The sequence below is a fragment of the Phoenix dactylifera genome, unplaced genomic scaffold, assembly GCF_009389715.1.
Source record: "Phoenix dactylifera cultivar Barhee BC4 unplaced genomic scaffold, palm_55x_up_171113_PBpolish2nd_filt_p 000064F, whole genome shotgun sequence".
Lineage (NCBI taxonomy): Eukaryota > Viridiplantae > Streptophyta > Magnoliopsida > Arecales > Arecaceae > Phoenix > Phoenix dactylifera.
In genome coordinates this window covers 312,078-384,166 of record NW_024067673.1, presented here as the reverse complement: position 1 = coordinate 384,166, position 72,089 = coordinate 312,078, and the positions used below count along the sequence as shown (strand labels likewise).

Sequence of the window (72,089 nt, the reverse complement as noted above, 5' to 3'; positions counted from 1 at the left end):
ACCCTATCCTTAATAGGTCCTGTGGTTTCAATGCACATGCTCATGAATCCCAGACATTCTCTATCTCTATCCCTTTATTTCTTGTTTTCTTTTTTGTTTTTTTGTGTAACATAAGTCAACAAGACATATGATGTTGTATGGTTCAGAATGTTATAAAGAGCACCCAAGAAGTCGAGAGTAACAATATTGGAACATCGAGAAGAATGTGTGGCAAATGTAGAAAGAATAGAGTGAAAAATGGGTATTATACTGTAAAAGCTGTAGAAGTTACAAAAATTAAGAGTGAAGTGATGGCGAATCAAGTGAGCTGGCATGGGCATGTACCATGAAGAAATGAGGTGTCACCAAAAAAAAGGGGTGGTTTAATCATTGTTTAAGACATAAAGTGAGAGCAAAGGAAGAGCTAGAGCAACATGGATGGAAGCAAGGTCAGCTGAACCATCCCAAACCGCCTAGCTCACAGCATACCGAACCTAATATCAGTTCAGAATAGGTGCAAAACCAGTCTGAGTTGAGCGGAATTACCCATCTAGTTCAGTTCTAATTGGCACATGCTGGTTCAAGGCCAAACCCATCCCCTTAAATAAAACTGCTAAAGCTCATCGAACCCTCATTTGATCTACTTAGTCTCTCTTCTCTTGTTCGCTCGCTCTCTCTCCGCAGTCTCTCTAGATCCGCCCTTGGAGGCTCTTTACCCTTTGCCCCAAAGCTCCTCCAATCAACCACCCCTAGATTAGGCGAGCTTGGCACCTCCTCACCATCCTTGTCCACCTCGACCGCTAATTAGTTCAAAATAGGTGCAAAACCAGTCTGAGTTGAGCGGAATTACCCATCCAGTTCGGTTCTAATTGGCACATGCCGGTTCAAGGCCAAACCCATCCCCTTAAATAAAACCGCTAACACTCATCGAACCCTCATTTGATCTACTTAGTCTCTCTTCTCTTGTTCGCTCGCTCCCTCTCCTCAATCTCTCTAGATCCGCCCTTGGAGGCTCTTCACCCTTTGCCCCAAAGCTCCTCCAATCAACCACCCCTAGATTAGGCGAGCTTGGCACCTCCTCACCATCCTTGTCCACCTCGACCGCTAATAGAATGTCGGCCTTCTCCTCCACAATGTCTACCACACCTTGTCCATGTCTTGGCCAGCCACCAGTAGGACACCTACCTCTCTCTTTCTCTCTCTCAAAATATGGGCCAAATCCTAGATTAGCGAACCAGGAACCTGATCGGTACCCTGCTGCATAATGTGTGTTCATATAGTACCATATCATAAGTACAACTCATGGTATCAGTTCTTAGGACCTCAAAAAGATTTGGAGAACCTGCTAATAGCATTAAGATGGCTATAAATAGGAAGGATTTCATAAAGCTTACCCGAATAAATGGGACAAGGATCAGAAGTTAAGGCTATGGTTATGGTTTAACATACATCTCAATCAGTTGTCCATTAGTTTATCCTCTATTGATGGAACTTGTAGCTTCCTCTCACAAAATTCTTGTAATATTATCCTTCATGCTTGAGTATTGTCTTTGAAGTTTAAATTTCTCTATATTTCATCAATACAATACTTCTAAGCGATTTTTTTAACAAAAAAGAGGAACTAAATGGTGGACAGTGCGCATGAAGTAGGGTGACTGCAATAAATACAAAACCACACTATGCAAAGGGAAAAACCATAACTTCTAATAAAAGATTATCGAAAACGAGGGAAAGAAAAGTAGTTTCAAATCATGACAATAATACCTCCTGAATATATGTCTTCAACCAACTGATCCATGCTTCCTTTCTTTCCTTTCCAATGTCTAGCAGCACAGCCTTTAGAGGAACAAGCAGCTTGCTATCTGAAATGTTAGGGTCTGCTTTGATATTTGAAAGTAACCGGAAGAAATTTGTGTAGTCAACTTTATCAGTAGCCATGTTGCTGAGCAGCTTGCTGATTAACTGTCTATTGTACTTAACTAAACCAAGTTTTCTGGTCATTATAGATTGATACTCATCCATGAATTTGGTCCCATATCTGAAACAGTGAAAAGAAAAGGCATCAATGGTAATAAAATCAACCACACTGGACCAATGGTCAAAGAGAAGAAGCGACAATACCTTTCCATAGCATAGTTTGCCTCTTCTTTGCTGATCAGGTTGGCAGTGGACAAAGTTGTCGTAAACTGTCCAATATTCCACAAGCCAATGTCTGGTTGGTTTGCAAAACAATACCTTCTTCCTGGAAGGTCTGTGGTATTTGGAGTATAACTGGGATCAAATGCATCCAAGAAGCCAAAAGGTCCATAATCAATAGTTAGGCCTAAGATGCTCATGTTGTCAGTGTTCAGCACACCATGGGTGAAGCCAACCCCTTGCCAGCTTGCAATCAAGGAAGCAGTACGCTCAGCAACCTCAACTGACCAAGCTGATAAAACCACAGGAAAAATATAGACTACACTTCTTCCAAAATGTCCTTCGCATCAATTTAGAACGTATGTTGCATGGAGGATACTGAAACATGGTAACCAAAAATGAAGGGACAAATAAACAATCTTACCTGCATACTTGTTAGATGTCAAATCAATATGTGAAGAGTCTCCCTGACCAGTCTCAAAAGACAAGCCTTCACTCTTGCTCATATTTTCAAGATGGGGGAAATGATGTCGTATTGTGTAGTTTGCCAAAATACGAACAATGTCCAGGTCCTCTTTGCCTCTCAATGCATGAATCTGATATGAGCCAAAACGCAGAAAGGATTGTGCAACGCGGCAAACAATTGCACCTGGTTCCTCTTTCGGATTGCCACTGCACCAGGAGTGAAACCAGAGAAGAATGAGCACATTTATTCAACAAGATCACTCTGTTTGAAATTTAAACTGCAAAGAACTGCACTAAACTGTAGACGTTTCTTCTCATGTAAAAACAAGTGCATTTGAAACATGATTTCATGGCCCCATTAAAATTATAAAGATTTCCTTCTATATCAAAAAATGAGCAACAGAAATATTTGAAAGTTATTTTTTAATTGCATAATATTTGGTAGTAATCAGAATTCAAGCATTCGATATCTCACTCAATTATGCAACACAGAGAATAAAGAGGTTGGGGCAAGTAGTTGGACACTTGGACCCACCTTATAGTCTAGTGCATGGGCAGCTTGGTAGTGATTTCTATTTAAGAATTAATCATGGGCTATCGAGACTGGGATAGGAAAAGTGATGTGGGATAAATAAAGAGAGGTAGCATGATACTTGATGCAAAAATCTTTCAATAACCCAAAGATATCATCTCTTTCTATGATTGGTTGGCAAGAAAACAGCTGACACTGGCAGGTATATATCTACATAAGTGAATATGCACATGCACAAAAGCAGTACCCAGGACATCTAAAAATCATATAGGCATCCTTGTGTCGTCAACAGATCCACCAGAAACACTTGCCAGATATCACAAAATGGACATGCTTGTCAACCAAATCAAAGATGACCTTCAACTGCTATAATAAGAACTGAATAACTGCAGCTTGTTATCGGTAACGCTAAAGCAAAAAATAAACAAAACTTTAGCAACTACGGACTTGGTTCTGTTCTAGCATTTAATATGAGACTGTCACACCAAGTTCTTGAACAAGGCCTTAAAGCAATCACACCATTCAGCCAGACAGCAGACACACTAATGGACTTTTCTTGGGAGAGGAGAAGATTTCATTTACTATTCCATCAATAACCAGCTCTAATATTCTAAGACTTGTTATTTGAGAATTTTAGATAGTACATGACCCAATTAAATCTTAACTAGAACAAAGTAAATCCTAGTCATCAAAAGCAAACCAAATAATAAACAAGATTAATACGTATTAATCACTTGTAGGGCAGTGGGTCCTTTTTATAATGCTTGGCTCCAACAGCCTCATATCGTCAAGCAACCATAAAATATTTTAATTGTAATGCTGAAAGTTACTTCAAGTTGTGGGCCCTTTGGAAGTCTAGGATGTTTTCAAGTCCTTTAACTGGACTCTACATTCATTCTAAACCTACTTAATTATTTAAAATGCTAGCAAACAGGCATGTGCACTGCATGTTTCAAGGGAAAGGATATGCAGAATTATATTAAATCCAAATTGAAAATAAAAAAAGAAATGAATTGGTTTCACAAAATTGAATAAACAATGAAATTTAAACAAAAATAGAAAATAAAAATATAAAATATAAAAACAAATTAGAGAACAAAACCAATAAGAATACAAAATATAAGATCAAAGGCAGAACAACTCATACAACAAAAGTATAAAATTATAAAATATATTAAATAAAAATGTAAACCATACAACAAAAATCAGAAACAAAAGACATTGAAAATTTTATAGTATAATAAGGTAGTAATACAAAAAGAAAAATAAATAAGTAAATGGCATGATTGAATAGAACACAATAAATAAGTAAAATACATAATAAAATATAACAAAAAAACATGAATAGAAAAATATCAACTCAGAATACTAAAAAATAATGAAAAGCAAAAGGGTGAGGCAGAGAAAGAAGGGTGGGAGTAGGATATGGCAAGTTAGGTAAAAGAGGACAATGCTTATGTGGGAAGGGGTTTTGTTGGGAGGTTTCATGTTAAAATGGAGCATTTTAAGCATCATTAGTTAACCCCACAAAACCAAAGGTGATTAATAGGAAACATGATGGACAAAGTATTAATAGAGATTATGGAGAAATAAGAAAAAAAAGGAAAGTATTAAGTAAGCCAAGGGCTGGGGAGGGATGGTGAGTGAGTGCAATCTAGGAGAAGGAAAGAGAGGGAGAGACACGTGAGCATCAGTCTCGCAAGTGAGTGAGTGTGTATGTGCTTGTGTGTGAAAGAGATGGGAGAGGGGTGGAGAGATGGAAAGAATGGAGGGAGGTAGTTTATTGGTTGGGGAGAAGGGGGGGGGGGGGGGGGTGGTTCTTGTATGTCAGTTGCTTTCTTGCCAACCAATCATAGAAAGAGATGATATCTTTGGGTTATTGACCAGGGAGGTAGATTTCCACCATTGCAAAACATGAATCTAGTGAGCACTCCATCACCACAATGCAAGAAATTTGCAAAGTGCTTTATTACGATCCGGCCAAAACTCAACAATTTCAATGCATGAATAGATTATAGACTACTAGGCAGGTACTAGATTGAGATAGAGGGCTTAGGTTAAGGATTTGCAATTACATAATGCAGTTTAGGGTATTCCAGAAACAAATATTGAAAAATGAATATTTTAAGGATATTCTTAATTTCAATTTTTTTATTTACTATGGCAGAAATTTAAGGAAAAAAATAACTACAACTTACTATTGAAACCTAATACAACTTAAATAAGGAATAAATGAATTCCTATATCAAAGAAGAGTAGACAATTGAGAATGTTCTAACAGCTAATTATACTTTAATTCCCTTCCTCTATACACACAAAAGTAGATGGATACCATTATACAGAGACACATGTATGTAGAATCACATAAAAATATAGACATTATATAAAGCAGCTCCCTGCAAAGAATTCATAACTTATCAAATTAGAGAGCATACTCGTAAAACATGTCCCTAATGACATTTTTGCCAGTTGTGACAAGACAAAGTGCTCGGGTAGTAGGAATTCCCAGTCCATTCATTGCTTCACTACACAAGAATTCCCGGATGCTACTACGCAGGACTGCAAGACCATCAGCAAATCGACTGTATGGAGTCTTGCCAGCACCCTTGAGCTGCAACTCCCATCTTTCACCTCGGGAATTTTGAAGTTCTCCTAAAGTTATGGCACGACCGTCCCCCAGCTGACCAGCCCATACACCAAATTGATGTCCACCATAACATTGTGCATATGGCAACCTGCAGATGATATAAAAAATATTCATACTTTTAACGCACATCATCAAAGGTGAAATCATTGCGTGAAAAAAGGAGAAGACTTGCAGTGAATAATCTACCTAAAACTTACCCTCCCACCAAAGGCAGTGCTCCAGAGAAAATTAGCGGAAAATCTGGCCTTTCAAATCTGAAAAATAAAATAAATGTGAGTATATGATCATACCATCCTTCCTGCTAATTGCACATGATCTATGTCAGAAGATCTAAACTTATGATGAATCCAGGGCAGATCCAGCCAGCAGAATCAATGAACTTCCAAAATAACCCAAGATATAAAAGATCAAGCATAGAAGGCAATATGACATGGTGAATTTGTGATACTAGATAAAAAAAGAAAATCATATATCCTGTCCCCATTCATTTGTCACAATTGAGTTCATTGTCCTGTCTGACAGATATACTCCATTATGGCTTGCATGTTATGATATTAGAGAAGCAAGTTTAGACAAGTGACCAATATATCCAAAAACTAATACAAGATCATGAAACATACAACATAAGTCCACCATGGACTAAGGAATCTGTCCCCAGTAAAACTGGTGTACCATGAGACAAAAAAGAAAGTCTGTTAAACCAAGTAACTGAAATGACTTAATGCTTTTGATATTCACAAAGTGACCTCAGCCTCATCCCATCAGGATGAGGTCAGTTATCGAACAGAACTCTAAATATGGAGGTTCCACCAAAGGTATTTCTAAGCCTATGTTTATATATATCATTTATGAGAAAAGAAATAGAAGGTAATAAGACGCTAATGGAAACAGATCATCCACTTCGAGTCCTCATTGGATTCTTAGTCTTGCAAAGCATGCTGAAGCACTGAAACTGTATCCAGTGAAACTTTGAAAGGGAATAAGAATAATAGATAACATGTCATTTGATTAACAATATGCCCAGAGTACTCTATTGGGAGAGGAAGTAATGCTATAAACACTATTACAATGATGGTGATTGCATGAGCTTTCAGTAACAGTTATCACCAGAAAAAGAAAATGGAAATATTATTCAAACTAAAATACTCTGATAGTTCACAGAGAGAAATCTGGATTATAAATGAACTCCGATAATTTGACTGGCAGCACGATTCAGTAACACAATGTGAATTTTATTAGACAACCAAAAAGGTAAACAGTTATTAGGTGCAGAGCCACTTACTCTCTGGGGTCCAAATCAAGCAACTTGGCAACTGACTCAGACCATGCTACAAGCTCCGGCTTCTCTACTTCAGCAGATGGGGAAACTTTTGTGTAACAAGCATGTAGGACCTGAAAACGAAATAAATAGTAATTTCATCTAGGAGTTTTAGAAAATCACAATCTTGTCATAACCTAGAACTCTTCTTCCTCGTGTGAGATGGAAAGTGAAACCTCATACTGTGACACAAGCTGACTATATATTTGAAGTTCTAAAACTGCTTCAAACAGTTTGTGAAGTCTAATCTTGCATCTGTTGAAGAGTCAAAATATCATTAAAAAGAACAATTCACTTATGCCAAAATATTAAGATGACTCTCATTTCACTACACAGGATTTGTGAAAACTACATTGGTGCTTTTGTTGCCTATGGTTGCCTCACCATGACTCGACCGTACATGAAATGCTCCCTGAGCGCTTAAGAAACATTGGGCTTCTTGGCATGGAAACATAGACTCTGGAGCATCATCTGAAGGGACGACAATTAGTTCAAGCCACTCATAAACAGCTCATGCCCGGCTCTGTCCAGCTCAATTAGAAATAAGATGAAACTCAGCTCTACGTTTTAGGCTTAGAAAAAATTTTCTAACAAGCTTAAGCAAACCTCGGAATAATCAAGCTTGGCTTGATTAGGCTCAAAAAATACAATATGTCAAATGTTATGCACTATACATTATAAGAAACATCCTAAATGTAAGCGAGACAAATATAATGGCCAAAATCAAGAAGCATAAGCAATCGGCCCTATAGGCTAACTGATTTTAAGGATACTAAGCTTATTGAAATCAAATCCCTCCATCTTCCAGTGCCTTACTCCACCTCTCTCCACCTCCAAGTTCATCCTTGCTCCTCTGCAAGCTGCAACAGCCCTTTATGACCCTCCACTAGCACCAATATCCTTGTTTCTCTACCACTATGAGGACCATTCCTCCTCCAATGCCAAAGCTCCGCCTTCCTCTCTTATCCCAAGGCATGCCACTTCTTTGTCAATGTTGAGCTCCCCCACCCGTTTTCATATCAAAGTAATTGCTCCTCCATTGGTGCACCTAAGCCCTGCTGCTCTTCTTTTTATCAGCCTTGAGCGCCCTCAACCTCTTTACTTGGCTCTCTCTGCCTCTATCCACCTCCAGGCTAAAAGGCCTTCCACCGAGCATGAGCCAATTCTGAATAAAGTTTAATTCAAGTTTTATTTCATTTCTAACTCAAGTTTCTCTATAAGGGTAAGAAACCACTTGAAAAAGGCTCAAATTCAGTATGGCTCGAAATTATGCTCAAATAAGTTTGTTGCAATGGAAAAGAGTTAAGCTTGGTATCAATTTCAAACTTTAAGCCAAGCTAGCAGCCCTAACTATCAGCATTTAGCTATATGAAGGACATCCAATTGAATTATAAGAGCTTGGACCAAAATTTTAGATGACAAAAAAATGGACTGTTATGATGTGGCTGAGATAAGCACATGTTCTCATGAAACAAAAGGCAATGAGCAAACACCTTTACATGATAAAGAAAACTAAACTACACTTTCAAATGATAGGCATTAGATCATGCGGTTGCTAAGTGCCAAGCTTTAAGTCACAACAATGAAAGTTCAATTAATTTGATAGATTGGCAACAAAAGGATGAGCATATGAGGAAATTGTAGCTACATGCTAACTCGACTAAGACCAGGAAAAGAAGGGTACAACAGTATATCCATCAAGAAGAAATAAGCAAGAAAGCTAAGATATCATAGAATTCGTGCATCAAGAAGAAAGAAACAAGAAGGTTAAGATATGATAGAATATGTGTCAAACATGAAGCTCTAATTGCTGATCTTTGTGCATACCCAAGTGGCCTCTACTAATTTCATGTGTATCTTTGTTCCTTAATCAAATTTAGTTGATAGGTGTAAAATACATCTAAAGAATCATATTATCATGCTTCCTTCTATACGCACCATAGATCGTTTAAATAGTGAAAGAAAGATTTACTTGTGCTGGTAAAGGTAAAACTTGAGAGGAGTGACCAAATTTCATTGGATACATTGCAAGCGGTAAGTCAGCAGGAAGAAGGGTATTGGAGAACCATGAGCCAAGATCAAGCGTGATACTTGATTGCTTGAAATTGCAGGTTAAATCATGATGATCATTATGTTCACCATTATCGAGAAATTCCATGAGTTATCAACAACAATAACTATAAATGTCTTTCCCTTGCTGCACTTTTAAAGATAGTCTGAAGAATATATCTAAGGCATATCTCCCTCTTCTTTCTGAATTTGGTTTTGAGAGGTTTGGAATTTGGAGAAAAGAGAAAGAAAGAGAAAGGAAGGAAAGCCAGAATCTCTTGTTTGGATGGTAAAATGAGGAGAGAATGAGAGAGAAGGAAATAGAAAAAGGAGAGAATAGATTTATTTCCATGCCCATTTTATCTCTGAAAGGGATATGGAAAGAGAGAGATGTCTTATAAGCAATTTTTGATTTTGCAGAGTCATATCTTTGAGAATTGAGGATAGATTGAAGGATTGTGGACCACGAGTTTCACGTCATATATACAGAGAGATTTTTTATTTCCTTTTTTTTTTTGGACAAGTAGTCTAACTTTTCTTCTGGTGACAAGATTCACCTTCTCTTCTCTTTGTTTCGCTTTTTTTCTCTCATTTTCCTACTTTTCCATCCTCTCTGCCATCGTGTATCCAAACAGTGTAAGGAAAGAACCCTCTCCTCTCCCATTCTCGCTATCTTTTACTAACCAAACAAGAAATTTCGACTTTCTCCCTTTCTCTTCACTTTAAATCTTGCTATCCAAAATGAGTGTTAGCTCGAACATGCTTTGAGGATTTGATGAAACAATGTCACATCAATAATGTCGATTCCAACGCACTAATTTATGATCCCAGGCTGTGTTTTTAAAAGAACATTTTTTCAGTGCTCCTCAATGATTACAGCATCTTTCTTGGGGTAATTCCGTCAAATGCCCCTTTTCATCTCTAAACTTAGAACACTACCATGGTGAACATGGAAAGAATAAAGAATGTATGCTTATAATAACAAACAGATCTGTTCCTTTTATAATCATGCTTGAAGTCATCGAAAAGATTTCGCGATTAAATAAATTTTACAGAATTCTACCAATAAATAAACTTTACAGAAGATTGGACTGCATATTTCTTCCAAGAATTTCAAGAAGAATTTGGAATTACCTCTCGAGGAATCGCATCAGTTCTTGGATCACCCGGCAGCTCCCTGACAAACGAGTGATCCCAATTCAACTCCTCGAGCTTCCGAGGAACCCCTTCCTCGCCCATGCTCCCGTCTCCACTACCCTCCGCATCCAATTCCGACGCCGGATGCCGCGTCTCTTCCGAAGATGCCATCGGAGCAACACCGGTAAACCCTTCTCCTGCGCCGAAAGCGATACAACTCAGGCGACGGAGAGGCGATCTCCGCCTATCAGCCGGGGAAATCTGGTGACTTCGGCGTACGGGCTGGGGCGAATGGGATCTCCGGCGGACGGCCGGAGGAGAGGCAAGGGTTAGATTCGAGGAGGAGGCGAGGAGGAGAGGGGGGAGGGAAGTGAGGAGACTCTTGGAGAAGGCGGCGGGGTAGGAGAGGCCGAGGGAGGGGAGAGACGACAGTGGGAGCATGTCCTCTCTCTTTTCTAGTGTACCTCGGGTGAAACAAGGGCGGAACCGCGTTATTTTATTTTAGGCAATTGTGGATGATTGGGTTATGTGGACCGTCCATTTGGTGAGTTTTTCGGGTGGTAATCATTGCAGGAACCGGGGAAAATGCTTCCGCGCCGTAAATTGCGCATCAAAAGGTCATCGAACCATAATCACCAAGCGGGCCACTTGACCGACCTGTGCTCTTGGACGATAAATCCGGTGGTACGCCACTCTCCCTGTAAAGAACTGGGTTTTGTGCGCTTCATCAAACTCGCGTGGTATTACTTGGAATCGAGTCCGGTAATCTGGGCTAGTCCTCGCGAGAAGTGCACACGTCTCTAACCAGCCAGGGAAAAAGGATCGCGGTTGCATCCTTCGTGGGGAAATAAAATATCATTCTTCCACTTGTACATATCTGAAAGCGAGTAGTGGATGATCCAACGATCAATGGGTAGAAGGAAGATGTTTCTTTCTTTTGTGCAAAGCAAGGTCCGCCGTCTCATAATGTTCGTATACAGTACAATACGAGACCTCAAGACATACCGAATATCGATATAGTATGATATTGTATACTGATTCAATATCGATGCGATACTAATTAGTACAATAAATTTTGATGCAAAGGTCACAATCGATGTTCAAAGGGAATAAGTGAAAGACCGTCGAAGGGTGCATAACGGATAAGTGCCACACCTAAGGTTTTTTCTCCACTACCTCAATGCCTGACTTCCACAGAGCATACGAAAGATTAGTTTAGCCTTTCACATTATTTTAAAAGGAGAATCTTCTATAGGAGTGAAGCAATTATTAGAACTCGTTTGGCTTGCGAGAAAAGAAGGAAAAATATAGTCAACGAGGAAACAAAGAAATATCTCTTGTTTGGCTAGAGTTTTCGAAGAAGAGAGATGGAAAAGTGGCATTTTTATAGGAATACTATTCCCATATTTCATGGAAAAGAAAAACTTTTGTGAGATATGGAAAAGCTACTTTTCCACAGTAATTGAGACTTCTTTTTTTCCAAAAGTATCTTTAAGCTATCAAAATCCATGAGTAAAGTCTTTCCCTTTATTAAAAATATAATAGGTATTTCATACATTTTTTTTCTGAAAAGTAAATGCTCAACTAAATATGTTAAAACCATTTTCTCTAGCATCATATTCTCAGAAATTATCTTTCTAGAAAAAAAATTTCAGTAGAGAAAATTTTTTTCTGCGAACCAAATGAGTCTTTAATGTAGCATAATTATGTCAATCATCACCTCCTATTTCAGGATTGTTGGTGGATGGTGGCTAATCTTTAATCCTTTGAGATGAAACATGTTTACAAAGAACCTAATAATGTTGCCGACTCGATGGGTGTTTATATGGCTAATTATAATCTGACTACACTATGAGGCTTTGCTTCTACTTCTCCAACCTAGCTATTAGATCTTTTATACTCTAATTCTCATGAATGTATTTCTACAAGAAATGTATAACTACTAAAAAAAAAATCACTTATTTTACTCAATGTTTTTAAAATTTGATCGAATCGACCGATTCAATAGGTTGAACTGGGAATCAGTCGTCTATCCGATCCGGTTCAAAAGATATTTTTAAAATGGTCAAAACTTGATCAAACTCGAGAGAATCGGAAAAATCAATTAAACCTATTCAGTCTAATTCAAAGGATATTTCAAAAGTAGTCAAAACTTGATCAAACTTGAGAGAATCGAACGAACCGGTTAGACCGGCCAATGTGGTCCAGTATCGCAATCCATGATCAGAGGAGGACCTCAGCGTGGACCATGATGTCGATGGAAAAGAATCGATCGGAAGGAATGGAGAAGAAATTATAATTTTTTTTTCTAAAACAGGATTCAAAAGAATGCATACAAAAATAAAAAACAAGAATACTTTTCCTGCACGAGAGGGAATCTGTTCTGCGACTAACGTTTCTTGTTGGGACTCCTGCAGATTTTCAAAATTATAAAAGAACATTTTATGTAATTGTTATATTTTATCACGGGTATTTTAGTCAAAAAATAGTTTTCCGACAGGGCCTCAAAGTACTTTTTCGGAAAGCTTCAAAATAGAGCTTCTCCCAAAAGCTGTTTTTAGCTTTCTGAAAAAACAAAAATAGCTTTTCGAAATTTTTACCAAACACTATTATACTATCCAAAAAGTGCTTTTAGAGGGCCAAAAAGTATTTTCTAGCCCACCAAAAGCTTTGCCAAACATGGCCTTAGTATGGTTAGTAAAAAAACCGAAACAAAAATTCACTACTGTGTCTAAAACTAAAACCAAAATTTACTACCATTTCTCAAAATCAAAACAAAAACTAAATGGTTTTTGAAATAAAAAACCATAACCATTATGAAAAAAACTGCAAAATTAAAACCAAAATTGAAAAATCCAAAATCGTTTAACTTTGTTATTTATTTCAAAATTGTTCCATATAAATAATCAAATTAAAGGTATCATCCATAACTTTCATAATATAGTTCATACTAACTCATCTAACAAAGGGTATTAAGGATATTAAATATCGGGTATATTCGATATCGGGTTAGGTTTTGAGTTCGGTGTTAGGTTTAGTGTTGGGTTCAGTTTGAATCAAGGAATCATTAAAACTATAACCAAAATCGAAATCGGACACTTTTAAATTTTTGAACTCATCACCAAATCTATCCCCATTTAATTTTGGTCAAAATTGTTCTATTTGGTTCAAAGACAGATAAAATATTCATGTATCCATTCATGTTGATATCCCTACCTCAATATATGGTATAAGGACGGGCACATAATGTTGGGTACAAAATAATCCACACTCATGAGAATGTGGCTAGTCATGGAGTTAGGTGGGCTGCTAGATGTATTAGATGAAGGCATGTTTTTAAACAAAGGTTGTATAGATTGCAAGAGATGGGCAGCTTCTTTACTCCTAATATTTGGATGATTGATATAAACAAAAGTTATTTTTTATTCTAATACCTACAAAAAATCCAAATAATAGAATGAAAATCTATTGATTTCCCAAGCTTCTTCATTGTAACTAATTTCTTTTTGCCTTTCTTATATTGAAAATTGATATTTCTAGATTAACCATTCTAGCATCCAAATAGGTCCTAAACCAATCTATTTATTAAAATGGTTCAAATCCATCCAGACCCATTTCCACCCATAGTCATGAGTAGCTTAAGCATGACATTGGTTATACCCCTCCATTTATAAATAGGGTTGAGGTTTGAATCTTGTCTTGGTTTTATTGTGGAAGATTTTGCTTGAAAATAAATAAAAATTACTCCAAACTTTCAAGTAAAAATTGTGGACTTTGATTGGGCTCTATATTCAAGTGGAAATCTTTTGTTGCAATAACTAATAATCGATTGCATAAAAATTCCGAGGTTCCTTAAAGACATCTCAGCCCGATCTCCTTAGTTAGATCAAAAGGGAGACCGAACAGAGCAGCAGCATTCAATCTCGGAGACCGACCTTCTTCTAGCTTAGTTTTGCAACCTCGATCATTGATCCATGATGAGCAGAGCTTTTCTGTAGAAGAAGCAGTTCAGCTTTCACCATCTCAAAGGCATGCCTGATCCCACCATGTGCCAGGTTGTTACGGCACGTTCCTAAGGTTGTTATGCCACATCAACAGTCTGTTGTGATATGACCTCGAGTTTGTTAGAATGTAATTTAGAAGATTCAAACTCTAACTATAAATAGGTTCGAATGGTTCTTCAAAAAAAGTAATGAAAAATCAACTTGGCTTAGGGAGACTCTGTCTCTTGGTTCTCTAATCTTTTTTCTTTGTTTTTCATCCACAAAATCTTTACTAACTTAGGCATCAAATAGCTCGATCGGAGCCAATTCGCCAAGCCTTCACTCTTTGTCCATTGGAAACAATAGATTGGTGTCATTTGTAGGAAATAAGGGTAGAAAAGTCGTGAGGCATAGAAGAAAAAATAGCTTAGGGACCATCCAACAGGAGTCTAACGGCTCTCGGAGCAGTGCACAAAGTCTCTGCCGTTACAATTGGTTGCAGAGGCCACTGACGCAAGGTAGCTTGGCTTGTTAACTCGACAATTGCAATCTCTTATCATGACGGTGAAGGAGCCGCGACGATGGATCATTTCCTTTGTTGCAGGGCCACGAGTCTATCTAGGGTAACAACCATCTCCACCCTGAAGGTCATAAGAAGATTTAGAGGTAGAGTTGTCCTCACCCTTCTTCTAAGACCATATCTGCTTCTAGCGATCTCTCTCCGAACCAACTGAAGAGGGTCTCCAAGAAGGAGGGAGATCCGGACCACATAATTGTGGAGATGTGAAACCAGATCAGAGCCTTGTGAGAGCAAAAGGTCAAAGCTGGTGACAACTTTGAGATGATGAGCCAGCCTCCCTTCAATAAAGATACCATGGAAGAACCCTCACCTATGGAGTTCAAGGTATCTCAATTTGAACTTTATGATGGCACCACTGATCCAATAGATCATCTTGAGAGCTTCAAGGCCCTCATATTGATACAAGGAACCTTGGAGGCCATGATGTGTCATGCCTTTCCAGCCACGCTAAGCGAAGGCGACACAAGTCTAGCACTCGAGCCTTCGACCATGCTCGATATGCTCTTTTCGATCAGCTTGGATGCTAATTTGCTGGTCACTTTATTAGCAAAGCAACAGAAGATGAAGAAAAGTTTCAACCAGTCTACTCTCTATCAAGATGATGGAAGTTGAGTTCCTTCAAAGCCACATCAATTGATTCAATGTCAAGGTATTGGAGCTGCACGAGTTGGACCACCTCATCACGATAATCATAGTGATGTACGGGCTCAAAATCTCACACTTTAGCTTCTCCTTGGAGAAGAGACCCCTAATGGATCTAGCCGAGCTCATAACTCGAGCAGACAAGTATATTAATGCCAAAGAAGCCATTGCTGCTTAGAAAGAGGCGATGAGGAAGATAAGAGGCAAGCATAAAAACAATGAGAAGGGAGAGCCAAGAAGATAGCGCAACCAAGAAGAGAGGGCATTGCATAACCTCAAAGCCTGCTACAGAGGCCTGAGTGGTATACCTCTCTCTATACCAATGACCTAGATATTGATGGAGATTCAAAACTGAGGCTATTTACGCTGGCCTCGGAAGCTGCAAACCTCCATAAAGAAAAGAAATATGGTTAAGTATTGCCAATTCCATAAAGATCATGGACATGGCACAAAGGAGTGCCTCTAGCCGAAAGACGAAATTGAAGCACTCGTTCAACAAGAATACCTCGGTCGATACATGAATGACCACAAGAACCCTAGTTAGGATGGGTGAAACTCGAAGAGCTAAGACAACAACTAGCCTCTTGCCGAGGTAATAGCCAACATATTTTGATGATCTGTAGTAGGGAGCTCAGGGCCCTCTACCTCAATGAGTTAATGAATGAGCTTAAGGCGTAGGAAGAATGCATTCATGCTTAATGACCCAGATTGAGAAGTTCGAACTTTGGTGACAGCAAGATGTGATATCAGTAAGATATAAATTCTTAAATTTTTGTACTTCATCGTTAACTACAAATGTAACTATGTTTCAAAATTCTAGTGCAGCCTAGTAGGCATACTTGGCCTAATCACCAGAAGTGCACGCCAAATCAAAACTCGTTGGCCTCCAAGGTGCAAGCAGGCCTACTGGCTCTTATACTAGCCCTTGTATATTCTCAAGGCCCATTAGCCTCTGAGGTTCAAGTAGGCCTACTGGCCTCTATACTCGTTCTCGTATATTCTCAAAGCCCATTGGCCTCTAAGGTTTAAGTAGGCGTACTAGCCCCTATACTCGTCCTCATGTAATCTAAAGGTCTGTTGGCCCTTTAGGTCCAAACAGGCCCGCTGGGTCTTATACTTATATTTGTGTATTCTCAAAGCTCATTGGCTCTTATACTTGCACTCGTGTATTCTCAAAGACCGTTGGCCCTGAGGTTCGAGCAGGCTCGTTGGCCCCTATACTCGTCCTCATGTATGCTCAAGGCTCACTGACCCTCGAGGTGCAAGCAGACTTGTTGTCCCTCATACTTGCCTTCATGTATTCTCAAGGCCCATTAGCCCCCGAGATGTAAGCGGACCCCCTGGCTCTTATATTTGCCCTCATGTATTCTCAAGGCTTGTTGGCTTATGAGGTTTGAGTAGGCACACTAGCCCTTATACTTGATCTCGGGAAGGAGCTATTTTTCTCTTTTCGAAGCAATATTCTTCTTCAACAAAGTGAGCTCCAGTTTTCCATCGAGTATGTTACGGATTTTTTGCCAGTTACAATCATTTTGTGAAATTCTTATACTATTTGCTTGAAAGTTATTGTGGATTACTTTTTTGGTTCACATCATTAGAGTCTTTCTCCATCATGATCTCCTACTCATCTTGGTTTGTCAAGGACAAACTGAGGCGACCTCATCTCACAACACTCATTTGATTTTAAATAGTCACGGATTCATGTATCACAAAGCATTCTAATCTCGTTTATGAGATCTCGAAAAATTGTATCTTTGTCTAACCTAATCTATCTTGGCATCCTAAAGACGACCCCGAGCTAACATTTCAGGCAATACAAAACAAAAATAAATAAGCTAAACACACACACAAAAAAATTACATTTCATTTAAAATAACGTGCAAACAGCAAGACAAAGACTAAATCAAATAACAAGAAGAGAAAAGTGCTTAGGTCAGTCGAGATCTAGTCGACCACTTTAGAAAGGTCACCTGACTCAGGAGACCATCCTTCATCTCGTCTCGCACCTCCATGGTGGCACGAAGAAGCGAAAGACGACGATCTATAAAAGTTTATTACTTGGGGCTTGATAGCTTCCCATCCTCTCCGTCGCTGCTCCATGTCTCCTCATCCTTCATGCCGCTGCTCCGCACCTGGGGTTCATCGTTGCTGCTCGCAGATAGGTCGAACCGCTGAAATTTGCTTAGGAAAGAGGCTCAACACTTGACTCTGACTTTCATTGAAGCCTTTTACAAAGGCCTCCACTACAATTAGAGCAAGCCGCACACAATAACTCTCCAATGTCTTGAATCGCTCTATCGCCCGGAAAGCCTTCTTCTAGGTCCGGGTGACTTGGAACTATGCAACATTCAGCTCCTCCTCTGCGGCAACCGCTCGGAGCATTGCTACTTGGGTCCAATCCTTCTCATCGGCAAGTTCACTTTTGAGGGACCTAACTTTAGCTTCCACTTCAGCAGCTTTCTTTGTAGCCTCATGTGAGGTCAACCAAAGCATCTCTATTTGGTTCCGAAGGTGTTGCTTCTTGGGAAATTCCATTGTGTAGGGCAAAAATAAAATGCGGGTCAGTGAGGAAGCTATCTACTTGGGAGGAAAAGGAGAATGAGCAATGGAACGGCTGCCTAATCTTGTTCCTAAAGCAAATGGGGGACTGGCTCTATGAAAATCTCCTTTAAGGCAGTAAAAAGAATGCTCGAAGCCTCCTTAGATATGGCAAACTCGCAGGGATACCGATCCCTTCTAAGAAAGCCTTGAATGGTTGAGATTTATTTAATCAGTCATCGCTTTGCTTGGATTGATGGACACATGTTGTACCCCCACTACATCAAATGATCTATGATGCCTCAGGGAATAGAGCATTCAGACTCAGTGCGATGTAGCACCATTCAAGAATTATTGTTATTTTTAAAGCAGTATATATTCTAATAAAGTGGTTACTTCTTTCGCCCGAATGACAAGGAACATCTTAAGCTTAGAAGTGGGGGAACCAGTATTGTGGCAATTAATAACCAGTCTGATATGGTGTATAAGGTTTCATCCAGGGCATAGCGCGTTCTGCGGTCCCTACAGGTCCGAGGTTCTTTTAAGGGCATCTCGGCCCAGCCTTCTCAGTCAAATGCAGAGGGAGGCCAGCAGAGAAGCAACATTCGATCTCCGAAACTGACCTTGTGAGAATTCGTGCGAGCGTGTATTTAGTCCTACATCGGTTATTTGCCGAAGAGATCTTGAGTACTTATATAGGATCGAGGAACCCAAATAATAACTTCCGACTAGCCATTTTGGGTGAGGTCCTGCATTGTTACAAATGGTATCAGAGCGGACCCGGCCCATAACTTATGTGGACTAGGGGACACCGCAGCACGGATCCATTGGGGTTGACCATGGATCGATCGTGGTATTTGTGATTAGATTTGAATGGATTTGAATCCTTAGCTTGACGAAGACGTCAGAGCTTGAATGGGGGGAGTATGTGAGGACCCATGCGGGCGTGTGTTTAGTCCCACATCGGTTACTTGCGGGGTAGATTTTGGGTACTTATACAGGATCAAGAAACCCAAACAATACCTTCCAGTTAGCCATTTTGGCCGAGGTCCTGGGTCGAAGCAAAGCTTTTGCACAGAAGGAGTAGTTTGGCTTCCACCATCTCAAAGGCATGCTTATTCCCACCATGTGCTAAGTTGTTGTAGCATATTTATAGGATTGTTACATCACATCAATAGTTCGTTGCATCAGGATCTTGAGTTTGTTAAGATATGATTTTGGAGGATTCAGACTCCAACTATAAATAAGTTTGAATAGTTCTTCAAAAAAGATAACTAAAAATCTAACTTGGCTAAGAGAAACTCTATTTCTCTATTCTTTCTATCAACAAAATTTTTATTGACTCAAGCATAAAAATATCCGGCTAAAGTCAATTCGACAAGGCTTCACCGTTCGTCTATTTTTTTTTGGCAAATCCATCAGAGGCGATCGATGCCTACGTTGTAGGGATTTTTTTCTTGATAAAACATGCGGCGGCTCCTCTCTTATTTTTTTTATTTTATTATTTACTTAAAAAAGCATGGGTTGTTCATTAGTGTCTATCGGGCGTCCCTGATTCGTTCCACTTTATCTGGAGGGCCGTTACCGTTCAGAGCTACTCTCGCAACCGGGTATTCGTGGCTCACACAAAGCACCGTGGACTTGTCGCGACACGAAAGCTGATGCTCGGCAGTGCCACGTACGCCTAGGATGGCCAGCTATCTTCGGTTCAAAAGTAGTCAAGCCCAGACGTCGAACCGTCCGTCCCAGTCCTACTTGAAGACGGAACTCAAAAAAGTTATTTTACATGTCAAAATTCGGCTATATAAGGCTTGAAGTCCGCTTGCTCCTCTCGCCTCTTCTCGCTCTTTGGAACCTGACTGCGCCTCCCTCTGTTCACCTCCGCCATTGGCTCGCACGCTCTCTCGACTAAATTTCCACAAAGCGCTTGATAATTTCCCTCCCAGTTTCGAATTCTCGCCCGAATTCCAATTCTCGAAGCTCGGATTGGGTTGTTTTTTTGCTGCGATCAGGGGATAATTGAATAAAAAATAGGTGGATCTCTTGCTCTATATTGGTGCTCTGGTTTCGAGGGTTTCGGGCGCGGGTCTTACCACGCTAGCAGTATTTGGCAATGGAGTACGATCCTTCTGATAGCAGCGGTGAGTATTGGTTTTTGTTCCATGCAATAGCCGTCTCTAATGTGTTTCTAAAAGGTTTTAGGGTTGGAATAGATGAAAATATTCGGGCATTATCGTCTTACAACGAATTTGATGTGAGGTATTGGAGGACTGGCTCGGGTAGCCAGTGAATAAAGAAAGATGGAGAAAATTGGGGTATATAGTTTTATCTGTCAGGGATTTGATCCAGGATTTCATAAATTCGTTAAATTCTAGATAAAAGTTTGCTTCTTTTTTTTTGTCGGCTGTCTAACTGCTTCTTTCTCTACCTTGAACGAGTTAGCTCCACTTCAGAAAAAATTAGGGTTTTACAAATATTAATCTGACCAAGTTCAGAAAAATAGCATCCGTAAGAATTCCATGATTTGTGCATAATTCTCAGTTTTCCCCGAGGGAAAATCGGGGTCATCTTATTTGACGATGCCAGCTGTTCACAACACAAGCAAATTATTTGATATCTTGCTTTTTTGGGGGGTTACACATTGAAAATTATCATGGGCATATATAAAAAATTGTGTTAATGATTCACCAACATGTTAATTTCTATGTATGCATGCAGGGATCATCATTAGAAGCTCGAAAGATATAGATGTGGAATTATGTCCTTAGAAATCTTTGGCTTAGAAATCTGGTTCCTTTCCGTTGAGTATATCTGTGCAAACTGATCTCTGGCACCATGATTTATGTGAAGTTGCATGGAATATAACTGTCTCAGCATTTTTCATTTACCTTCTTCTTTAAGGAGGGGTCCTGAGCTTGAGCATTTGTTTAATTTTGTTTTACATACTTTTGCTTCAAGAATCTTCGTAAAAGTTTGTCTTCAGGTGTCATTAATATCTTCTTCTATTGGCCTTATAATGTGATCAATAGCTTAAATGAAGACATGTGACATTTGGAGGTTATATAATCATTAGCTACCAAAATCACTGGGTAGGATTATGTGGTGATGTTGATTCACGATGTAAGTGAGAATCCGAGTTTTGTTTGAATAAAAATACTATTTTTTGGCTGGACTATTTGCTTGTGGCTTTTCCTCTTTCTTCTCCTCATATATAATGTTGAACATTTTCTCGTATCCAAATGTCACACATTTTTTAGCCTCAGGATTTGATCTTCTGCCATTTCTTACTGAGGAAGTATTTATAACCTTGAAAAGAGTATCAATGTCTGTCCATATCATTTTTTATAGCTTGTCAGAATGTTGATTGCTTTTAACTTTAATGAGATGGCCTAAAAATTACGAACAAAGACTTCCACTAAACATGAGACATGCCAGGTCTTCCATCTCAACTCCTATGACAATTCTTGTTATAATAGTAGCTATGATTATTTGTCACATGGTCAACTCTGCTAGATATCATGCTAATTGATAAAACTAAGAACACCCTGTATTTTACTCACTGCTATCTTGCGATTTTTTTTCTTCCGATCCTTGTTGCCGATGGACACTTTTGAAGAAACATCATTAACTTTCTTGCTCATATGCAGTCAACAATCTCTTTTGATTGCCTTCATTTATAAGTTCAGCTTTATTTTGCAATTTGCAGAATATATATATGTAGCAGCAAGTATGTCAAAGACAACATGATATATGACTTATTTGAAGTTATCTTGCTTACATCATGGTTTGGTTTTAGTCTTACTCTTATAGGGTTTAAGCATTATGACATAAGAGGTGATCCCTTATGCAGTTGCTGATCATCTGGATCCTGGAGATTATGTTAGCTGCAACTTACTTAGTCAAGTCTCTTTCACTTTGTACTGTCAAACTGGAAAGGTGGGGTTTTTCCCTTTTGTGTGCTAAATGACCTGTTGGGCTTGAAACATCTGCCCCAGCTTGGCCAATACCGGGTTCAACGGGTTGGGCTGGGTGAGTCTCGTTGGATTTGCTCAAGTCTAGGCTAGGATAACGTTAAAAATTACAACTATAAAAAGATTCTATGAATCAAATTTAAACAGAGATAGAAATAAATGGGTCTCCATTACAAGCATAATTGTTTGCTAAAGGATGCTATGCTTTGATCTGCTCTGATTTGCTGGTGCGATTATACGAAAACTGTGAAAATATAGACCAATCTAATATTATTGATAGCACATAGATGAATTGGAGAGGTGCTTTATCTGTTCCATATCATTTTCATGTACCTTTATAGCTTAAGGCCAAAAGTTATACAATAGCACTAATCTTCACTGTGTTGTATGATTCGTGATGTTGGACAAAGAAGAATAACACAAGATGAGTGAGGCAGTAATGAGTATGCTAAGGTGGTTGTATGACAAAAAAATTGGAAAAGCTTAGGTATGGGTGCATTTAGAGGAAGCATTAACATCATTCTAGTTGAGGGCTAAGTAATGGAGAATTGGAGATCTTATTGAGATAGTATGGGCATGTCCTGTAAAGTTTCAAGGAAGCTCTGATAAGAAGAGGGACTTGAAGTTGAATATGTATCAAAGGATCATGATGATAAGTGAAATCAGATGTAGCATTTAATATGGTTGTTTGGCAAAGAAGGGTTGCTAAGTAGACCCTCATTAATTTGTATGATTATGGTTCTATGAGTGTAAACAAATTGCAACAATTAGTTATTTGCAGCAATGTAATGTTAATTTTAGAATGTTTAGTTTTTGTTTTTCTCATATATAATGGTAATTGCTTGTGTCTTCTGTCTTTTAAAGAAATTAAAGCTGTCTCAACGCCACCACTTCAAATTCATACTCTGGGAAGGCCAATCTTGCTGCTTTGCAGCTTTTCCTCTAATTCTCAAAACAAGATACTCTCAAAAATTGAGATTTAAATTTGATCTTCTCTAGCCTAGCTGCTCTTATTGCTAATGCTATTTGGAGATAAGAACTAATTATATGCTTGCAGCTTGCTGACTAACATATTGATATCTTCTGTTTCTGTCAGTACCCTGCTCTGCTGGTTTCCTAGTGTGTCTCACTCTCTTGCATGTGTGGGTATCCTATTGAATGTAGTAGTACATTGTTCTGGACTTGAAGCATGTGTACGTCACATGCCCCTACAAGATTACTAGCTGTTCCTTCTTTATTTTATGTGAGGGAAATTTCATTTTTGGAGAAATCATGTTAATAACAAGATCAGACTTGGGACAAGCTATGATTGTGTACAATAAGCAAGTTACCAAATAACTTATCAAAAAAATTTCGGTGGAAGGTGGAATTTCTTCCACTGAAACTTCTTGTAAGTCAGAAAGCATTTCTTTGAACTCAATCAAAATTAAAGTGTCAAACAGGCTGCAGTATTTGTGGACCCTAAACTGGGGACCACGTTTGCAAATTTGTCACATGCATTTATGGCTTGAACGAGTCCAAGAAAATGTGAAAAAAATGTGTTGGCATCTAGAGATTGGTTGTTGTTCCTTCTTCAGATGGCAATACAACCAGTCAGACTTCAATAATTCCTTCCCAACTGAATGCCTGCAACCTGCAACCCATATGCAATGTATATTCTTGACATCTCTTGAAATCCAAATTACATGATAAACTTAAGTGGCTTAAGTATTTGATATTTTCATCCCTGACACTTAAGACTGTGAACTTTTAATTAAATTATTTATGTTTTGCAACTAAAACTTTATTTGAATAGATTCTGCCCTGCTTGAAACATGGCTGCAGGTACTGATGATGATCTACCACCATCACATCAAAATAGGAGTGCAAGAGGAGGGCGTATAACTGGGAATGGAAGAGCTGCTGTTGGTGCTTTAACATACACAAGGGCTCAGAATGATATGGAGAGTGAAATACATAGACTTGAGCAAGAAGCATACAGTTCCGTTCTTCGGGCATTTAAGGCTCAATCCGATGCCATTACTTGGGTATGTGCCAACGTATCAACTCTAATTGATTGACCTTGTTACTATTTCTTTGTTCTGTTCCTGTTGCTGATACTAATGTGTAGTATATCTCTCCAGGAGAAAGAAAGTATGATTACTGAACTGAGGAAAGAGTTGAGAGTATCTGATGAGGAACATAGGGAGTTGTTAAGCAAAGTCAATGCAGATGACATCATCTGGAGAATAAGGTCCTTTGATGAATGAGACATCATACACTTTTTAAAAGCTTTCTTATAGTCGACAAGTTGAAGTGAGGTAGAATTTCTTTTTCAGGTCTGATTGTTAGGATTAATTATTTGATAAATTTCCCAGGGAGTGGAGACAGGCAGGTGGGCTTCAGTCTAGTTTGCACAATAATGCTCAACCTGTTCATGACCCAGCACCGAGTCCTACTGTTTCAGCTTCTCGCAAGAGGCAAAAAACATCTCACTCAATACCTTCCCAATCTCTGGGTGCACCATCCCCAGCTCTGCACCCACAACCAGTTGCTTCCCTTCAGCCATCATTATCAGGTGCAAAGTGGGGGGTTATGGCAGGAACCAAGGGCAAGAAGCCAAAACCAGTATGTTAATGATTGAAATAAATATATTTATTTTGGTAAAATAATATGCCAGCTCTTTGGTTGATCCTACTGCATTTTCGTGCGAATCCTTGCAGTACCCTTCTACAGGTCCAAGTGGACGGGGCCAGGTAACAAACAGGAATTTTTCTGGTGCTCTTGCAACAACTGAACCTGCTGAAGCTGCAGCATATGATCCACTAATTGGGCGGAAGGTCATGACAAGGTGGCCTGATGATAATAACTTCTACAAGGCTGTTATAACAGATTATAATGCTCGTGAGGTTTGTTCCCCTGTTGAGTGTATGGTGCTTGTCCTAGTTATTTCTGTTTGGTAGTGGTATATTTGTTGTCCTTACTATTTCCAATCACTATCAGGATTTACATGCTCTTGTTTATGATATGAACACAAAGAATGAAACATGGGAGTGGGTCAACCTCAAAGAGGTGAGTTAATTTTCTCTATTGCAGATGTGATTGAAATTGTTCTGTTTTTATTTTCTTATTAATTAATAGTTGTGGTGAGGCTTTGCTGGGACTTAATTTAGAGTAGATTATGTTTTTGCTCACTGATGTATCCTCATAGGTCATGTATCTGCATCATCTTTTGGCAAGTAAAATTGATTACCGTATAACTTTGTTGTGTGGGCCAGCTTTGATCTCTCTGTGCTATTTGTTGTTGCCCAGATATAAGATCATTTCAAAGCAAGGATTGGTGCTTTATAATATATTTACGAAGAGTCTGATTCTTGTTTAAGTGGATTGTTTTTAAGGAAAAAATAGTGCAATAGGTCGGCTTCTTTTTATATAAGAAGAATTTGTTCACTGCAAGAATTGCGATTCTTCATCTTACGAGCCTTTGGTTATATGTAATTATGTGCTATATGAGAGGTAAATTCTACATTCTATCACATATAGTCTCATATCTTAAGCCATTTGAGTTCTTCAGTACCATAAACATCAATTTGATCTGGCTAATGATTTAGCTCAAATCTTTCCTATCAAAACTGACAAGACCTGTGTATTTGATGGAACTAACTTGACCAGCTTGATCATAAAATGAGGTAGAATGACTTATTTCTAATTACAGATGCTAAATAATTTTTAATGAATCTGCCATTAAACTTTTTTACCTTTTTCTTCTGCTGAGGCTAAGGTGAAGCTGTTGGAGACATCGGCACCCATATTACTACTGATACTTTTAGAAATGAATTCTTCTAAAGAAAGGGTCTTGATACCATATTGATGGTCATCTGATTCGAGAAGACCGGACGTACTAATCATTTAAATCCCAAAAACCAGAATTTGTGTGAAGAAACCTTTTTAAATTAAATCAAATTCCAGTCATAAAGAGATCTTTTTTTGTTTAGATTGCTCAATATGGGGTGATTTATTCTTTTACTCAACCAGATAGTGTTGTGCCTGTTAGTTACACTTATTGCTATGGGGAACTATTCGTCTGTAAATTCCTCGTGCTAGTGCATGAGCAAATTGATACAATTTAGGGTGGCTGGTGCGATACACAATGGGTGGTTGAATTATGATGTGCCACGCCACGTCAACTATGAAACTACCAAGGTGATGGAGCAGAACCTGTAGCTTTTTGTATAAGTTGTGGAACTCTAACTACAATCATTTCCTTATAAAAGAAAGGAGAGTAGCGAAAGAGTACCAGTAGTTCTTGGGATAGAGGAAGTAAATGTAAACAGCTCTCATGGGAGTACTAACTGGTTTAAGTCATCAGGCATCTCATAAAATATTGACATCCAACCATTTATAATTTGCCATATGGCTCTGCACTTTCTTATGTTTGACCATTTCATATTTTTCCTCTTTATAGCGTGTGGGGTCTCACTCAAACGTTTAATTGCATTTAGACATACTCTCGACTATTCCCCGACTTAAAATATGATCTACAATAATATTCTAAGGCCCATTGGACTTTTTAAAATCATTTATTGTCCAATGATGCCTTAAACTGCAGGGAGTGCTACACCTTCATGCACATGTAGGCCAAAACATCGATGCATGTTTTGATAGGTCCATGTAGCACCCATTTAGGCAGCTCTATAGTCCCTATCATTTACCTCTGAATGACTGTTCGGGAGTATTCCAAACCTGTAAAGCCTTTCAAATTTATCAAAGTCTCTTGAAAGACTCCATCAAACAAGAAAAGGTACTCCCTGTCAAGGAAAAGAAAAAGTAAAAAACAAGTTCTTATCTGTCAGAAATAGAACCATAGGCATTTTTCTTTTTTAATTTTCTGTAAAGAATTCAACAAAAAGTTTTTTTTAACCTGATAAAGAATAAGGTTCCGATAAAATCTGTATCCCCACATATCAAATCTCCTTTGAAACTATTATTTCCAATTTAGTGGAAACAACGGTCGTTGTTTTCCTAGTTCAACTCCGGGGTGGGTTTTCTGGGAATTAAATTATATTGTTATCATGACTGTTGTTGTTGCAATGGGAATTTGACATATGCATGGTAAAATAACAATGTTGTGTAATGTAATCACATTCAAAGAATAACATTATTTTTTAAAAAAGATGAAAATTTGAACATTAAATATTAGTATTTTAATTGCATAGATGTTGAGATAGGGAAATAATAGCTGTTGCTCCCATTACTTAACGAGATAACAACTTCATAATGATTAATAATAATAACCTGTTATTTGTGTGTATCGTGCATGCAATGTAACCAAGAGGCTTTTAAAACCCATCATAACAGCCATTACAATGATATAACAGCTATTATTTTTCAAAATCCTCGTATAAGAGCAGCCACTGTACCCTGCATATATTTTCATATTCTGCATGTGGTGTGATCACAAACAACACCATTTGTATGTGGGGACATAACCTTATACACTAGGAGCCTATGTTCTAAGCATGATGGGGCACGGTTCACCATAAGGGACACAGGAGATTGTTCAGAACCATAATTTTTGATATTCAAATTTTTGTATTGGTTAAAAACAAAATTCCGATTTAATAATGACTTCATCAAATAGCATCATTATTTTTATTCTTATTCCATTTTCTTTCCCATAACATTGACTAATAACAATTATGATAAAAATTGTCATTTTGTTCCTTCAAATTCTACTTCAGAGCTTAAGTGGGTAGGTAACAATTATTATTTCCTTTATAATGGGAAACAATAGCTGCACAAGCAGTTCGATATAGTGGATATATTTGGTGTTACCAAAATATTAAACAAGCAAAAACTTTTTCTGAAAAAAATATAGAAAATTGATGTACAGATGCTACTTTTACACAGCGACAGAGATAGAGTGTTTTTGGCCCCCTATGGTCAAATCAATGGAGTCTTTCATGGATCAAAGTTAAGGATGACAGAGTGAAACTTGAGAGGCTTTCTTGAAGGGGATTTTACCAGTTGGAAACCTCCAATTAGTCATCCAAAGCCTCCCAGCTGGTAGATAATCATGGCCTAGATGCTGCTAAAATATAATGCTAGGGGACCTATCAATCTATCATTGGACATTTAGAGCAAAAATGCCTACATGTGTGCAGGTGGACTCCTCTAACCCCCTAATACATAGAAGAGGGAAAAATCAAATTAAATTTGCTCCTATACCTTAGGGGAAAAAATACACATATCTGTCTATCTCTATCACCATTTCTTCTCACTCTTTCGTCATCTTAGTCCTCTCAGTTGCATCTTGTAGGAAGCAATACTAGGTCCTTCCAACCAAATCTTAAAGAATTGGCTATTCTTCTAGAATTTTTGCTATTACTAGCAAACAAGAATGTGCAGTGCATGTCGTAAAATGAAATAAAGAAATTAATCAATTATATATGTGTTACACTTAATACTATTAAAATTAATGATCATGATATTTTGCTTATTTATGTATATGATGGGAGCTTGATAGAGTCAAAGAGAAGTTAATTACATCTTTAGATGAATGATTAATATAAATGGTAGGTTTTTTCTTAGACATAGGCATTATATTAAGTAGGTGTTCGTGAGTTTACTTATTAAATGACTTAAAAAATGGCTGAGGAAAGACAGTCAGGCAAAAATTTAGAAAGGCATTAAAGAGTGATTAAGCAAACTTTAGTACCATGTAGAGACAGATACCAACTGCAGTAACAAAAGTGAGAGCTTATGCAAGATAGATAGATAGATGGATATGAAGGCAGAAAGAAGAAAAGGAGGGGCGTTATCGTCCTCCTCCATGATGAGTGGGATATCTCTTTTGGATCCCCACCTCTCCTCTTTTTTGGTGTCAAGGGCATTTCTGAATAAGCAAATTTAGATTATATATTGTACCTTATAATATATCAATTAATGAGATAAGGAAATGAGGAGGGGCTGAGTGGGGTTTGTGTTGTGGGTGGTGAGATTTAGGGGCAACTTGTGGAGAAAAGTTCTGATTTCATCTATATTTGCAAAAATGTGCCATATGAAATTATGTACTCTTGTGAAGTTTGTTTTGTAAAAACTAATGGCAGTTTTAGGAAGAAAAATTGATAAATGAAATATATTAGAAGATTCAAGCCACCCCCATTTTCATCTATACTTTTGCTAGTACGATTTTGATAAAATGGACTTGAGAATTCTAAGAGCATAACCGTGAGTTGTAGATGTCCTTACCTTTGGGTCCATATGAATAAATAAATTATTGAAATTGTCTGATCATGCCATTTTATCTTTTCTTTTTTTTTAAGTGAGGAATGCTTCATTAGATAATATTGATTGGCCTTGTATTCTCTATTTAATTGTTCATTGTTAGTTGTCTTGTGCTTTTAGTTCTTTTAATAGGATGTTTTTAGTATGTGATTAGAAGGTTTTGAAAAAATTGTTATTTGACTTATTCTCTGTAGTAATAATCTACATAAACTGTCCCTAGTATAAGTCACTTATCAAGGGTTATTTGGATACTGTTTATAAGGGTTTCAGTTGCTTTATAAAGGGTGAAGAGCGATAAATTTTGGATTAATTTTGATGGACTGATGGAAATTTTATTCTCTTGCTTCTTTCTTCATTATCTTCTTATTTAATTTTTTCTTCAATCTTCAGGCTTGAGAAGGCAAGCTTGATCCTGGAATTGATTGTTGCAAAGATATTTATTTATTTATTTATTTTCTTTATAGATCTGCAATAGATTCAAATCTACCATGGATTTTAGATCTGTATTCATGGAATGGACCATCTAGATTGATTCTTGTCACAAGAGGTGGCATGAAGCATGAAGGCAACTAGCTACAAAGTATAGCGATGCCACTTTTCAAAAGTTCGTAAACCAGGTTAATTAGAGACCAAAGAGTGAATGCAAGAGGGCAAAAGACTGAAATAGGTGTATCCAAATACACAAAAGAATGAATTGGTAGGAGACTGTGAGTGAATACCTACAGGGAGAAACAGGAGATAGAATAAAGGAGTTGAAAGTAAGAGATTGGTTTAAGATGTTCTTATGCTTTCCCTCAGCAACACCATTCTGTGTCAACAACGACAAGTGCTCATTGGTGCCAGAAGAGAGAATTATAACATGAATATTGGAAAAAGGATATTGCCTACAAAAGTTTGTCCAACAAGTTTAAACTATGATGAGAAATGGTTTATGGATCATAATCATGAAAATAAACCTTAAAGCTGCTGTTGCACAAGATAAATTTAGTTGTTGTAATAATATTCGTCAGTAAAGATAAATAACAAAATGATACCTTTGAAAGTTACTGGGAAGGTCCATATATCAGTATCTAGAAAAGCATAGGAGTAAAATCTCACCATTGTGCAACTAGTGCAAGCAAGCATCTAGTGGGATAGTTCTTGGAGCACCTGAAGAAGCTAAATAATAAAGATGAGCAAACAGCTATGGCCTAGACAATGATCTTGTAGATAAAGGAGGCTGATAGAGGTAGAAAATATTAACAACACTGGAACCAGCCAATTATTTCTTTCTCCTGCCCAATAGACTCATGGAAGTTAAGAGGGTTGGGTATAAGTCAAGGTGATACAAAAATATTGATTGACATGTTAGCAGACAAAAAATGAAATGATAGAGAAACTAGGGATGTGAAGGGTAAAATAACTAGAAAAATGAGATCGCAACAAGAAAAACAATATGAAGGGCTTTCAGTAAAAATGAATCATAAAGTACTCAGAAGTTTAAGTAGACAAGTGCCATCATGGGTCATGCAGTGAGTAGCACCTAAGTCAATTATGCTACTGATTCGTTGTGTGCAAAAAACATTTGGATTGAAGGAGGCTTTAGTACTGTCATTGCTTGGGGAACCCGAGTCAACACCCTTACCTGCTTAATTTGGCTTTCTAGTCATCTATTTGGTCTTATTCTATGTTTCACATGTATACTAGCAAACAACCAACTGTTCCTTTTGCTGGGCTCACCTGTTCTCTACTTCTGGAGTTTAGCTGCAAATTTTCCCCCATATCTGAACCTTCAGACTCAGATGGACTACTGGACTTCAGGGTTGTGCATTCGAACAGCTGTAATGATGTAGTCCCCTTAATGGAAAAGAAGAAAAACCGACTTGTAGAAGGAATCACGGTAGTCAAAGGATGCATGTGATCAGAAGGTAAACCAAAACTACTGATCAAGGTGTTGAAAAGAATCACTTGCATGTACGGGGCAATAGAGGAAGTAGGTAGTATAGAGCATGAAGATTGTGCTTACGACCCTCTGCTTGAGATGTACTTGCCCTCTCGCAAATGAATAGATGGTGTATTACAGCATGCAATAAGATGTGATCACAGATGTAGCATGCATGGCTAGGCAAAAACATGCAAAAGACTGACCACATCAACTGGTATCTGAAAGTGTGAAGCCGAAAGCATGCCTAAGCATCGACTAGTATCAATGGATTAAAGATCATTGGAGCTTTGCTTGTCTGGAGTGCTATCAGATGTGGGGATTGCCGGGAGTATCAGAGGATCCGAGGTTAGAGTGTATAGGTGCCTAAAGGACCAGGGGGTTTTATGGTGGAGGGTTTAGAGGGAGGTTGGGCTGTAAATCAGGTAGACTGCTTGGGACTTGATCGTGTCAAGTTAATGCCAATGCTGAATCGGTCACAAGTAGCTGTATTATGGGGAATGAGCTGGAACTTTGGCCTGAGGCAATCACACACAAGGATGGGAAGTCTCCTACAATTGCTAGAAGAATACGTGGAGGTGAAAAGAGCTAGTTGGCTGTAGTAGCATGTAACGTTCAAAGTTTATGCGAAAAAATATATATCTTTTTATTGATTGAAGCAAGGTTCATCATCTCAGTATCGGACCCCATACCGGTGCCTCACTAGCACAGTGTCGGTACAGTATGGTACGGTACGGATTTTTTTTTGGTGTACCGAGTGTTAGTAGGCCACCTGTACTGGGTACCAATACCGAACCGATACAATACGATACGTTTCGTATCGTCCGGTTTGGACCGGTATGGTATACCATGAATTGAAGAATCATAATCAGATGTTCATGCATATAGAAAGGGGCATGATGGGAGCCTTGTGCAACTTATATAAGGTGAATATACAAGTACGTCAAATATACGAGTAAGACCAGAGTTACTCTGACACTCAAACCTTGTGTGGTGGCACTCGGTGATTCATCACATATATTTTACCCTGTCTCAATCGATTTGTTCCTCTTTATTCTTCAAAAAAAAAAAAAGAGTATGTGAAGGTTATCAGTCCTTGGGTATTTCTCTGTGAGGGTTAACGAGACCTTCCATAGATGGTTAATGAAACCTTCCATACTTTAAGTTGTAGTGTCTATAGCTAGAAGTTCAATCAACAGCTTGGGTAGTTTTCGAATTGTTGTGATGCTATGAGATTATTGTTCATTTCCAAATTCAACTTCACTACAAGAGTTTGGACAATTCCGTGATGATAAAGATATGATATTAAACTTTTTGCTGTTTTAAAATTGTCAGGACACTTTCAATGCAGATGTGTTTGGGATATCTCACTCGATTTACTTGTTTAAAAAATTACAATGGCAGATTCCTCCTGAAGACATCCGATGGGAAGGTGAGGATCCCGGCATCTCAAGTCGAGCGGGTCAGGGTGGACCCAGCCTGAGGACTAAGAAGCCTACAGGCGGCAATGGGGCCATTCCAAGTGCAGGCAGGGGAAGAGGGTTGTCAAAGAATTATTCAAAGAAAGATTTTGCTGCAGCACAAAATGGCATTGGGAAGAAGGCATCTGATAACATAGAAATACTCCACACAGAAAGTCTCCTGAAGGAGGTAGGTGTACCGGTGTGTGCATGAAGAGATCATATATGAGCTATCAGAGATGTCTCGTTGGTCATCATTTTTATTTTCGGATTTTATGCAGGTGGAGAGGGTTTTTGGTGCAAGTCATCCAGATCCTCTCGAAATTGAGAAGGCAAAGAAATTGCTGAAAGTAAGAAAACTTCTCATCTGACTTTCATTTTCTTCATGCTATTTATTTTCTTCACCAGACATAGAGGGTGTTTGATGTTTTTACAGGAGCACGAACAATCCCTAATCGATTCCATTGCAAGGCTTGCTGATGCTTCCGACAGCGAAAGTGGTAAATATATATAGGCCTGTCTTTTTACTCAATACTGCTTGTCGTGGCTCCCCAGTATCAACAATGGCCTTTTGATCTGTACTATTAGAATACTTCTTTCAGTCATAGATATCTTGCCAATTTGCAGTATCCCTTTAGCGAACTGCGAACCACATTGAGTTATGTACTACAATAAATCTCTTTTGATAGGCTGCAGAAGTGTTTCAGCATCTCAACGATGCATGCAGAATGAAATCTTACTTAAAATCATGATAAACGAAGGTCATAAACTACCTCATCACAAGGAATTCGTTCTGAACAAGATTGTATGATCACAAGTGTGTAACCTCCCATACAAAAGCAGCCTCTGTGAAAGCAGATGCTGCTTCGTTACACTTGCCTTTTCCTTTTTTTTTTATATATATGCTCTGAGTGCGCTGAACCTATTGCAAGAACCCATCATCTAGATTCTCTTTTGAATCCTCGAGTTGCTCTGCTCGCTATTGTAAGAGTCCGTCGCACTATCAACCCTTGGGACTGTAACCCACGTTTTCGATGAAGCAGAAGAGGACGCGGACCGATTCTCTCATGGAAGATTGATGGACCGGGACCAGAGGCGGAAAACCAGGCATCATACCACAAATCGGAATGGAGCTGATTACGAGGACGCAGGCGAGGAAGGTCCCTATTGATGAGTATGACATCTAACCTGTGCTTCCGTAGCCCAAGCCCTTGGTTGTACAAAATGGCACGCTCGGCAGACCGCTGCAATGGATTTTTTTTAGGCGCTCCTAAGGAGGGCATAATTATTCTCGCAATTTCACGCCCCTTCCGGTAGAAAATGCCGGGGGAAGCCAGGATGATGAAACTGTAAAAAATTATTCATTGAATATTGATGAATATTGAATTGTTTGTGATGCTGTATATTGTTTTGAAGTCGAAGATTTTATCAGGTAGCATCACATGAATTCAGTCTGTGACGCCACATTTTTTTGTTGAAATAAATGGGAATGTGAACAATCTTGATACGAAACTTTGAGAATGCTCACTAGCTGTTTCAAGCATGCAGTACGTAAGATTTTAAGTTGCACATTAAATAAATTTCACTTTACATGACTGCTTGCGACGACACCACCAACAATAACGTATGCTTGCTTGTGATCTACTTTTACATAGAGCACTCCATATGTTGGAAAATTATGCCCTTGTACACCAGGATGAGGTTACTTCCCTACAGCTCCAAGTCATCCGATGCTTGCATGCGATCTATTTTACCTGCAGGGATTGAACAAATGTGGTGATGAGATCGACCATCTGAGCATCATAGGCTGGACCCTCCATCTGGAAATGGCCTACTCCTTCAATTAGATAGGTTTCGACTCGGCCAGCTGCAGATTTCAGCTTATTCTGCAACTGCTTTACACTTGTGAATCCATCCTTGGTGCCCATGATGAAGAACTTAGGTTTCTCGGACCGTAGGATGGCTTCATGATGCCTGCCGAAAAGGATTGAAGCTATCAAGCCGAAAGGATAACCCAGGCTCACATAACCCACGACCTGGTCTATTTTATCAACTGCTGAGCCTGCAATTGGTGCTCCTGTCCATGGGAACAGAGGTTAGAAGCATGTACTGATACACTAGAAAATGAAATGGATGTCAGAAGCAGAGCCATTCTGCTAGTCATGAGTTCTATGGCATATTCAGCTACAACTATGAAAATAAAGGTTCTTTTCAGGGTGTACAGCTGCGGGAAACAACAATAGCTTCAAATCATCCATTTCCTGGCCTCAACAGATATTCAAGTGGATAGAGATTCTTGCCATAATGATTGATCAAGATCCAAACCAAAAGTCGCCGTCTCGGTACCGAACTCTGTACCGGTGCCACACTAGCACAGTATTGGTACAGTATGGTACAAAAATTTTTTAGCGTACGAAATGTCGGTACGCTATCCGTACCGGATACCAGTAGTATGGTACAGTATGTCCTGTATCGTCCGGTTCAGGCCGGTATGGCGTACCATGATCCAAACCATAGAAAAAATAATTATATTACAAATAACTGCCTAGGATAGACAATTAACATTCAAATGAAGTACAGTTCTATGTCAATCTGATATTCAGAAATTACAATTAGATGCACTATTGCAACGATACCATCTTGTCTATCCATTCACCAGTGTGTAGGTGAAAGTACTAGAAAGATCTCAAGTATATGCCAGAAAATTAAATTTGATAGATGCTTCACCAATATCATTGCAAACATGACACCTTGATTAGCCATTATAAATTTTATCCTCTGGTTTCCCAGACGAAAGGGAGAATAGGTTCTTACAATGATCTTATGTAAGTGCAATCATAAGTTTGATAGAGACAGGAACAGCAAAATAAATATGAATACATGGCATAAAACTCACTCATTACACATCTCTTTCTCCATTAAGGATGCATCTTTAGTGAATTATCATTTGATGCAATTCTTTGATTCTCTAAAAGTTCCTCACAAAACTTCCTCAGATTACTCCCACGTGTGGGAGATGCCCCCTGCTTATGACAGCTTCCTGACTGCCTTTTCCAAAGTACTTTCACCAAAATCAGTCCTTTACTCTTTGAAGACACATCTTTAACCTGAACGCACAGCTTCCTGACTGCCATTTCCAAAGTACTTTGACCCAAATCAATCCTTTACTCTTTTTTTGGTACAAATCCTTTACTCTTTAAAGACATGTCTTTAACCTGAATGCACATAAGCAGGCCATTTTCATCAAGTCCACACTGTTATGTTTTCATCGGTTTCAGTCTATAATGTTTCTGTCTAGTCATTTATAACTCTACCACGTTCAATTTGGACACAACCAACTTAACATAGACATGGTATGCTCATACACTTGGAGGTCTGCTAAATTCATAACAATAACCCTAATGCCATACCAGATCTGAGGTTAGTGGACAACCTTACATAGGCATGCAATCCCAACTATTCTTGAAAAATTCTCACCATTTCATAGAAAAGGTAAGTTGGCTCCAAAGAACTTTGAGCTGGGCCTCAAAGTTAGCATTTCAATGAATGGCACTCCCATCATATCCTTAATCACTGGAATCCACTTTCCCTCCATCGATAATGTCTTTCTTAAGGTACATTACTTGTTCCCCTTTCAGATTCCACCTCCTTCAGCATGGAATTCTTTGTTTGCCTCACTACTTCCATTCTATACATGTTCACAACCACTCCTAAGTATCGAAGTTCTTTGTCAGAGAAACCTTATAGCCCTCACATAACTCCTTCCATTCTATTTAAAAATAATTTTAAAAGGAAAACGGGGGTCTAATCACTAACCAAGAAAGCTACTTTATCTCAAATTCATTTAAATCTCGTTTCGATTCGCATGAAACATCTTTGGACAAAAGGATTTAACATGATCTAGGCCATTCCATACATATCTCGGGAAACCATAGGAATTATGAACATTCATTCTGCATCACATACACAAGGAGTGTGCAAGTAACAATTCCAAAGATACCTTGTTGTTTCTCCAGCATATGTAAGCATAGACAACGTAAAGTGAATCTAAGTATCTGATTTACACAAATACAATCTGGTTCTTTAGCAGATTGAAAAAGAAGAAGGAAAAAAGGAAGAGAGTGCCGGGGCTTTAATCAAGCCTATGATCAAGAAGAAAAAGATAAGACATGGAATCTATCATGTTTAAAAGAAAACTAGAAATTTGGTACTAAAACTTCAAATATGAAACTTATAGAAAATATGGAATTTTTAAAGTAGCCATCTTGAACAAATTTAACAATCTGAAAATACATTTTTGTTTGGATAAATAAAAAACTAATATTAATGAAAGATCAGTAACTTTAATGCATAAGAACTGCAACTCTTTTCATATCTACAATTATGTGTTTTCTCCTCTGTCGTTTCTTCAGGATACTTTCTTTATTGGATAGGCAGAACTAGACTCCACATAAACGAAATAAAGAAAAGCATCAACGAAAGCATTTTGCTGAGAAAGATGCTAGCAACTACTTAGGTAACATGATATCCATCATCAACCCAATCTAAAGTCAGATACATAATCAAATAAATATGAACGAGTCAAGTTTTGAAATAGTAAAAGAAAGTATTGTGCTTTGTACATCCATCATTCATACATGGAGGAAAGCAACCAATCTCCAAACAAAAGTCAACAAACCTATGAGAAAACATATGTAAAGAATAAACATCAAGCTGAAGAATACATTTGTAACACCACATTCAAATTATCTACAACATGTCATGACTCATTATATAATCCTGCAAATATATTGAAAATCTCGATATGTTTTCAATTGTGAAAGCTAAGGCAATTTAAAATTCTACTCTCCCACCAAAATTTCTGAAAATGTCTAAACTATTTATCTCTCCAACAAGAGAACACAAATAAAGTAAGCTAGTGACTAAATGGAGAAAAAGCTCCAATTCAGGAAACCTAGCAAAAGATAGCACAGGAATCTTTGGCAAGAAGTGCAACTGTAGCTCCAAATTCAAACATCGGATAAGAAGTTTCATGTTTTTTGCTCTTACATAGAACAGTAGCAATGAAAATTTCAGCTCAATCATATAAAATGCAGTCCAATTTGCTCTATCTCTAGTTTAGCTCGTTTCAGTATCCTTCATTTACAGCATTTAGCAAAATATGACAGCAGACACTTTACAAGCACTTGCCTCATATTTCATGGGTCCAGCTCCCTTCTCATAATGCTTTTGTTTTCAATCCATGGAACTATCTTACCAAGTTGCATGTCTGAGCACACAGTAACATCACCAAAATCAAAGGAAAAACTTTGACTGGCAAGCTTGCAATCTATTCACTGTTTCGACCACAATCCCAGCACCAAGTCTGTAACCTTAAACACTAAGTATACAAGCCACATCTCCCCTCATGTAAAAAAAAAAAAAAAATCGACATAACTATTATTCGCATGCTTTCCACCACTTAGATCTTCCATGATACTTTATCAAACACACAATCCTGGAAGGATTAAGGATTAATACCGTCTTGTACCATGAAAACAAACAATCATCACAGAATTATGAATTATTCGCATAAAAAGTGACAAAAAGATGGATCTGATACTGAACTATACAACCTGAAGAAAAAATATAGCGCAGGTTCTTTTCAACATAGAATAAATTTAACATCACAACTAGTTATACCATGTCTTGTAGAGCCAATTTCTCTAAAGCCATCTTCAAATCCAACCTCAAACCACTGAATATCCCATCTCATCAAACAATCAATCTCTCTATCAAACCCAACATTCTATTATGCAAACTAATCAACTATGCGATACAAAACAAAATAAAAATACAGAAAAGGAGGCGCAAGCCAAAGAATCGCAAATTCAAGAACATTAGAAAAAGGAAAATGCCTTTTTTTCACCCATCATAAGTTAGTGTGTCAAATATCAAAACATCACATCCCATAAAACACTCAACCGCTTGAAATTTCCATCAATTATCCAAAAAGGAAATTCAAAACCAAATTTACACACACGTAGAGCTAAAAACAGTATCTTTATGGAATCTAAACCCAATTTGAAGGTCTCCAAGCAACAAAAGAAGGCAAAGAAACACTCATCAAACCAGCCCAAACTTTCACAAAGATAAAAATTTTAGACAGAGAGATAGAGAGTACCGGCGGAAGAGCCGACCAAGACGATCCCGTCGGGGGATAAGGTACGAGAAACCCAGTTGCAGACGGCGATGATGTCCTGGATCTCGGCGAAGCCAGTGAGGGAGGGGCGGCCGGAGGAGCTGCCAGCGCCGCGCATGTCGAAGGTCACCGCCGGGTAGCCTTTCTCGGCGAGGCCTGCGGCGATGCCTCGGAGGAGGCCCTGGAAGCCCCCGAGGACGGTGTAGGGGTGGACCAGCACGATGGCCACGTTCCTCGCCAGATCCGCCGCGGGCTTGAAGAACCGCGCCCGGAGCTTCACGCCGTCGCTCGTCTCCACCGTCACCAACTCCATTCTCCCCCAGCACCCGGCGAGAGATCAGGAGGCGTGGCGAGACAAGGGGATGCGAGTGAGATTATCACAGAAAGAGGCAGAGAGAGAGAGGGGTTTTGTTCAGGGCTTTAAAGGGAGGTAGTTGGATGCTGGTGAAGGGGAAAGTGACGGAGACTGGATGGCTAAATCGGCGGGCAAGAGCCGGTCGGGAACGTCGGAAGGGTAACCAGGTTGGATCGGCAAGGATCGTCCAAGGTCGAGTCGTGACTCGTGAGCGATTTAGGTCTCGAGCTTGCTCATCTATCACCCATGCTATACCAACTATCGTAGCATAGGAATTACCACCGCAGATGTATGTTTAATTCTACATCAGTTATTCGTAGATTTTAAGTACTTATATAAAATTAAAAAATTTAAATAATATTTTTTAGCTAATTATTTTGAATAAAATTTTGGATTGTTACAAATGATATTAGAGCATGAATTGTTTGCCATTTTAGTTGAGGTTCTAGGTTAACCTTTTTTGGTGAGGTAAATGTCGGTCCTGGATTAGCTATTTTGGATAAATGTTGTCTAAAAACTATTTCTTGGTGGTTTATAAAGGATCATATGATATAGACATTATTTATCAATAATAATTCAACTAGCCTATGGCAATGATCACAATTCTTGGATCTTGCTAAGAATTTCGGGTGTTTTTAGTCATATAGTCATGAGCTTCACCCTGGTTTTGGATTCAATTATATCATGCCAATCTGAAAGGGCTTTAAAAAATATTTTAATAGAAATAATAAAAACAAATTTTATAATTAGGTTTTGTAACTAAGAGCATATTGCATGCTGCTCCTAATAGTATCATCTCGCTACTTATGGAAGCATGATAGACTGAATATGACATGCTATTACCATATACACATTGTTTCCGTCCCTACAGCAACTATGTATATATTATAATTAATAAATTCCTTTCCTCCATCCATGCTAATTGCTTTTGAATTTGCATTAAGATCTTCTTTTTTTTCGCACATAAATTATTAGAATGATGAAGTGAAATGTCCACAACTTTCAAAGGTGTTTTCTTTTGTCAATAAAAATTTGGGAACATGGGAGAGTGTCATGTATATGTATATCTCAATATATCCGAGAATCGATCTCTATTTGGGAAAGAAACTCCGTTTTAGTCGCTGGATCCATGGTGAAGGAGCCCCTCACGCCCGGATCTGTGGTGGGCGAGCTTGTAATCGCCGAATTCATAATGGTGGAGGTCGTCACCGACAAATCCACGATAGAGGAGCTCCTGGTTAGTGTTAGCAATATATCATATAAATAAATAATAAATCTATTAATTCAATTAATGGAAAATCTTAAAGGGAATAATATACATGCATATTATTCGGCATCCAAATAATTCTATTTTAATGCAAAATAAATCTATTTTAGCACAAAATAAATCTATGCATTTAATAAATTTATATTATAGAAATTCAAATCCTACAAATCTACTAATATTAAATTAAAAATAAAAGTAGAAGAAAGTAGCCTGATCGAAGGCAGGTCGAAGCGCGTAGACGCTGTCCCAAAGAAGTATTTGCCCCCACGTACGGGTCATCCGGCAATCCTTCTCGGAGATACGACGACCCTACAACTTCTTCTTCAGCACGTCTCAGAAGAAGTCAAAGCGAACCCGATCGAACTTGCAGATCCAGCAAAGAATGAAATGAAAAGAACTAAATAAACTGAATAAAAATGTAAAAATAAAATTTGGAAGTGGCTAAGAGGGAGAAGAATTTTTTCAGAATTTTTCCACTATTTTTCTGAAATTTTTCGTGCTCACAAAGAGATGAAATCAAGGGGTTTAAATAGGGGTTTTTACAGGGGCAATTTGGTCTTTTGCGGATGCGTTTTCAAACGCGTCCGTTTTCAAATGCGTAACGCCCGCTGGGCGTTACCTTTTTCTCAAACGCGCACGCGGCCCGAGATTTTGGCCGCGTGCGCATTTAAGGTTTTTTTTTTCAACAATCCCCCACAAAAAAAAAACTTAAATAATTTTAAAATCAAAATAAAATGCTGGATATCTTATATTATGTAATAGGTGTAGGTACCTTTCGGTTTGAACCTTCACTTAGTGACAATTGATTACATCTGTGGAGCCAAGGTGGTCTTAACCTTGAACCTCGGTCCATGGCTCAGATTAAATCAACAACACACATAATATAGCCCGATCTGGGTTCTAAGCGGGTTGCGCTGTTATGGCCATGCGCAGATATCTATCATGTACTTTTTAGGGAATCGCCCATTTCCCATAATCGCGGCCTCACGACTACACATATAGGTGAGTCCTAATAAGGAAGCTAGCAAGGAAGCTCCTGCCTCTTGGGTCTCGGACTCATTAAGAGTTATACAAACGAACTCATCCTACCGCTTGCTTTTATGAGCACTAGCGCCATAGGGATGAGGAAAACATGAAATAGTGCTCCTCTTAGTCACACTCCGGTTTGTTTCTACCCATTGAACCTTTTAAGGTTGGGTTCCCACCGTGGTGATCTATCTTTATGGGCTAAGCCCCATCCCCCTCGACGACTCTAGAACTACTGTTCTAGACAAGCCTTTAGTAAGCTGATCAGCCAAGTTATTTTCTGATTTAACAAAATTTAAGGCAATAACATTATTTTTCAATTTATATCTTAATGATTTATGACGCACTTTTAAGTGCCTGTTCATTTTTACATTGGCATTTTCTTGGTTGCACTTATCTATTGCAGATTTACAGTCACAATGTAAGGAGACAGGTGGTAAAGGTGACTCATCTACAGGAAGGTCTATTAGTAGATCTCTGAGCCACTCAGCCTCATTGCTAGTAGTGTCTAAAACTATCAGTTCAGACTCCATGGTACTCCTAGATATTAAGGTTTGTTTGGTGGATTTCCAAGACACAGCAGCACCTCCTAGGAGAAAGACGTATCCTGTGGTGGATTTAACATCTAAGGTATCGCTGATCCAGTTGGCATCACTATAGCCTTCTAGAACAGCAGGAAACCCACTAAAGTGCAAACTATAGGACTTGGTACCCTTAAGATACCTAAGAATTCTCTCTAATGCTGTCCAGTGATCTCTATTTGGATTAATAGTATATCTACTAAGTCTATTTACAGCATATGCTATGTCTGGCCTGGTGTAGTTTGTTAGGAATCCTAGTGAGCCTATAATTTGAGCATATAGGCTTTGAAGGACAGGAGTTCCTAAGTTCTTCTTAAGATGAGTAGAGGGATCAAATGGAGTAGAGACAGGCTGACAATCGGAATAATTAAATTTATTAAGTATCTTGTCAACATAATGACTTTGGGATAACTCAATACTTTTTGCACTTCTAATTATTTTGGTATTTAAAATTAAGTCAGCTTGTCCCAAGTCTTTCATATCAAACTTATGACTTAAAAATTGTTTTACTTCATCAATTATCTGAAGATCTGTCCCAAAGATCAGTATATCATCTACATAAAGGCACAAGATCACAAATTTGTGTCCAACTCTCTTATGATATACACATTCGTCTGTGCTATTGATTTCAAATCCAAATGTCATTATGGTTTCATCAAATTTCAAGTGCCATTGCTTGGGTGCTTGTTTAAGACCATAAAGAGATCTAACTAGTCTGCAAACTTTATTTTCTTGGCCTGGGATTTTAAATCCCTCTGGCTGATCCATATAAATTTCTTCATTTAAGTCTCTATTTAGAAAAGCTGTCTTAACATCCATCTGATGAATCACTAATTTATGAATGGAGGCTAATGCTATAAGGACCCTAATTGTAGTAATCCTAGCTACAGGTGCATAAACATCAAAGAAATCTACACCAGGTCTCTGAGTAAAACCCTTGGCAACTAATCTAGCCTTAAATTTATCTACAGAGCCATCAGGCCTAAGTTTCTTCTTAAAGATCCATTTGCATCCTATTGTTTTACAACCAGGAGGAAGATCAGTCAATTCCCAAGTATGGTTTTGGATAATTGATTGCATCTCATTGTCCACAGCTTCTCTCCAAAAAGGTGAATCCAAAGATTTCATTGCGTCCTCAAAGGTAGTTGGAGAGTCTTCTATTAGGAAGGTATAAAAATCATCTCCAAATGTTTTCTCTACCCTGGATCTTTTACTCCTCCTAGGTTCTGCTTCTACTTCTATTTCTCTTGTCCTTATTCTACTAGAGCTACTAGCTATACCGCTATCTACTCTAGTCTTAAGTGAAAAGGTGTCTTCAAAATATGTTGCATCTCTAGCTTCTATGATAGTGTTGTTACTAATATCATTTACTTCTGAACTTATCACCAGAAATCTATTGGCATTACTATTGGCTGCATAACCTATGAATATGGCATCTACTGTTTTAGGCCCTATTTTCTTTCTCTTAAAATCAGGTATTTTTACTTTTGCCAAGCACCCCCACACTTTTAAATAGCTAAGATTAGGTTTTCTATGTTTCCAAACTTCATATGGTGTTAGATCATTATTTTTAGAGGGAATCCTATTAAGTATATAACAGGCTGAAACTAAAGCTTCCCCCCACAAATTCTCTGGTACTCCTGAGCTTATAAGCATGGAGTTAACCATATCCATTAAAGTCATATTCTTCCTTTCTGCTACTCCATTTGATTGGGGAGAATAGGGAGCAGTCACTTCATGAATGATTCCATGATCTTCACAAAATTGAGTTATATCATTGGATGTATATTCACCTCCCCGATCTGATCTCAGAATTTTAATTTTCTTTTCTTGTTGGTTCTCAGCTTCGATCTTAAATATTTTAAATTTGCTGAGCACCTCATCCTTGGTTTTAATTAGATAGATATAACAGAATTTGGATAGATCATCTATGAAGGTCACAAAATATTTGTTACCTCCTCTAGAAGTTCTACCAGAGTCACAAACATCACTATGGATCAACTCTAATAGATCTGAATCCCTATTAACGGATTTAAAAGGCTTCCTAGGGAATTTAGCTTCTACACAAATTTGACATTTCTCATGGTTCTTAAGATCACTTTTTGGTATTAGATTTAGGTTCATAAGTTGCTTAATTGAATTATAATTTACATGACCTAATCTACCATGCCAAATAGAAGGGGGTTCTATATTCATAATCAAATGATTTTCATTTATTAAAGGAGCTATTACATTCAACTTGAACAATCCTTCACTGAGGAATCCTTTTCCAATAAACATTACACCATGAGAAATTACAACCTTATTGAACTCAAAAACAAGACGAAAGCCTTGCTGGACAAGCAAGGAACCACTAATGAGATTTCTCCTAACAACTGGAACATGTTGGACGCCGTGCAGGGACAGGACTTTTCCAGATGTAAGCTTTAAGTCCACACGTCCTACTCCTAACACACGCGCCTCCGAGCTGTTTGCCATGATCACAGCTCCTCCACTTGAGATCTGGTAAGAAGAAAACCAGGAGCGATCCGAACAAATATGAATACCAGCTCCGGTATCAATCCACCAATCAAGTGCTTGTAAAGTCATGTTAACTTCAGGAGTGAAGAAAACAGACCTGAAAACTGTCTCAGAGGAGCCAGCGCCGGAAGTCACCATGTTGACTTGAGCACTGGATGTGTGTGGACCCTTCTTCTTAGATTGAAGAGGTGCAATTTTCTTATAGAAGCACTGGAGAGACAAATGGTTGGTCCGACCACACACATAACAGAAACGAGCACCACCTTCCTCTTTCTTCTTCTTCTGCTCCTGGGATTGAATAGGCTTCCCATTGTAGTGGTGGTTAGGGTTTTTAGGGTTGTAGGGTTTCTTCTTGAAATTCTTACGGAAGGGTCGGTTCTGATTTTTCTTAGAAAGAGCCTCTACATTATATGCATTATTCTTGGATCCATTAGAGGTATTATTTCTGAGCCTATGCTGCTCTTCAATCCTAATGGAGTTTAAGACTTGGGTTAGGGTGAGAACTCCTTGGGTATGGCTCAGGGTCTTGGCAAAATCAGACCAGGAAGTAGATAGTTTATCTATCAGACAGGCTACCTGGAATGATTCATCCAAATTGGTTCCATTAGCCCTAAGCTGGTGGATCAGGGTTTCAAATTCATGAATTTGGTCATTCATAGGCTTTGAGTCCACCATCCTAAACTTATTGAAATCGGAGGCCTTGAACCTCTTTACCCCAGCATCATCAAGACCATATTTGCTATCTAGGGTGTTCCAGAGTTCTTTGGCACTCTTGGCTGTGTAATAGATATCATACAGCCTCTCAGAAAGAGCACCTAGGATTCTATGGGTACAATGATAATCTATCTCATCAGGTGTCCTAGAGGGTGTGCCAGTGGAGGCAGAATGTTCAGTGTTGGAAGAGGTAGTTGGATTGGACCCATTATCAACTTCGGTAGTACTTTCACCTATGGCTGAGATTAATCCTAATGTGGTGAGCTAGAACCGCATTTGGTTCTGCCACCTCCTAAACTTATGGCCATCAAATTTTTCAGGTTTGGCACTAAGGTGGTCACTAGCGTTTGAGGCCATAGGATCAGGGTTACAGAATAGAGACAGAAACCTGATTAAAGGCAAAAAATCTATGTCAAAAGATTGCACTAATATTTATATTGAACTTTGGATGTCTAATTGATATATCCAAAAAACTAATAGCCAGATTAGCTCCAGATCGGTGGTGGCGCACTAGGCTCACTTAAGTACCAGCCTTTCTTAGGCACGTATGCCTTTTTGACAAGCTTTTCTTAGACACTATTAGTTAGTGGATATAATTACTAGAAATCACACAAATTCAATATTTAGAATAACCTAAATGCAAATTTAAACGAATTAACTAATTTTTGAATTTTTCGTTTGACCTTTCCGAATTAGTAACAATTGATTACTAAATTTAATTCTAGCAAACAATTATTGTAATTAAAATCTAATTTATCAATTCAATGAATTATATATATTATAATTGATTTATTTACTTATTAGAATAATTAATTACTAATTTTGTAGCAAATCAATTATTGTAATTAAGATGTCAATTCAATGAATTAAAAGATCTATTTCTTTATTAGACTAATTGATTGAGATCTAATAAGTCAATTCAATAGATTTATTATTATGTATCAACCAATTTTCGAATTTTCCGTTTGAATAGGATCTGGAAATTACTCCTTGAGGAGTCCAAATGGAGGTATAATAAACCTCTTGGAGGTTAACCAAATTATTACCTCTTTAGAATAATTTATTATTAATGATGTGCTAGCAAAAACAATTATTGCAATTAAAATCTAATATGCCACAATTGTAATAAAGAATTTAATTAATTATATATTACTAACAAAAACAAATACTTCTTTGGATTGTTAGCAATATATCATATAAATAAACAATAAATCTATTAATTCAATTAATGAAAAATCTTAAAGGGAATAATATACATGCATATTATTCGGCATCCAAATAATTCTATTTTAATGCAAAATAAATCTATTTTAGCACAAAATAAATCTATGCATTTAATAAATTTATATTATAGAAATTCAAATCCTACAAATCTACTAATATTAAATTAAAAATAAAAGTAGAAGAAAGTAGCCTGATTGAAGGCAGGTCGAAGCGCGTAGACGCTGTCCCAAAGAAGTATTTGCCCCCACGTACGGGTCACCCGGCAATCCTTCTCGGAGATACGACGACCCTACAACTTCTTCTTCGGCACGTCTCGGAAGAAGTCAAAGCGAACCCGATCGGACTTGCAGATCCAGCAAAGAATGAAATGAAAAGAACTAAATAAACTGAATAAAAATGTAAAAATAAAATTTGGAAGTGGCTAAGAGGGAGAAGAATTTTTTCAGAATTTTTCCACTATTTTTCTGAAATTTTTCGTGCTCACAAAGAGATGAAATCAAGGGGTTTAAATAGGGGTTTTTACAGGGGCAATTTGGTCTTTTGCGGATGCGTTTTCAAACGCGTCCGTTTTCAAATGCATAACGCCCGCTGGACGTTACCTTTTTCTCAAATGCGCACGCGGCCCGAGATTTTGGCCGCGTGCGCATTTAAGGTTTTTTTTTTTTCAACAGTTAGGAATTCCATAGTTCCATGGTGGAGGAGCGCCATCTGGTGGTGGGATCCATGGTGGTGGAGCCCCTCATCAGGGTTCTCTAGGCTCGCGTGAGCACTGTCATAAGAGTCCAGAAAGAGAATACACATGAGAAGTAAGGAACAAATATGTGACGGGTCCAAAGAACCTCTTCCTTTTTTTCTTTTCCAGTCCGACCGTCGTCGTCCGGCGGTTGGACCGGTGACCCATAACTCAGCCTCACCAATGGGTTGATCGGGTCAACGGGTTCCAAATATTGATATATATTTCATGGTTGGGACATTTGCAGACTCTCTCTATCAAGAATATTTCAAGTAGCATGGCAGTTACAAACACAAAAGATTGGGTCATGCCTAGGATTACCCTTGTTTTACTTGCATCACCAAGCAATGAGATTCCCGACGGTGTTAGGTTCAATTTATATTGTATCACTTTTATTAAACAAAAAAAAAGGTTGCATTGTATCATCATGTTAGAGCTTTAGAAAGATATAAGTTTTTCAATAAAATAATTCATAAAATAGTTATCTAAATAGGTTTCATAATCAAGAGCATGTTCTGTGCTGCCCTTATTAGTGCCATCTTGCTACTTCTAAAAGCATGATGTGCTATTAACACATAAACATTTTTTTTAAGTACCCAAAAAAAACTGCACTAAATATGTATATTTTATAATTAACAAAATATTTGTGTACAATCTTCCAACGACATTGAATGGCTTTGAACTTGTACCAATTAGAAGTTTATAAACTATGAGGATGAAGAACTGAAATATCCACAACTTTCTAAGATATTATCTTGCTAATTGAGAGGACATTCCAGGAGAGTAGTGTTGCATCCATATATCTACCTCTTAATACATAAGAACAACTGTTATTAGAAAATTTGAGGTGACTAAACTATGCTATTGAATGATGATACGTAATAGAGCAACAAAACAAGCTTGCCATCCTCTCACTCAAAAAGAAATGCAGGGAGCTGAATGGCAAGGTGATGGCAGGGTCTAAGGAGAGGATCCTGGCAAACACCCTGAATATCCAATGAAGGTCCTACTATGGAATTGCCGGAGGGTAGGAAAGCCCTCCTTCGGCCCGGCCTTCCATAGGCTAGTGCAGGTCCATCATCCAAATGTCTGTGTTTTACTCGAGATCCGGCTTTTTGGAAGAAGTTTGCAGCACTCGAGGAGGGGCCTCCCTAGATCATAGGGTTTTTATGCTGTGGAGTCCCGAGAATTGCTAGGGGGGAGGATCATCGGCTCATCGCCGCGTGGAGATTGGGGATTGGTGAGCTAGATATTTTCCATGTGTGTGACCCGGAGGTTGTGATGGTGATCTCGGATGGCATGACTAGGCTGTGGGTTCTTGCTGTTGTTTATGCTAGCACAGATTTCAGGGAGAGGAGAATCCTATAGGAGGAGGTTGCCAAAATCACTCAGCATGATCATCCTCTTTTGGTGACAGGGGATTTTAATTGCATAGATGGTCCGCAGGAGAAAATTGGGGGAAAGGTCTTAGGAGAAAATTGGGGGAAAGGTCTTTTCTTATAAGTGGGAGGTCAAAGAGTTCTAGAGTTTCATCACATGTAACGGCTTGGTGGATTTTGGCTTCGATGGCCCCAGGTTTACCTGGTGCAACAACAGGCAGGGGCAGACCAGGGTTTGGGAGTAGATTGACAGAGTCTTTGCCACGGGTGGTTGGGTGCAAAGCTATCCAGACTATCGGGTGAGCCACCTGCCTTGGATCGCCTCGGACCACTGTCCAATTTTGGTTAGTACCTCTTTCACTACTCCTATTTGTTGCCCATTTAGATTCGAAAAGCTTTGGTTGTCATATCCTCGATCTTGGGAGGTGGTTCATGAGGCTTGGTGGGTACCAGTTAGAGGGAATGCCATGTACAAAGTATCCCATAAGTTGGAGATTATCGGGCGACATTTGAGGCGGTGGAACAGGGAGGAGGTGGGTAATATTTTCAAGAGGGTGGAGGTGGCTGAGGAGGCTATTTCCAGGTTGCAGACCGAGGAGGTGTCGGGGGGAGGATTGACTTTAGGAAAGTTGGAGGAGCTTAGATCCCATCTGTCTACCTATGATTCTCTTCTTCACCAGTAGGAAACATTCTGGAGGCAGAAGTCTCAGGTCCAGTGGATCAGGGAGGAAGATCGGAATACCAAGTTTTTTCATCAATCTACTATTATTAGGAGACAAAGGAACAGAATCAGGCATATCAGAGGTTCAGATGGCCAAATGACTGAGGATCCAGCGGCTATTAGGAGGGTGTTGGAGTTGTTTTTCAGGTCCAGATGGACAGACCAGTTAGACAGGGAGCGGTCGTCATTGTTGCCACAACCTTTTGCCAGAGTCACTAAGGAGGAAAATGATGCTTTGATTAGAGTTGTCACTGCGGAGGAGATTAGGGAGGCTCTATGGTCGTTGGGGGAGGATAGGGCACCGGGTCCGAACGGATTCCCCCCGGTATTCTTTAGGAGGTATTGATCGATCATTGGTCAGAATGTGGTGGAGGCAATACAGCAGTTCTTCAGTTCGGCAATCTTACAAGCAGATTGGAAAAGGATATTTGTTACATTGATTCCAAAGAGGATAGATGCCATAGAGTCGTCCCATTATCAGCCTATTAGCTTGTGCACCACCCTGTATAAAGATACAGCGAAGATTCTTATTGCCAGGCTGCATGTCGTTCTCCCTAGGCTTATCAGTCCGGAGCAGGGTACTTTTGTGGGAGGGCGAAGCATCACAGAGTATATTCTCATTGCCCAGGAGTTTATGTTTGATCTTTAAAGAGCTCCATGTTGGAAGAGCTTGATGAGTATCAAGCTAGATATGGAGAGAGCCTATGACAAGATGAGATGGGACTTTTTGTGCAGTTCATTGTTGAGTTTTGAGTTCCACGAGTAGTGGATTGAGTGGGTCATGGGGTGTGTGAGTTTCCCCTTCTTTGCCATCTTGGTGAATGGTTCACCCATGCAGCTCTTTGTGTCGACAATGGGTCTCCGGCAAGGTTGCCCGTTATCCCCACTGCCCTTTATTCTATTTGCTGATGCACTATCCAAGGCACTATGGCAGGTGGCAGAGCGTCAGGCCCTAGAGGTGTACAGACCGGGGGCAGGATCGTGCCAGATCTCGCACCTATTATTTGTCAATGATTGTCTACTGCTGGTTCGAGCGACACGGCAGGCAACGAGGGTGATCCAAAACATCCTGGATGATTATGGTTCCACTTCTGGTCAGTTGGTGAATAGAGACAAGTCCTCTATTTGTTTTAGTCCAAGGATCCAACTGTAGATCAAGGCTTCCATTAAAGAGATCCTGGGTGTGGGTGAGCAGGAGGGTACTATGAGATATCTTGGGGTTCCCATCACTGGGCGGCGACTTTGGTATAGTAACTGCTCTAAGGTTGAGCTAAGTATTAGATGAAGGCTGGAGGGTTGGCAGATGGATGTTCTCTCCATGATGGGGCATATCATACTGGTGCGGTCGGTTCTGAGTTCGATTTCGGTGTACTTGCTGACGAATGCACATGTGTCGTTATCTCTTTTGAAGTCTCTGGAGCAGCTGTTCAGGGAGTTTATATGGGGCAGGCGAGAAGGCAGGAGAGGCATTCATCTAGTATCTTGGGAGGTTGTCTGTCAGCCGCTCAGGCATGGGGGTTTGGGGGTTTTGTCAATGTTGGCGAGGTGGGAGGTTCTAGCTATGAGGCGCGCTGCCAGATTTTTGCTGGAGCCGGATAGTCTGTGGAGTGTCTTGTTGAGGGCCAAGTATGGTGCCTGTTCGACCGAGGTGGAGGTTTGAGCTGGGCGCCATTGTTCCTTCATCTGGCAGGAGATGTATTTTTCTGCCCACCCAGTGTTTCCGGCAATCAGGTGGATGATTGGTGATGGACAGTCCATTGACATTCTAGAGGATAGGTGGTTGACGGAGCTATCGCTCTATAGGGTGTTGACGATGGTTGATTCTGCGAGACTAGCCGGACTCAGAGTTAGTGATCTGATGGTCCATGGCAAGGGCCGGTGGGATGAGGTTGTGATCAGAGAGGCTTTTGGGACACAGTTAGCGAAGAGGGTACTTGCCACTCCGATACCCTAGGGTGGACCGGATAGACAGGTGTGGGCGGCGATTAGGTCGGCTAGGGTGAGGTTCGCTGACATATAGGCAGTGATGGGGGCCAAGCTGGCCAGGCAATGTGATGGTGGTTGGATCTGGAGTATGCGGATTCACCCTCGATTGGCACTGTTCATCTAGAAGGTGGTCTAGGATTACCTGCCGACCAGAAGCATGTTGGTCAGGAGGGGTGTTAGGATTTCTCCGTTGTGTGTGGATTGTCCGGACTTGGTGGAAACTGTCGGCCATATTTTATTTGAGTGCCCGCGAGCAGCCCAGGTTTGGAGGAAGGCATCGTTTCCCTTGCCGGAGATCGATTTTGCAGTGGGGGTCTTTCTACAGTAGGTGAGGTTTGCTATACGATCGTCGAGCACTGTAGGGTGGGATATTGCAGTGGTATACTTGGCTTATCATATCTGGCTGGACAGAAATGCCTGAGTTTTTGAGAATAGGAGGGCCCCAATGAGGTCTGTTATAGAGCGGGCTCTCCATCAAACAGTCGAGGTCATTGTGTCTATTGAGGGTGATTCATCTGCGATGGCTAGGGGCATTTGGGACTCCCGTTTCGCTATCACAACGCCTAAGTTTGTTCTTGTTTTTTGGGAGCCCCCACCCTCTAGCCATCTAAAGATGAATTTTGATTGGAGCTTGCCCGCCGGTAATGGTTGGGCGGGAGCGGCTTTTGTTATCAAAGACCATGGTGCTAGGTTGATTGTGGCGGGGGGTATCGTTCCTTCAAGGCCTGGACTTTTGGGACGGAGCTTAGGGCAGCATGAGTGGGGCTTTCCTATGCGAGATATGTTCTGCAGGCTGGTTGCATCATTCTGGCGGCGGACTCAGCCTCGTTGATCGCGCGTCTTCGGGAGGAGGGGCGGGAGGAAGTGGAGCACCCACTTCTGGGCGATATGCGATGGATATTATGAGAGTGTCAGGTTATCCAGGTCAGACATGTCCTTCAAGAGATGAACCAAACTGCTAACTGAGTCGTCTCATTTGCTGCTCACCATTCAAAAGAGTTTTTCTGGACTCAGCAGTCCTCATTTTTTTTTTTGCTTTGTATAGTCTTTTTGCTTCTGATGTAGCTGGTTGTGCTTATGTTAAAGCAGTATGAGTAGCCGATGCACCAACATGTCACATTGGCTATTTTCCATGTTTTTCACACTGTCAAGCTAGCTCCTTTTTTTTTTGTTGTTGTTGTTTGGCAAGGATAAGGATTACATATGAATTGGCTGCCAAAATCAAGGCCCAATAATAAAATTTATAGGTTGAATAGAGATTAAACGTGAACGCAGAGTCTAAGTTACTGCTTACATTGCATCCTGGCCAACATAAAAAATCCAAAAGCCGACCAAGTAAAGATCACAAGGTAGTTTACATCACATATTGACCAATAGTGAATGTCCAAAAGTCAACTAAGTAAAGACCAGGTGGTAGTACCTGAGATAAGCCGAATGATTACAACTAAGGAGTGTCCACATCAGTAGAAAACAAACAAGGCGAGGTGATCCAAGAGCGGGCTGAATATGCAAATAACGGCTCTTGGAGTAGGTTGAGTTGCAAGGAGTTTAAACATAGGCCAAATATGTAAGGTATTTGATCGATCACCGAACAACTTACCTAGCGAAGATCAGCTGCTAAGATAGAGGCTGACCATATCTTCTACTAATTTTGCTGAAGCTGTAGATAAATTGTTAGCCTAGTACAAAACATATTGCAATAGAAATAGTTACCAAAAAGCCAGAGTGATAAGTGGACATAGTGACCTAAAAATTAAAACTGAAAGCATTAATCATTAGGAGTGGTTGGAGCGGCATTAATAAAACAAGATATATTTCAACTCTGATTGTTTGCATGAATATTCTCCTAAATATCAAATTTTATATGAATATTCTTTCAAAATTAATATTTACATGTATATCCTCGTAAAACACTTCTTTTGCTATTCTACCTTTTTTATCATTATTTTTTTATGTACCCACACCATCTAACCCTATTAAAAAATTAACGATTTTAAATTAAAATGATTAAAATATTTTTAATGGATAGATGTACAAGAAAAACATTTATAACAGATGGAGGACAAAAGGTAATTTTAAAATTTTATTTTATTTTTAATTAAAATAAATATGGTTTTTATTAATAGTGTTAGAAAAACAGTTATATTATGGCATTTATGTAAAAACAGTATTTTATAAAGGTATAAATATAAATATAAATTTTATTAGGGTATTAATGCAAAAAAATCTATTTCAACACAAATAAAAAAAAATAATTGTCCAACATTTAAAGAGATGATGTTGTAAATCAAATTCGGTGGACGAAGAACTCTTTTCCGAACAATTAGAATATTTATTATACTTATATCTCTTTTTATTTTTAATAAATTTTATCTTTTTACTTCTCGTAGCCTACTCTCTTGGTTGCCAATTTACCATCCTCCAAATGGGAAGCATCCTATTATTGAGCCGGTGGCATGCCCGCGTCACTATTTTGGGTGGCCCCTCTCACAAAAAGAGAGACCAACCGGTCACGCTTTTCCAAAATTCACATCACTACCCGCCAGCGGGAATTTAGAAAAACTTTCGATGAATTCCTGCCCACAAGTTTCGATCTTTTCTTCCTCCCCTCCCCGCCTCTTCACCTCACGTTGTTCCCCATGGCCTCTTCTCGACCACCACCCGTTGGAGCAGCTACAAGGGATTATCGTCCCTACATCCCCATAATTGGTGAAGGTTTTTTGTTTTAATTATGATTATTATTGAATAATTGATGAAGTTATAAGCTGAATTATAGTTTGCAATCTCAAAGGAATATTATACAAGAAAATAATAGGATCGCGTGCCTCTTCCTTGCCTAGAAGATTATTGCATTGGTTGTGTCTCATCCAAATATTGCAGCCTAGGTTCACATTGCCATTGATATGTCATTATATTTATTGCTCAATGCCTTGCTAAATGTTCTCGGTTTCAGTCACTACTTTGTTGCTTCTATGTTGGATGCGCATGATCATTGTTGCAACCCTTTCATTCTAGAGATCATGTCCTTGAGTTATCTTCTACTTTTTAAGTGTTTTGTTGCCCTGCTTGTTATGCTTTTTAAGGATTTTATATGCCTTATGGTCATTAGCTAATCTTCCTTGCCTTTGGTCCGCTACTTAAAAATTGCTTCAGCTGTCTGTGCACATGATGCCTATATTTCAAGGAAATGCTTCTTAGAATCTTGTTCATATCTGAAAGTTTCCCCCTTTTTAAGCTAAAAAAGATAGGAAAAAGACACACACACACACACTCTCTCTCTCTCTGAATGTGATTTGATACTAGAAGTCTCTACGTACGTATGCATGCATGCATGTATGTATCAATGGATTCAGAAATTGAAGTGGAAAACTATGAAGCCCATCTGCTACCAAAAACTGATAGGACAACACACTTATGTATGATGAATCAAAAAGTCATGGTCACCTTGGAATTTGGTTTAATGGACAGCCATGGCACGTTCGTTGCCATAATCAGACCTGAAAATTTTGTTTTGTATACCCCTCTATTGTGGTCAAAAGCAAACATAGTTGGTATATTATGGACTTTTCCTTTGTTGAAGGAAACACAGAAATAGGCACCAATTACGTATCAACGGAATCTCGGTTTTTGGTATCCAGCTATCAGGTGTCTGACCTGGGAACGTCGAGCCAATAGAAGGATAAAAATATCATTTCTCTGATGTTACATTTGGACTCTACGTTTCTGCTACGGAGATCTCCACGCTCATGTAGCAGATACTCATCTTTAGCTGATTGGAATACGATGGAATTCACCAAAAAATATTGCAAAATTATTTACCAGATCTGTCTATCTACATAGAACAATTTGAGTGTTGGATTTAGCATGCCAAGGTTTCTGGCTTGGATGTCCTACCTGCCATGGCCCATGGAAATATAAGTCTTCCTTCTTGAAAGTACTCATCAAATTGACCACTGTGACAGAAAGGAAAGGTCTTGTATCATCACTTAGCAATTATCTGAAGACAAAAGGTCTTGTATCATCACTAAAGACAACAGTTTCTGCTACCTAGCATGTGATTTGGTACGAGAATATTTGGCTTTTGCCCAGAGGATTTTGGTTCTTGTACACAGATAGATCGATGAACTGACACATCATCCATGGCCAGGTCAGTAAAAGATTTAAATTTCTTTTTTGTTTTTTTGGTGAAAAAGGGAGGGAGGACCCGCCCTATATTTTATCAAGTACGAAAGAGAAAAAGAGCACAAAAAGGATCATGCAATTTTATTCGGTATTGTCCACTTCTGATGATATCTAACAAGTTGGATGGGTCATGCCTTTTGTATTTACTGGTTTAGATAGGTTGCTATCTTTCATTGTATTTGGATTAAATTAAACAAGTAAAAAAAATACTTGAGCTTCATTGCGAACCTCAAGGGAAAGTTACAACTGTATTACATTAGTTGTGCCAGTAATTTATCAAGGTATAAAGGGAATAGATGATATTTACTTCCTATGCTACACTTAATTTAGGTGAAGATCTAAAGTGAATATTTTTGTACAAGTGGCTTTGAAGGCGAAGCCGGGACATCATCTAACCTCTCTGCCTGCTGCAGGATCCGATGCTAGAGTTTTAATGAATTTATGCACTTGGAAGCAGGTGAGATGAGGTGATATTCTAAGACAACTGCTCATACAAATTTTTAAAGGAAATGGGATTTTAATTCGTTTGTAAAAAGAAAATTAGCTTTTTGGATGTCCAAGCTCAAGTTTTTGGGATGGTGAACCGAGCCCGAGCTTCGGACTTCCTCCTAATCATTAGATCATGCGAAAGTAAGTTGGCAAACATGAATTCACATAGATTGGTCGACTGTGAACCTGTGCCCAAATTTTTGCTGCTCGAAATTTAGTTGTTTGTCTCGCCTTGGTTGACCTAACTCATCCAGTGGGGCAATCATGGCTAGATTTGGCATCCCTCCAGCTCAATCGATCCTATGTTTGAAGCTTAGGATGAATTTTTCTCATTTTGTTTCAGACTGATCCAAAAGGTTGCCATCCACTTGGAATGGGTTGCTAAGATACTAATATGAAATGAAGGTCGCGTGCCCGAACCACGCTCACCGCAAATTTTTAAAATAAAAAATTTTGATCCATGCTCATTACAATTTTCCTTCTTGCTTTTTAACTTCTATAAAAATGTTTTAAATTTTTCAAAAAATGACATCACAAAGTTGCTCTTTTCCTCTCAATTTAGATTAAATGTTTTATATTTTTTAAATGATAGAATAAAAATTAATAGTTAAACGATTTTATGCTATTACTGGCAAATATGGAATTTTTATTTCTTTAAAATTGACATAACAAAAAGTTATATGTTCATAAAGTAATAATTTTTTTTGGATATTCGAGGGGGCCAACCACCACCTTTCTACCTCTACTCCAGTCCACCCATATTCCGAATAACTGAGTTCTAAAATTCAGTGTGGAATAAAAATTGTTGAAGTAAATGATCTCATGCTATTATTAGCCAATATCAAAATTTTCCCATTAGTGCTGGGAAGTGGCGGAGGCGCTGGAAACTTAGATTGTGGGGTAAGAATATCCACATGGCAGTATTTTATTGGCCTGACATACTATCAAGCTCGTATTACCGGATGTAGACTATAATTTCCCCGACTCAAAAGGAATTGTACGTAACAGCGGATGCTAATTCAGTAAAATTCGTGGAAATTTTAGCCAAAAGAAAACAAAATAAACAATAATAACATGAAACGGCTACAGATAATACATAACTTACAGCGCAATTCCAACCTACCGCGCTCACTTCCTCGCCCGCTTCCTGGTAGACGCCGACGGCGGCTTAGCAGGCGCCGCCTCCGCCTCCTCCCTCGCCCTCTTCGCCGGCGTTGGGGTAGGCGGAGCCACCGCCCTCTTCGGCGGCCTCCCCACGCTCCTCTTTCCCGGAGCGCTCGTCTCTGGTGCTTTCTTCGCGTAGGTGGCGCCGCCTTCCTGGCGGGAGCCATGGCCCTTCCGGTCTCCTTTCCCCCCCCTCCTCTGCTCCGCTCCTCTTACGCTGCCCTCGGAGGACGATCCTTTCAGCATCTCCAGCAACGTCCCGTTGGATGAGGGCGAGCTCCGCTTCATCCGGTTCAAGAAGCTCGCGGGACTCCGCTTCTTCTCCATGGACGCCGCGGCCGCCCCGCCGCCGCTCTTCTTCTCCACCTTAACCGCCGTTTCCGCCGCCGCCGTGCTCTCCGCAGGCTTGGATTTGGGGCTGGGAGCGGGAGCGGGGTTCGGGCTCTTTCCCACCGCCGCACCTCCTTCTCCTCCTGCTCTAGTTCCGCTGCGGCTCTTGTTGGTCCTCAAGCCTCTTGTCGCGGATCTTTCTTTGGCATTACTCTTCTTGGCGCTGAGGTTTTGCTCTTCCGTCTCCCGCTCCTTCCGATCCGAATCATGCTTCTCGTCCCTCTCCTCCTTCTTGGCCTTGTTGGAGATGCAGCTACGCTTCCGACACGCGACTATGGGAGTTGAGGAAGAGGGTTTCTCAGGTAACGAGCCGGCCAAGTCCGGATCCTTCTTGAGCTTAGTTACGACTTGCTTCGGCTGAGGGGGAGGCGGCAGAGGCGGCGGCGCAGATTCCACCGCCGGGGATGGCGTTCGCGCCAGCTTCCGGATGGTTGCAGCCATCTCCTTGGCGACGAGTTGCCGGAGATGAACCGCCGCGGTGGACTCGGAAGAATCTTTGGGGTAGAAGACAATGGCGTTGTTGAAAAGGAGCAGTAGATCGCGAAAGAACTCCACGCCCGTACACGCCCTCCCGACTCCGCGCTCCAGCTTCGCTCGCACCATCGCTAGGTCCACGTGTTGCCGTATCACACTCCGGTACTCACCACTTTCCTAAAAATTACTCAGAAAAAATATTACTATACAATAATCCAGTAGTTAAATGGAGCAAGATGGTGAATTTTTAAACGTAACACACAGCTCTCTATCCCGTTACGTTTCCTAGATGCGGGGCGTCTTAGATGTATGGCTTAGATATCGTCACCCGGAAACTGGGACCTACTGGCGATCACGCACAACAACCAGGATGTGGACATAAATGAGAGCTCCCTAAATAAGAACGGCCGTCCCGATCAGAGGCACATAGCCTTTCGATTCGATCACAACCACCCGTCCTTTAAAGTTGGCCACATGAAAAAGTACGTCCATGATTGCAAGTAGAGTTGGCCATAGCAAAAATCCCAGCTCGATTTACTACAGGGGCTCCAGATATCACGTCCCAGCATTATCGACCAGACAACGGGAAAAGTTCTTTGCTCAACAACGGGGTTTGCGCGACTTCGTGGTAGCACCTAATTGGCGTTGCCAACAACGCCGCCACTAAATCGATTTCTTCCACGTAGACAGGTTTATCTTTTTTTTTTTTTTTTTTTTGGTGAAAACGTCAATTCATAACATGTTTATCTTTCAAGTATGGCCCTCCAAGCACGAGAAGCTGGGAGACCGACTATCAGGTGGAGAATCGCTTTTACACGCATCTTGGCGATCATCATCGTTTCCGCTAATCTAACATTTCGTCGTGTACAACATCTGGTAGAGGTCAATATGACACTAGAAGTATCTTAATAAACAACGTGTCAATCTGACGGTTACAGTTCATATAACAATAGGAATCAGGAAGGAATAAAGACACTCTTGTGTCAGTGGCCGGATTCAAACTCCAAGACAAGACCGAGTCACGATATGATAGGTTCGAATCAAATATTCTAATATCGCACGTTAAATCCAACGAGTTTCTGATTTATCCTTTTTCCATGTGGTGGAAACTGGAAACCAAAACTTAAACATCCCCCTAAAGGCTAATTACCCGCGCACGGAGTACAGTCAATTTTATTTTCTTTACGGAGACGACATAGGAATTTCTATTAATCGGAAAAAAGCACGCGATAAATTAAAAATACCTGGCTCTCGAGCCGGTGCTCGAAAACAGAACCGTACTTGTGCGACCGGATGATCTCGAGGAAGGACGCCAACGGCTGTGATTCAGCGACTATCCGCTTGGCGATGACGGAGTCCTCGTCCGCCTCCTGCTCGTCGCCGCCGCTACTACTGCCGGACGCCGCCTTCCCCCGCCGCCCCTTCCGACGCCTCGACCGGCTGGCGGAGCTCTGGACGTCGCTGCTCTCCTTTTCCCTCTCCGTCTCCGCCTCGCCACCCTTCGACTCGGCCACCGACTCGCCAGACTCGCCCGTCTGCGGCCGCGGAAGGCCGGCCTCGGCCGCCGCCGCGCCCTTCGCTATCGTATCCGAGCTGCCGTTGTATGACCCTTCCCCGGCAGCTTTCTCGCCCCTACCGGCGGTCGGATCGGCTTCCCCTCCGCTGGATCCAGGATTCTCCTCCGGCTTCCCGTCCTCCCCGCCGGGTTTTCCCTCATCCTTCGGATTTTTCGAATTCGACTCATTGGAAGACCCGCCGGAATCTCCGCCGGAGATGCGATCTCCGGAGAACGATCCCGGCGTCGATCCCGGCGATCCACCCACTTTCTTACCGTCATCCTTCGGATCCTCCTCTCGCTCGCCGGATTCCGTCTCACGCAAGCTCCGTTCTCGCTCTTCTTTAAGCTTTTTAAGCTTTAATTCCAAAGACCTAAAAACACAGAAAAAAACCAATCATATCTAATATCTCAGACCTCGTAAATCCAAAACCGTCGGATTCCCATCCAACGCCACAAAAAAGATTAGCCTAAAAAGCTGTCAAAAAAAGAAAGAAGGCGAGGGATGGATTCCTTTACACGATCGAGAGATCGTATCGTTCGACCTCCTGCCGCAGCTCGGCCACACGGAGCTTCCGGAGCTCCTCGAGCCAGGGGACTTCCGCCGCCGCCGCGTCATCGCCGGCGGCGTCGGCGCCACCGTCGATCCCGGCGGCGACGGCGAAGCGGCGTTGGAGGTCGCGGTAGCGCTGGCGGCAGTTTTGCGGGGTGAGGAGGTGGGAGAAGGGGCTCCGGGCCTGGACCTCCATGGCGACGGAGTCCCAGCTCCGGGTGCCATGGCGGTTAACGGCACAGGCAAGCAGGAGCTCCTCCCACGTCCCCCAGATCTCGCGCTCCGGATCGCCCGATCTCGCCATCGACGATGCTCATCTTGCCGCCTCCATCGTCCTCTCGTCGCCTCCGCTGCGAGACCTAGGGTTTCCCCCTTCTTCTTCCCCATTTCTTGGCTTTGGTTTCATTTTATTTTTTTCCCCCTTTTTCTTTACGGTTTATTTTTTCTTCCCTTTCTTTTCAACTCCTCTCTCTTGCTTGGGCGTTATGTAAGGGTGTGAAAAGCACGCCAGTTCTTAGAGGTAGCGATTTTTTATTTCATATGACGAAATTACCCCTATCTGTAAGAATTACGCGATTGGTCAGAGTCTAATGTGCTCCAGCCACCCAGGGAGCGCTTTGGGGACGGGATGGTGGAAATGCGGTGCTGCTTTTATGGATTGTTTTGGATGAATATTTTTTTAAAAATTTAAATTTATATAAATATTTTTTTAAAATTTTATATTTATTTTTTATTTTTATAAAATATTATTTTTTATAAATGTCTCAAGATTTTTCTAACATCATTAATAAAAAAATAAATTTATTTTAATTAAAAATAAAATAAAATTTAGAAATTACCTTTTTTGTCTTTTATTGTGACTACCTTATAATTTTTTTTTGCACATCTACCTATTAAAAGTATTTTACTCACTTTACTTTAAAAACGTTAATTTTTTAACAGCATTAGATGGCATAGATACATATAAAAAATATGGATAAAAATGGTAGAGTAGCAAAACAAGTGTTTTATGAAGATATATATACAAATATCAATTTTGAAAGGGTATTCATGCAAAATTTGATATTTAGGAAGGTTCATACAAATTCTTTTTTTTTATCTACCACCTTGTTTTGGGTTTTCGATAAAAGTAATAGAGATGGTTTGGAGAAGTAAGACACAGCGCAGGGAAATTTGTTTGGGTAGGTCCGTTTGGAGATATAGAACAGAGAACACCTAAGGTTCTGTAAAATGGAATAATTACAGAAAATAATAATATTAATATATAATAATAATTATTATAATATTTTATATTTTTATTATTGTATTATACTATAAAAAATATAATATTATATTATATTATAATACATTGATATATTATATTATATAATATCAAATTATGTTATATTATAAAATCGATTAAGTTAGTGTAATAAATTGTCACATTAAGTTGTGTAATAAGTTGGATGCCATTAAGGAAAACATGGTTCACAGGTGATATTGTTATTAACTTGCATATTTGTGAGTATCTTTCATCACCAAAGATGCCAATGTTTCTAGTAGCACATACCGCGATATTTCTTAGCTCAAAACACTTGTCACTAGCGCAATTATGACCATGCATACAAAAACTGAAAAAAATTACAAATTTCTATGACAAAGCCATAACATGTTCTCTCTTGCTTATGAAAGATCGAACCAGTTAATCTTAAACAGCCACGCAGGCACTATATCAATTTGCCATATGGTAGTTGGTGAAATACACATGCACTTCATAGGTCTTAGGTAAAAGCAACCCGTAGTAAACTTGAACCTGCTACTGTGCTATTAAACAAATATCAGCTACACAAGGCATTATCATACCACTGGCCTGTGAGCAAGATAATGAATTTTTTTTCAGTAGAAGGGCCTTAGTGTGTTTGCCATGTGAAAGCTGATAAAATATACAAGCACTTCACATTCGTAGGTGAAAGCGAGCCGTGGCAAGTCAAATGTGCTAGTAAGCAAATATCACCTAAATGGGAATAATCACCTCATTGACACTACTACGCATTGGGCAGGAAAGTGAAAACCTTCAGTAAAGGAGTAGTTCAATGGATCTGCAACAGAAGAACCAGCATGGATTTGTTCCAATCTCTGTTGAATGATATTTGGGCTGTGATTGATAATCTTGGGTACATACTTTTGCAGAATTTATCCTACAATAATGGATTATTTCCCTTTAGACACATCTATTAATTATATACTATCCAATCTACTGCCGCTGGAAATCAATTTGATCGAGCTATCGAGCTAGCTGGCTAGCACGGTAATCAATTGTCCAGATCGTAGAAGTAGATAGAAGGTCGTGATGTGCTTTCGAGGTGGCTAGACTGTGGTTAATGTACTTAGGTGGCGACGGCTCCAATACCTGTCATTTTTGAAATGATGTTGGGAAGAGGAGACCGTGCTCAGACTTTCGCTCTATCCAACCTAAAATAGCAAAAATGAAGAAGTCATCTTGCTAGAGAGTGTTTGACGGAACGGGGGACCCTCTAATGTCTAAGTCTGATAGATTCTTAAGGAATAGTGGAGATGTTGTGAGAGTGATAGAGCGACAGCACAAAGGTGTATGAGGGCCCGAGAGCACTTAGTTGTAGGGTTCCTCGAGATTGGTTTGTATATTGAAGGGTCGGTGCCCGTTACCAAAAGATTCAGGCATGCAGATCAGCTGTCTTCCGTAAACCATTGCAAGTCCCGAATGTGATGCATAGGCATCTTACTTTCGTATCATGCTCTGCACATCTCATCCGTACAGTTAAGAAAACCGCTCAGGATCGTAGCTAAGGTGTCGCTAGCTAAGGAGAGATTTTGCAATTCGAAGAACTTTCCATGCACCTCTAGATTGACCATATGGCGTGTTTAAATTGGTTAATTAGAAGCTCAGTGGCAAGCTCTGATTTGTCGATCTATCATATCAGTCGTAATTGATTCCAAGAGGTATGCATGGTTTCTCTGCATTGCATACCAACCTATGCAAGAAATGCATTGACAAACAGTGCTTTTTGGCCCAAGACCGGTAAAGAAAAGGAACAAAAACAAAGGTAAAAAAGGAGCTACCACGTTTTGGGCATCCACGGGGCCGTGTGACGCACCGTAGGAATTGATACATAGAGTGCAAGAAGGGCGGCAGTTGTTTCTTTTTTTTTTTATTTGGTAATATGAGGCATACTCGTCGATCAAAATTTGATCGAATAAAATGACTATTGATACACATCAAAACCGGCCAGAGCCAACATAGCAGATCGATCAATCAAAGTTTACCACGAAACCTCCAATCAACTAGTCAAACCCCACTATATGGTCGACCCAAAAGCATGTAGAGAATTTTTTAAAATTCAAAATCTCTCTCGACAACTCCGATACGATCGCAAGTAGTTTTTTTAACCGCACGACAAGAAGTGCAGAGCGTGATGCACGAGCAAAACGCATGCGTGTGATCTTCGAGATATGCAATAGGTTACTAAAGGTAGCCAATCCACACGCCTAAATGGCTAAATCTCTCAGCAATGAGCACCAATACTTGTCTATACAAACCAATCTCGAGGATTCTTTAGGTAAATGCTCTCAGGCCTTTATATATCGTCGCTTTGCCGCTCTCACAATACCTACATTATTTCTAAAAGTATATCTGACTTAGGCATCGAAGGATTCTTCAGTGGATACTCTTCAATAACAGGACTTCTTCGCCTTTGCTGTTTCATGTTAAATACGACGTCGGGGCGAAGGTTTGAACATAATTTTCTCTTCCCAGCATCATCTTGAAAATAATCAATGCTGGAACCGTCCTTATCCTAACACATCAACTACCATCTCACCATTTTGGTGGCACATTGCCATCTAGCAACTAAGCCAGCTTGACGTCTTAGTGAAATCGATTCCTAACAGCAACAACTACCATTACAAAAACATAAATTTTATACAGAAGAAAGTTACTGGCAAAAGATTCTAGGGCATAATATTATGACTCATAAAAACACCAAAATTATATAAGTCACACATGGCATGAAACAAACTATGACAATGCAAGCACCCATCTTAGTCCAAACTTCCTACTGCTTTCAGATTTTTCCGGCGCCCATCAAAGCCTTCTTCAGCTCCTCGTTCACCTCCTCCGCCGCTGTTTTCCCGGAGTTGTCCGGCAACTTCCCGTCGCTCCGGCGGTCCCTATTCCCTATCGCCGCCTTATTCCCACCCTTGCCAACGCCAGCCCCGCTGGAGACCTGACCTCTGGCCACCGGCGCCACATTCCAGCCGCTGACATCTGCCCGGAGCTCCTCCACGGCCTTCCTCAGCAGCCCATTCTCGGCCTGCAACGCCTCCAGCTGCCGCTTTATTAACAAGCATGTCTCCGCCACGTCCGCGACAGCGCCGCCGCCGGTGGCCACGACAGCCTTCTTCTCCTTCGCCTTCCCCTCGTCCGTCGCCACGTGTTCGATCGAGATCTTGCTCATCACGAGCAGCGGGAACTTGCTCAGCGAGATCCCGGCCGCCGGCACCCTCCCGCCGGCGTCCTCCACGAACGCGGTACGGAGCTCCGGCGGCACCCTCAGCCCCCACCGGAACCTCACCGCGGTGCGGGTCCGGAGGGGGAGGACGCTTCTTGCAGTGACCTCCACGCCGGAGAGGAGGCCTTGAATACCGCCGCCGCCGGCTGTAAAATCCGTCGGGAATCCGTTCACGTTCTTACCGATGTGGATCCTGTTCTCCGGCCGGAACTCGTTGACGGGCGTCTCGACCCCCTTGACCGATGCCTCCCCGTCCGACTCAGCATCAGCGGCAATCCTCTTCCCGACGGCCGGCGCCGGCACGGATCCGGTGGCCTTCTTGATGCTGAAGTCGCCGAGGCGGGGCTTAAAAAGGATGGAGAAGCTGGGGCCAGTGCCGCGGCCGAGGAGGCTGAACTCGGCTGCCATCGCCATGGGGGCGCCGAAGGGGGAGCCGAAGGCCCCGTTCCCGGTCTTGACGACGAGGCTGAAGGGGTTCCAGGAGTCATTGGGGCGGTAGGAGACGCGGAAGCAGGGACCGGAGTCGAAGGCGGTGGCGAGGTCGAGGCGGAGCTCCCGGGACTCGCCGGCGGAGACGCCGGAGAGGAAGGGAAGGCCGAGGATACTTATGGGAATCTTGGCCCTCACGAGGGGCTTCTGGTCCTCCCGGAACTTGATGAAGGCCTTCATGGCGTCCTCCTCGGCCTAGGGTTTCAGAGCTCAACTTCGGAAATCTCGATAGAACGGCCTGATCGAAGAGGGGGAATTCGAATTCTAGGCTCCCATTAATGGATGGATCGGGGGAGGGTTAATTAGGTTTAGGGTTTCAAAAATCGGAGGTGGGAGGGGGAAAGAGAAGGCGATAATTTTTCAGCCGAGATTACGGCGTGTGTTCCGGATTCGGAGAGAAGGGCTGGCGAGGGCTCCCTCGAGGTGGGGTAGTTCTATATACACCCCCCCTATTGCTCAGGACACCCCCCAAAAACCAAAAAAAAAATACCCAAACTAACCTTTAGTGTAATTACCATATTGCCCTTGAAATTTTCTCATACACCCTCCTTCCTCCTCCTCCGTTTCGTTTTGAAAAGAAAAAAAAAAAAACCCCTCAAACCCCCCTTAAACCCCTCCTCCCCCGTTCCCCCTTCTCCCTCTCGTCGCCGGCATTCTCCCGATCTCCGACCACCTCGCCGGCTTCTCCCGGAACCACCTCGCCGGCTTCTTCCGAAATTTTTTTTTTTCACGGTTCGTGCTCCGTTCGGCACTGGATCGCCGAACAAAAGGCTTCTGTTCGGCTGAACAGTGCCGAACAGAAGCCTTCTGTTCGGCAACCCTCAACCGAACAGATCTGTTCGGCTGCACAGTGCCGAACAGAAGGTTTCTGTCCGGCACTGTTCAGCCGAACAGAAGCCTTTTGTTCGGCGATCCAGTGCCGAACGGAGCACGAACCGTGAAAAAAAAAAATTTCGGAAGAAGCCGGCGAGGTGGTTCCGGGAGAAGCCGGCGAGGTGGTCGGAGATCGGGAGAATGCCGGCGAAGAGAGGGAGAAGGGGGAACGGGGGGGTTTTGGGCGTTGGCGAGGTGTTTTGGAGGGGAAGAGCGGGGTGGGGGGGGGGTTTGGGGGGTGTAGAGAGCAATTTAGGTGAGGGGGTGGGGAGGGTGGGGGGTAATTTAGGAATTTTTAATTTTTTAGGGGTGTCCTTAGCAAATGGGGGGGTGTAGAGAGTATTTAATTTTTTTTTAATTTTTGGGGGGTGTCCTGAGCAATAGGGGGGGTGTATATAGAACCACCCCTCGAGGTGGTGATGGCTCAGAAAAGCACTGCGAAACAGCCCTCCGTTGTCACTGAAATTACGACTCTGCAGTGTATTTGGATGGATATCCAGGGGCGTTACTTTGGCAATTCTCTAGCTCGTCTCTCGGGGATATTATTTTTTTTAAAAAAAATAATGCAAAATTAAGATTTTTTAATATTTAAATAATAACTATTGCTAATTTGTATGATTTTATTTTAATAGACATGATATATATTTTTTTAAAAAAATTATAGCGACACTTCCATAATGATTGAACATGTCGCAGAAATATCTTAACTTTAAAAAATTTCAAACTGATTCCTCGAGCTTCCAAAACATTCTAAATTGTTCTAGCTGTTCATTTTCGTTAAATGAGTGATGGTATGCGACCGTCGTATTTTAGGTATTCAGTGAAGGACCCTCTCAAAAAGATCAAGAGCGTAACATAAAGCTACATCAGCATGGTAATTTTAGGTGACACTCGAGGTATGTAAACAAAAAATAAAGAAAAAGATGCAGATACTGATGTAATAAATCAGATTCATATATGATACAATACTACAAAGGAAGCATTTATCTAGCAGATGTAAAATTTCATTACCACAATCAAGTGGTGTGGAATATAAATGGAAAAAAGCAGGATACAGATGAAGCTACCACAAAGCCATAAAAGTGGTACTGGTTGAGGTTCTCTGACATGACAAGGGCACAACATTGAGTGCTTATGCGGCATATTATTTGCAAAAGCCACTTGCAGTGAGCAGTATAGAAATCCTACCACTGAAGATTTCCCTTCAAGAACAAATTTGACCTTGCAGAGAAAGTTGGTGACTGGTAACACTAGGACTTAAATGTTAAGACCATGAAGATAAAGCAGCAACATCCAGGATAAACCAGAGAGAAAAAAAACTGTAAATATAACAAAAACAAATTCGATCATCACGACATTCGGGGAAGGGAAAAAAACTGTCCTGATGCAAGATTTCTAAGATCTCATACTAAGCAACATTGGCTAAATTTTCAAGATTTCAGGTTTGTAAAATAATGAAAAGAAAACCTTATCTCTGAACTCTGGCACCATAAAGAAAAATGTATCATGGCACATTCTTTCTGTATGCAAAAACAATTAGAGGAGAAACTAAGTGAAACTCCAAAAGCAAAAGAGGCTGTATGTATCCAATCAGCACATATGCAAGTAGTCCATGCTTGCTATATAGTTGAGTCAGTAAAAACACCATACATGAAGGTGTATGCTGTACAACTTGACTATAAACTTCAGCATTAGCAAACTGATCGGCACCGGTTGATGATCGCCCTGATGTTTGTTCTCTGGATATCCAATGGCTAAAATCAACAACTAGTTTAAGCAACGCCGCTATGGGTGCTCTCTTTTCAAGTTCCTTGCTTCATTCTGAAAGTCAGAATAACAAAGAGGAGAGAAGATGATATTTCAAAATTTTCTGCTTAAAGATGCAATAATTTAAAGTAAAAAGGAGAACTTGATTTGAGATATTTGACTTTCAGATCCCCTCTAAAGAAACAAAAAAAACCACAAACAGAAAAAAAAAAATAAATAAATTGACTGAAGAAACAATGAGAACTGCGCTAACTTAAGATTAACAAAACTTACAAGGCAATAACACCAAATTCAAAACAAACAAAAATAACTCAAGAACATAAAAATTAAAGACAAATCAATATATTAAAATAAATTAAAAATCCCAATTGGAGAAGTAAGAAAATGGGAAAAAAAACTGATCAGCCAAACAGAAAAAACCAAGGCTAAAAGATTCACCAAAAAAAATTGAGGCAACAAGGAAAATGCTAGATTTATCTCAAACAATGAATACCTCGGAAACTGAAATTAAGGCAACATTAGTGTGCCATGAGGAGTAAAGGAACACCAAACAGAGAAAAGTGTAGAAATAAGAAAAAGTAAACTGATTAGAAAAACAAAGAAACCTCAACAAGCAAAGAAATATAACAGTAAATCCAACTCATATAATGCAGGCATCAGTTATTGAGAGTAAGCCTATATTAAAAGAATACCCAAAAATAAGAAAAACAAGAATAAGAAAACTGACTAACCAGAGAAACAGAAAGGACCCAAGGGTAGCTTAAAGATTCAGATCATTCAAGAGGATAGATAACACTAATTTCAACTCATGTAATGAGGACCACAGATATTGAAATTAAGCCTGTATCAAATACTTAAAAAAAATGAAGAAACAGAATACCAAATAGGGAAGAATGGTTCAAAGGATAGCATAAAAAACCTTAATAAAGAATGCTCATACCAGCCCTGCGAAAAGCCCGCAGATATAATACACAGAGAACAAAACCAACAAAGCCATCCACTTCCTTGCTAATGAAGAAGCGAAGGACAACCTAATGTCCCAATAACACAAAAGAAAGAATCAAGACCACAGAGCCAAACAAACCAAAAGGAGAAGATAAAAGTCTCATAGCTTTTTGCTTGAACCAGGTGTAAGCAATAACTCACATACGCATGACAAGCCAGCATAAGCAAGATTTCAGCCATACATCCATTCATGCAGATCACTCTCCACCACAATTCATTCATGCAGATTTTGCTCCACATATCAAGCCTCCATTATACATATTTACATCCTAGAATTATGCTTGTATAGCTAGCCTCCATAATTAGATATCAGAATCATGCTTGTACAACTCAGCTATAGCGTATACATGTAATATTTAAAGACATCTAATGCATGAGATCAGTGTGGTATTTCTTGCATAACTTTTTTACACCAGGTAAGACTGCATCATTGAGTGACTACTGAGATCCCACCTGAAAACATTTTATGGTTTTGGTTGGTTAGCTGCAAAAATAGCACAATATAGAACATAATATATTTTTTAAAAAATTAATCACTAAAGATGAGAGGGAAAAAAGATCAATCATAGACAAAATCAATAGCTAATAATCCAGGGGGTTTAGAGATGCTTACCTCGACAAAGAAATAAGGAACGCCAGGCTTTCTTCGGTGTATCATATATCATCAGATCATATAATTTAAAACCATTTTTTCTTCAGTGTGCAACTCGTTAACTTAAGTGCCTTGTCAGTTTGGAGGGCAGCAACAGCTTAACCAAGTGTCACGCCCCGGACCCGGATCCGTGACACGGCCGTACTATTGTCGACTACCGCCCACAATAGCACGCAGCCTCGTACAAGAGTAACAGGTAGCCAATAGATTTCAAACTTTCATATATTAAAATATTTGCATTACAACCTTGAAGATTGATACCAAAAATACAGAACTTCTATGCTGTTCAGATGTACAAAAGTATATAAGCTTCTCCAAAAATAACGAAGCTCTGTAACAAAATAAAAATACATCTGATGGCAATCACTGGTGAGGATCTGAAAGAAAATGAAAAATAAACAGACGTGAGCTACACGGCTCAGTAAGTAATCCTGTATAATCTTACCGGATCGACTAGTAGGCTAAACATATTTATCAGGGTTTGAGAAGCTGACATGCATGTTTATCTAACAATTATCATGGCATAACATGTGTGCAAGTTAAACAAAGCAGTATTGCAAGTCACAAAATATGCATATCTAACCGTGCCCCCGGCATGCCGTGGTCCATTCTCTCGGATGCTACTGCGAAGTCCATTCGGCCACTGGCGGGGCCAGCTAGTCATTCTCGGCCACTAGCAAGGCCAGCGAAGTTATTCTCGGCTACTAGCAAGGCCAGCTCAGTTGCATTCGATCAATAGCATCTTTGAGCCCATTATAGTGCCTCTTGGCTAGCTAAGACTGTATAAACTTACATGCATGATTAAAATATCAGCATAAGCATGTTGCATACATGGCCATAGCTTCTGAGATCAGGCAAGTTACTTATGCATTATAACATATCCTGCATGAAACATATATACTTAAAAAAATGCTAAGGAAACATTAATAACATGAAATGATCCATAACAGGATTAGAACAGGTTACTTACTTTCTTCACAAATCATGTATACAATTCAAATTGTATGAAAAATACTGGTTCATCTTATAAAACGTAATACAAGATCTACAATAAGATTAAGATAGATTACTTACTGTGGAGTGATTGATTGTAACCCTATTTGATTTTGATGAGCTCAAAGCATTTGAGTATATCTTATGTTTACTAATGAATTCAATCTAGTGTTTCAGTGATATCCCTGTAAATTTATGGTTAAGAGTCTCTAGATTTGGTTCAAGACAATTTGGATAAGTTAAGAAGTCTATATGAACCATGGTCTGAGACTCGAGTCGACTCCGGGATAGTACGAGTCGACTCCAAGCGTATCAGAAGCATTGGCACAGGCTCGAGTCGACTCCGGAATATTACGAGTCGACTCCGACTAAGAACAGACAGACAAACAGAAAGACCCAACTCAGAACCTGTCAGCGAGTCGACTCCTGAAGTGCGCGAGTCGACTCCGATGCTAGCCGAGTCGACTCCAGGGTAGTATGAGTCAACTCCAGGGAGTTACAGACAAAAAGTCAGAGAGGAGTTTTCGGACCCTGAGAGCCGAGTCGACTCCTGAGGAACGCGAGTCGACTCCGATGGTTGGCAGGTCGACTCCAAAGAAAGCGAGAGTCGACTCTCAGTGTAATACAAGGCAAAAGTCAGAGAGCAATTTTCGGACACTGAGAGCCGAGTCGACTCCCGCAAAGCCCGAGTCGACTCCGAGACAGCGCTACACCAAAAGACAGAAGACAGTGTTTTTGTCTCTGAGACTCGAGTCGACTCCAAGACAGTTAAGTCGACTCCAAGGCAGCGCGACTCCAAAAAGACAGAAGACTATTTTTCGGATACTGAGAGCCGAGTCGACTCCGGAACAGTTCGAGTCGACTCCAAGACTGGACAAGCCAAAAGACAGAAGATCGGAAGTTCGGGCTTTGAGTACCGAGTCGACTCCCAAAATTCACGAGTCGACTCGAGTGAGCCAAGTTGAAGAATGCATCCTTGGATTCCGTGGAATGAGCCGACTCCAAAAATGCCAAGTCAGCTCCAGACTTTGGGGAGTCGACTCCGGGTTAAGTCGAGTCGACTCCCAGTCGAGAAGACCACTTTAATTCAAATCCGGAACAGTTGCCGAGCCGACTCCAGAAAAGCATGAGTCGACTCCTGCTACAGTCGAGTCGACTCCAGATCGCGCGAGTCGACTCCGATCCCAACGGACATATTGTCAGGATGTGCAGAATGTGCAGAACGGCTAGAAAAGTGTGTCTAATGGCTAGTTTCCGTGGGGAATGGCTTAAATAGCCATAGAGGACTGTAGCAAGGTAGAAAATAGAGACTCCATTCAAAGCAAAAGAGATCCCCACCAACCAAGAGCTCTCTAGAGTGATTACACGAAAAAGAAGGAAGAAGTGCATTGAAGTCAACTTTCCAACTCTCTTCCTCATATTCAAGGCTCTCCTCCTGACAGCAAGTCTACATCAAATTCAAGAGGAGTCAAAGAGTTTGAAAAGCCCCTTCCTTCATCTCCAAAAATAGTTTGAGGGCTTCTTACTCTTCCTTGCTTAAATTGTTAAATACGCTTTTAAGAAGCTTTCTTTTTCTGTTTGTTTTAGACTACCTGTTCTTTACTTGATTCAATCAGGGGATTGAATCAAGGGTATATAGGTTTGTTGATGATCCTAGGTTGAAACT

At 40.1% G+C, this 72,089-nt stretch overlaps 5 protein-coding genes across 5 annotated transcripts in view; 1 reads left to right on the top strand and 4 right to left on the bottom strand.

Moving 5' to 3' along the window:
- LOC103720256 (protein adenylyltransferase SelO) overlaps positions 1-10,738 on the bottom strand; it is a 13,297-nt gene extending 2,559 nt beyond the window's left edge. Inside the window, exons 1-7 of the mRNA XM_008809868.3 lie at positions 10,261-10,738; positions 7,042-7,151; positions 5,957-6,013; positions 5,548-5,847; positions 2,540-2,787; positions 2,101-2,407; positions 1,744-2,017 (exon numbers count right to left, since the gene is read on the bottom strand). Of these exons, the coding sequence (XP_008808090.1) occupies positions 1,744-2,017; positions 2,101-2,407; positions 2,540-2,787; positions 5,548-5,847; positions 5,957-6,013; positions 7,042-7,151; positions 10,261-10,704 (1,740 nt within the window). The 5' untranslated portion in view covers positions 10,705-10,738. The remainder of the gene's footprint in view (positions 1-1,743; positions 2,018-2,100; positions 2,408-2,539; positions 2,788-5,547; positions 5,848-5,956; positions 6,014-7,041; positions 7,152-10,260) is intronic.
- Positions 10,739-19,830: 9,092 nt separating this feature from the next.
- On the top strand, positions 19,831-34,136 carry LOC103720257 (protein EMSY-LIKE 3-like). The gene is made up of 10 exons (XM_008809870.3): positions 19,831-20,147; positions 23,802-24,004; positions 24,101-24,210; positions 24,335-24,584; positions 24,680-24,865; positions 24,960-25,028; positions 32,569-32,814; positions 32,906-32,974; positions 33,061-33,124; positions 33,668-34,136. Exons 1-10 carry the CDS (start codon positions 20,120-20,122, stop codon positions 33,793-33,795), a joined length of 1,353 nt encoding a protein of 450 aa, XP_008808092.1. The 5' UTR covers positions 19,831-20,119; the 3' UTR covers positions 33,796-34,136.
- LOC103720258 (uncharacterized protein MT2364) lies at positions 34,126-39,358 on the bottom strand. Its single transcript, XM_008809871.4, has 2 exons — positions 38,788-39,358; positions 34,126-34,701 (listed from the first exon to the last, which is right to left on the bottom strand). The coding sequence occupies exons 1-2, from the start codon at positions 39,116-39,118 to the stop codon at positions 34,370-34,372; spliced, it is 663 nt and encodes a 220-aa protein (XP_008808093.1). The 5' UTR covers positions 39,119-39,358; the 3' UTR covers positions 34,126-34,369.
- Positions 39,359-56,977: 17,619 nt separating this feature from the next.
- Positions 56,978-60,604, bottom strand: LOC103723225. The gene is given in 4 exon segments (XM_008814074.4): positions 56,978-57,174; positions 57,177-58,187; positions 59,255-59,939; positions 60,085-60,604. Coding segments are annotated over 4 exon segments (2,058 nt in total). The 5' UTR covers positions 60,423-60,604; the 3' UTR covers positions 56,978-57,150.
- Positions 60,605-64,018: 3,414 nt separating this feature from the next.
- LOC103723226 lies at positions 64,019-65,555 on the bottom strand. The gene has a single exon (XM_008814076.4). The coding sequence runs from the start codon at positions 65,311-65,313 to the stop codon at positions 64,198-64,200; it is 1,116 nt and encodes a 371-aa protein (XP_008812298.1). The 5' UTR covers positions 65,314-65,555; the 3' UTR covers positions 64,019-64,197.
- Between the last annotated feature and the right edge of the window lie 6,534 nt (positions 65,556-72,089).

Bases quoted from the DNA above. Each gene is read 5' to 3' on its own strand.
- LOC103720257 (XM_008809870.3), top strand. From the start codon at position 20,120: ATGGAGTACGATCCTTCTGATAGCAGCG. The intron at 24,211-24,334 runs GTCCTTTGATGA...TAAATTTCCCAG, and splicing joins GACATCATCTGGAGAATAAG to GGAGTGGAGACAGGCAGGTG. The intron at 33,125-33,667 runs GTAAATATATAT...TCGATGAAGCAG, and splicing joins TGCTTCCGACAGCGAAAGTG to AAGAGGACGCGGACCGATTC.
- LOC103720258 (XM_008809871.4), bottom strand. From the start codon at position 39,118: ATGGAGTTGGTGACGGTGGAGACGAGCGACGGCGTGAAGCTCCGGGCG. The intron at 34,702-38,787 runs GTACTCTCTATC...TCCCATGGACAG, and splicing joins CTTGGTCGGCTCTTCCGCCG to GAGCACCAATTGCAGGCTCA.
- LOC103723226 (XM_008814076.4), bottom strand. From the start codon at position 65,313: ATGAAGGCCTTCATCAAGTTCCGGGAGGACCAGAAGCCCCTCGTGAGG.